The sequence below is a fragment of the Telopea speciosissima genome, chromosome 1, assembly GCF_018873765.1.
Source record: "Telopea speciosissima isolate NSW1024214 ecotype Mountain lineage chromosome 1, Tspe_v1, whole genome shotgun sequence".
In the NCBI taxonomy this organism is placed as follows: Eukaryota; Viridiplantae; Streptophyta; class Magnoliopsida; order Proteales; family Proteaceae; genus Telopea; species Telopea speciosissima.
The window spans coordinates 47,618,718-47,679,665 of NC_057916.1; the positions used below are offsets into that span (position 1 = coordinate 47,618,718).

At 39.2% G+C, this 60,948-nt stretch overlaps 1 protein-coding gene, 1 long non-coding RNA gene and 1 pseudogene across 2 annotated transcripts; 1 reads left to right on the top strand and 2 right to left on the bottom strand.

Annotated features, from left to right (window-relative positions):
* Nucleotides 1-27,086: 27,086 nt before the first annotated feature.
* LOC122650515 lies at nucleotides 27,087-28,795 on the bottom strand. Its single transcript, XM_043843925.1, has 4 exons — nucleotides 28,706-28,795; nucleotides 28,397-28,600; nucleotides 27,359-28,294; nucleotides 27,087-27,260 (listed from the first exon to the last, which is right to left on the bottom strand). Exons 1-4 carry the CDS (start codon nucleotides 28,793-28,795, stop codon nucleotides 27,087-27,089), a joined length of 1,404 nt encoding a protein of 467 aa, XP_043699860.1.
* A 2,065-nt stretch (nucleotides 28,796-30,860) lies between these two features.
* On the top strand, nucleotides 30,861-38,588 carry LOC122650521 (annotated as a pseudogene).
* Nucleotides 38,589-39,828: 1,240 nt separating this feature from the next.
* Nucleotides 39,829-58,999, bottom strand: LOC122648036. The gene is made up of 3 exons (XR_006331008.1): nucleotides 58,988-58,999; nucleotides 57,246-57,250; nucleotides 39,829-39,984 (listed from the first exon to the last, which is right to left on the bottom strand). It is a non-coding gene; the product is annotated as an uncharacterized LOC122648036 (long non-coding RNA).
* Nucleotides 59,000-60,948: the final 1,949 nt, after the last annotated feature.

Genomic DNA, 60,948 nt, shown 5'->3' on the forward strand with positions numbered 1-60,948 from the left:
GACGCTAATTTAATCCCTTAATATTGTTAGATGCTTATGAGTTAGGATGCATTAATTTTTATTAGTTTAATTTAACACTTTAATTTGGTTCACTTTGCATTACTTTTAAGTTAGTTAAATAGAGTGGCGTATATCTCCTCGTGTTCGACCCGTAGCTACGATTGACTCGTACGCTTGCGGTATTATTTTAATTCAAACAAGTTTTTGGCGCCGTTGCCGGGGAGATTATTAACCACTTTATTTTTCTGATGTTTAAGTAATTCGAAGTGCTTTAGTTTCTTCTCTTTCTCCTCTTCTCTTAAAAAAAAAAAAAAAAAGGTTTTGGAAAAGCTCTTCTTGTTTCCCTTCTGTTTCAAATAGTGTGCGCCCAACTAAAGTCCTTCATATGTCCAAACCCAGTCAATCTTGGTGCCCCTTGATTCGTTGGGTGGTTTGGATTGGCATGTGACTTATCTTTGGAGGTAACCACTCTTGATAACAGGAAAGCGACATCGTGAGAGCATTGGAAACATAAACGTATAGTAGTCCTCCACCCTATATCAGAATCTATTTGGAGTCGCCCGTAGGTGGCTCGTGAAGACTATACGGGTTCCCTTGATGTCAACCTATATGGCAACCTTACAGCTTTGGAACCATTGTTTCGATTTCTGAGGGATAAATGCACTATCTACCTTGGGCTCCCTCTTGTTTTTAGTATTTTTTTTTTTTCTAGTCTTTTATTTTTCTTTAAACTTTTTTTTATGGGAGACCTCAATTTGGGATAGGTGGTTAATTTAGAATAATGGGAGATACACTTCCATATAAGACTTTGGGGGAAAGATGGACCTATACTAAGGCAACCATGATTTTGGAGGAAATGTTTAAACAGGTTAGGAAAGCCAAAAGTAGTGAGATAGAGAACAATTTTGCACCACCCCAGTACAATTTTGCTCCCCAACCCAACTATGGGCTTTCGGGAAATTTAAATTGGTCACATCCCCAGACTATCCATGTTATGAAAGGATGCCCTAATCTTTATGGGGGTAGCTATGGTAATGAGAATATGAATCCTCAATTTCAATGCAATTCTTTTGGCACTTACAATCACGGGTGGAGTGATCATCCTTATTTCTCGTGGGATCAATGGAATAACCAAGCTGGACCACCCAATTTTCAATATCATGGTCAGTTTGGTCCTCCAATGCCCAACCCTCCATTAAATCTCAATGGGCCACCTTTCCTTGAACCATATCACCAACCCATTAAGTTTTAAAACATGGGTGAGGAGGCCAGATTGAATGAGCTTGAGAAAAACATAGACCTTCTCACAACAAGCCAAAATACCATGGAGAAGCAACTCTCTCAACTGATAACCATGGTGCAAGAGGAGGAAACGGGTACATTACCTAGTCAGCCTGAACCGCCTCATCCCCAGTTTAATGATATTGAAAGTCCACCACCCCAATTTGAGGTTAATGAGAGTCACTCCCAACAAGATGCTTTTCATGATAATTTATTTGTTGAGATTGAGTCTCCTAAAGATATTAGTGAAGCGAGGTTTGATGAGCTACCTGGGGAAGTCCACCTTTTGCCTAAATTTTTTAATTTTAGTGAGCCTAGTGAATTTATTGATTTAGAATCAGGTTTTTATGATAACATAGAAAGCCAGGAGATTCGATCTCCCCCTCTCTCTTTGGAAAACTTAGATAATTGTCATTTTGAGGAGTTCATTGTCTCACATGTTGATTTGTCCAAACCTCCTAGGTTTGACGATTTTATTGAGGAGGACAATGTTAGTCATAATGCATTTCAAGCATATTTCCATGATCCTTATTTGGCAAACCAAGTTATGCAAAGAGCGGATAGTTGTATTGCTAGGATTGATTTGAGTAAACCTCCAATTTTTTATGATTATTTAGATGAGGTTATTCATAATCCTTTTTATGCTTATTGTGATCCATTTTTGATTGGTTTTTCAAAAAATGGTTGGTATTCTACATTGCAAACGGGAGAGGAGGGACGGATTTATGGCCTGAGTTTTAATGCCTTCATTTTCCACTATCCCATGAGGATAGATTTTTCTATTGGATATTTCTCAGTTATGCTTAACTTCCATATTATTTCTCGCTTTACTAAAATTCATGGTCAAGTGTTTTCTGGGTCTGAAGCTATTTCTCCATTTATTGGCCATGGATTGAGATTTCTGTTGCTGCTCCTAGCACTTTTTATAGAGCTCATGACTCTTCATGATCCTCGTTGTTGATTATATCCGGTAAGCCCCTTCATCTCCTCCCTTGTCCTTATTCTTTCTTTTATGCATGCATTGAGGACACTGCATGAATTAAGTGTGGGGGGGATGTTGGGCTTAATTGGTGAATTTTGATTGTGGCAATAGTTTGATTTTGTGCATATATCTCTTTGATTGCAAAACGAGAGAGAGAGGAAATTAAGTCTCCTAGCATGCGAAATAATAAAAAATCCCTTTTCAATGACGGTAATTGTTTGTATCCGGTGAGAGGGATTGAATTGGAAAATATGAACGCTATTTCATTTGATGGCTAGATTCCTCTATGTGTTTTATGGACCCTTTGATCTTTTGGCTAGTAGTTGAGACCAATTTGTTTGTAGCAAGGCAAGGCATGAAAGTGGAAGTGAATGAAAAAAAAAGAAGAAAAAAAACAAGGAACAGAAAAGAAAAGTAGAATTCCTTGGGACTAGACAGGGCACTGTGCCTCATGAAGCAAGGTGACTTGATCGAAATTCCTTGGAAGGAAACTCAAAAAAAACTCTTGCATCAATGTCTCAATGTCTCAATGTCTTTATGGATATATGCAAAAAGCGAAGCTACCAAGTATTTGGATGTCTGGTGTATGCTCCACCATGTCATTCAGAGAACAGTAGTAGAGTAGAAATAGAGTTTGTGGAAAAAGAAAGAAAAAAAAAAAAAGATAAGCTTTTGCCTTAATGCCTGAAAAGAAAGTATGGTCAACAATACTCAATGCCTAAGTCTTTGGTTCCATCGATGCTATCAGTGATTTACTTGAAGGTGAGTAGTGTTCAGAAAATATGAGGAGGTCCCTTGACCTTGATGCATGCTTGTTACTTGAATTGATGTGGGGTGATAAAATTCAAGTGTGGGGGAACCTTTGGCCCCTTGATCTTTAGTTGAACATTTTTTGGGATTATGTGCACTGTCTTACTTATGCCATGATTAAAATTTGTAGCATTTATTTACAATTGAATTTTGGGTGTATATTCACTGCAAACACCCACGAGACATAACTCGTCCACTAGGGGTAACCTAGGGGTTTAAAGGCTTGTTGCACATGCTAAGTGCAACCGTGATTCCTACGAAAGTGAGTTAGGATTTTCTGCATTCTAGGTTAGTTTTTCTTTTGCTTTACTTGAGGATAAGTAATGTTCAAGTGTGGGGGAATCTGATGAGCACATTTATGTGTGAAATCTTAGGGCATAAAGCATACATTTTACAACATTGGACAGAGTTACTCGATGCTTTCTTGTGCTTTTCAGGTTTTAGGTGAATTCTTGTGAAAATGGAGGAGATGAAGCTAAGGAGATGTTTTTTAAGCTATTTAGAGGTGTTAATGGCATGGATGCGTAGCCCATCAAGTCAGCTTCACAACAATTCAAACGGTACATGATTTCGAGTTGAAAAGAAGAAGTTACGGTCGTTTCTGTAACGAAGCACGAAAATGGTCTATAGGGGTTTATTTGTAATTATTGACAGTCGGCCGAAGACAAAGTGAAGCGAAAGTTCAGATTCTAGGGGCCTTAACATAATAATCAGAAGTTATATTTCCTATACCCGAAAGATTCTATTTGGAGGGCTCTGGACAGTCCAACTTCAACTTGAGATATCTTGGGCTCCCGAACTCCAAATTGGACGAAATTTGGATTTATTTTGGGTGATTTTTTGCAAAGAACACAATGGTGAGGCCTATATAAGCACCCCATACTCCACGTTTCCTGAAGGACAGAATGGATATTTTATTTATTCTTGAAGGAATCCTAGTCATCACCCTTACTCTCTCTCTCCTCCAACTTCTCAAGGGCACTTCTGAAATTCTACTTGGGATAGACTTATTTTGAAAGATATTCTCTCACGTATGGAAAGTTGAAAAATCAAAGATGCTTTGATTTTATTGCTTGGAGAAGATATCTACAAAGAAAAGGAAGCACTTGTTAGAATTGGAAGTTTACTTTTCTAGAAATAGAAGGTCTATGTAAACAATCTTCTCTTCTTCTTCTTTCTATTTTTTTCTTTTTTCTTAGGATTCAAGGCATTGTAAAAGAGGAAGGAGAAGAGAATATTCTCTTTTCTTAGGGAATATTTCTCCTACACTTCCCTCTTCTCCCTTCTCTTCTCTTCCCCCTATAAATACCCCTTGCCCTTTGGGTTGTAAGAAGTTAGTTTTTTAGTTCAGTTTTTAGTTAGTTTCTAGTTCAATTTTAATTCAGTTTTTAGTGTAATTTTTAGTTCATTCACTTAGTAAAATTTCTTTTCTTCTTCTCCTTCTAAGTTGTGATTTTTGGCTTTTCTAAGTTCTAGTTTGCTTTTTGATTTTCATTTAATGGTTGTAATAGGTTTAGTTTATGCTTTAATGTCAATTTAAGTCTTCAATTGGATTGTAATTTCTTAATTCTAGTTTAGGTTTTAAGCATTCTAGTCTAAGTTCTTAAGTTGATGACAAGACTTGAAGATTTAGAAGAGGAGGCCATAGTAAGTTTATGCAAGTATTCAAGCTTTTCAATTACATTCATGCAAGCACATCCAGGTTTTACTATCTAAACTCTCAATCTCATTCTCCCTTTCCTCTATCTCTCTCTATTTTCTTCTTCTTCTTCCTCTATTTCTTTTATTTTTTTTATATGGTTGTGGTATGTGGATGCACTTTTATTCCCTTATTTCTTTTTATGTGATTATGAAGTGTGGCTGCGTTTTTGTTATTCCTTTCAATTCGCTTTAGTTTGATAGGTTAGATGCTCATGTGTTAGGACGCTAATTTAATCCCTTAATATTGTTAGATGCTTATGAGTTAGGATGCATTAATTTTTATTAGTTTAATTAGTTTAATTTAACACTTTAATTTGGTTCACTTTGCATTACTTTTAAGTTAGTTAAATAGAGTGGCGTATATCTCCTCGTGTTCGACCCGTAGCTACGATTGACTCGTACACTTGCGGTATTATTTTAACTCAAACAACGGGAAACCTTGAGGCAAGAGTCAAGTGAAGAATTCTCAAATTTACCAGAATGAGAGACAAAACTGCCACTAATGGAAAGCAATAAGAAGCCTGAAAGCGATTCTGACACAAGATACGATGATAAGGAGGCCCTTTTCATCGCATGGTTTCGAGAAAAGGCTGCAAAGATGCGGAATCGTCCTACTGAGGAAGAACAGGTGGAGATTCTACTCGAGAATTTGTATGGGGAGTATCATGATAAGTTGTACTATCAACACATCAAAACTTTTGATGCCCTCATGACCATTGGAAAGAAGATTGAAGACAAGATCTTCAAAGAAAGGAAAGTACAAGGTGTAACCAAGGAGACAACTGGGTCTTACTCTAGGAAGAAAGTTTCGAAAGCAAAAGGAATGAACGTAGTAGGACCAAGTCGCCAAGCAGTGGAAGTACAAATGGTTTCGAATCCAAGCAGAACCAGAACCTCCTAAAAGAGTGTTCAATTTTGGGGGATGACACCGATTGTGCTATTCACCAAGCTCAAGAGGGAAGGAATGATCAACACTGTTCCACCTCGACATGTGGACATGGCCAATCTACCGACATGGTATAAGCCTAATCTATACTGTTACTATTATGACCAAAAGGGACATCAGACAGACAAGTGTATACATCTCAAGCATGCTATCCAAGACATGATAGACACTGGGAAGATCGAGCTTCAAACAAAACAATAGCCGAACGTGACTGCAAATCCGTTACCGGATCATAGGGTGAATATGTTATAGGAAGATTCGGGATCCGAGGATCCCACTCTCCTAATCAGGCCTGTTAGAAGGAGAAGTAAGTTATGGATGCACACGTTTATAGAGCCCTTCTTGCATCAAAGAAAGGCAAGAGAGAGCGTCAAATTGTGCAAGAAGTCTCTCAGGAGGTGAATCGACCTGATTCCCCCTTTTATCACCCAAGGTCTCCAGACAACAGGCAAGTAGAGTCTCTTCTTCCATTAAAGAAAGTACCACAGCCTCTACTAAAGGGATCTTACTCTCCAAAATCATCAACAGGGTCGGTAAACATGATTTGAGAAGAGGAATTTCCACTGGATCCCACCACTTTGATCCAACCCTACGAAAGAGAGAAGCATTTTCGAGAAGAAGAATGATATTTGTCAAAGAGTAAGAAGGCTCGAAAGAAAAGGGCCTAGTGGATGCAAGTATGTGCTCATTGTGCCAGAACTAATTACGATAGTAACATCCAGGAAGGGGGATAAGTGTGTGACCAGGGAAGGGGCATGACATCTAATAGGCAACTCCGGAAGTTGCATTTCCAAGAAAAGGGTCTGGACAGCCTTGAGCCAGGTGTACCTTTGCGAAAGTATGGATTCACAGCTCATGAAGTTGATTATCTAGCACCAAAGAAGGAGTCTTCTGACAACAGTGAGGAAGGTGAGGAAGCCATAAAGAAAGTGACGCCCGACTTACTTAAGGCCGTATCAGCACTTGCCATTGGACAATCCTTATCTGAAGAATCTCTCTCATTTAAATTAGAGGAGACACAAAGGATAGTGCAGAGGAGAGAGAAGAAATTAAGTGCACCAAGGTATATGATGAATGGATGAATTTTGAGGAAAAGGAGGTTTGCTTGGAATCTTCTCGAGATGAGTTCTCTATGGAGGCAGCTAGATGGATAAACAACATTTGGGCTGATGACGACCATACTAATCCCACCGATCTCATCCAACCATTCCTCTCGAAAAGCGACGATAAGGAAGGAAGTGACGAAGAAATAGGATCCTCGAAAAACCCTAGAAGAAGTTGGTCTTTGTCTGGGAGGAATTTTGATCGATGGAGCATGAGTGTCTATTACCAAGTAACAGACATAATGGATGTCGCCAACAACACTCAAGAAATCCTATACAAGGCCCTTCCCGGTTCCCAGATCTAATCTGCAGCAATTTTACGGCACGATGTGAATGGTTAGAAATGCTCGATGAAGATGATCTGCTCCTCCGGACTTTGCACGAACTAAGGAATATGACTTGGCTCACCAATGCTTTGGCACAAGACATATTTGGAGCACCTCCCTAAGACCTCATGTTATATTCAGATTCCCAGGCATACTCAAGGCCTCTGGGAAGAGAAGAATGGGAAATGTGGATCAATAACATCAACACAGGGGATCCCTTTTTTGACCCCACAAATGATATCCGGCCCACGGAGGTGGATGACAAGGAAGGTTCAAGTGAAGAAGACTAGTTTGAAGAAGATGAGAGTGAAGGAGAATTCGGACTAAGGGAATCCGATGATGAAGAAGCAGGACAAGGAGAAGGCAATTCATCCAAAGAGGAGGAGGAATCTATGGACGAAAGCCAAGAGGAAGAGGAAGAAGAATCCGATTGGCCAGTAACTGCTTTTGACAAATATAAAAATATTTATGGGCTGGCACCCTGGGATCTACCATTCTAAATAAGCAAGGTTCATGGTGATGTTGATAAGATCCAAGAAATGCTTATGAAGATTGTGGTTTCAGATGATAAGTATCAAGAGGAACTTCAACAATTGGAACCAATCAAGGAATAGTGGGTTCTGTCGCAAGCTATATGTAACTTGGAAAATTCGATGAAATTGACACTTGCCTTGACACAAGATTTGTGTGGAACTCCCCCTTCTTCCCCTGATCATGGCAGTGAAGAGTATCATGAATGGGCATAAGCACATGATGACTTCCTCCTCAAAATGTGAATGAAGAAGGCCATTTTGATGATCCCACAAGAAACATCTACCTAGTTGTCTCTAGCCCAGAGAAAAGTGTGGAATTTAACTCCAAATGCCTCGGTCCCCAAGGCGAGGAGGTTGGCTACTTCTACAAGTTTTTGGTAGAAGCAAGAGAAATACATCAAGCAGCCCTAGAAACTTTCCACCAGTTATATCAGATGATCCCTGAGAACCCAAGCGGCCATGAACAATTTCACCTAATGTAACAAATTACTGAAAAATAAGAGTCTTTGGCAAAGATCTTAAGTTAGGCTCAGAAGTCCATATCTATTATGGAAACCAAGGTTGAGAAGCAAGTTGCAAAAACACTACAAGAAATTGGGCCTACGACGGCGTTTTTAAACGCCGCTATAAGTCCATAAAAAGCCGTCATAGGATATAATGGCGTTTATAATTTGTGCCGTTGAAATGTCGACGAAGGTACCGCCGTTTTTGTACAACGGCATTTTTTTAGTGTGACTGTGTATGTACCTTTTTCGCGGCGTTTTTTAATAAATGCCGGGAAAATTACTACAACGGCGTTTTCATAAGTGTCGTGATAGGTATTGAATTTCTTTTTTTTTTTGCGGCATTTTTCAATAAACGACGGGAAAAGTGTATTACAACGGCATTTAAAAAGTGCCGTGATAGGTGTTGAGTTTATACTTTTAGCGGCGTTTTTTTACAAACGCCGCTATATGCATTTAAAAAAAAAAAATTTATTTCTATATTCAATCCATTAACCTGTTTCAAAGATAATAGATTCATCATGTCACCTATTTTTATATCCAAACCAAATTCATATATAAAACAGAGATATACCTCATCAAATACCCTACCCATTTCATATTCGAAGTGCATCCACAAAGATGGGATGAAATAAGAGATTTAAGTAAATATATCCAAGTCATGTTAAAGTCTGATATATTTAAAAAGCAATGGATTGAAACAGAGATTAAGTGATCAATAGTCCAAATTAAACTCAAATCTGACCCATTTATAAGCAATAGGTAGAAACAAGGACTGGAGCAAGTAATTATCCAAATCAATAGACTGAAACAGCGTGTCCTTTTATGCACAAATTCAAAATTCATCACAGATCATCTAAAAAGAATTCGGAGTTTGAGATGCTCAAGTCTAAGCGATGCCTTAACACACTTGAGGGGATTGTAATCTAATAATTGATGGTATATCTCTAGAAGCGTCAGGATGATTATAATTGCCTCTTCTTACAAAGATGATTACTTTACTCATAGCATTTCAAGATTCCTAAATCATGTGGATGTACACGAGGAGCACTTGCCAAAAAGATCGTCCGGAGTAGATCGCACGAGGTAAAGTCTACATCATCGGCATTAACTTGAGCCATTTGAAGAGCTCTCTTTGCTGCCTCAACGACCAAACCCGTCAATCTATCTTTTCCTACCAAGGCACAAGTTAAACCAAGAAATTCAATATTTTCATATGTAGACTATCATAACCTATTAAGTATCAAATAAGCTTCCCCTTACCCAAAAAAAAGCAAGTAAGCTTCCCAATGATTGCTCACTATGTAAAACATGAAAAAGAAAAAGAAAGAGGGAAGTCGAATGGTGGGTATCAACGACAGACATTCCCATAGTTATTTGAGATCTGAAGATTGTGAGGATGAGGCTACGAAAGAACTCATCTTTTAAGAATCCCAATGCAAATAGAAATCCTTTCATCCATACTTACCATCTATGCAAGCCCAATTTCCAATCCCTTTCATCATGAGAAACAAGACTCATGATATGCATTTTGTGGCACATCCAACATACCCCCAAAGATCTGAAAAACACACCCACACAAGTCACATGATCTGATTTTACAACCCCATCCCCAAAATCACCAAACACACACACACATGAGCTCGACTAACTACAATGCTTAGCAAAAGCTTCATCAATTTCATTAGAAGTAAAATCACAAATTTGTTGTCATATTACAATATAGAATTATAAAATAAAGTACAAATTGTAAAAGAGCAATCTTACCGTTGTGCCGAGGTTAACCCTCTTACATTAGCATCTTCAAGTACCCAATCCAATTCTTCAAGCTTAGGAGATAACTATGACATGAATGCTACCAATTTCTCATGATCATGCTGTATTTCCTAGAAATTTACCAAACTGTTATAGTCAACTTCAGTTTCAAATTAGTTGTAATGTGGTCATCCCTTACCTACCATTTCTTGACAAAAAAAAGTAGAGAAATCACATGCCTTGGTTGAAGAGGAAGGGAAAAAAGAAGAAAAGAAACAAAAAAAATGTCCATCACGCCTATCCATGAAGCTTTTCAAAATCCAACATAACTAATCATCCTTGTTCCTATGACTTGACCCATTCTAATGTAATTCCATTATTCATGTAGAAAGGCTGTGGGCCTTTTAGTTAAAAACATGCCATGTTTATGCATGTAGAAAGGAAAGAACTCAATCTTCACATATAGAATAATAAAGTAGAAGACAACTAGGAGGAATAGTTTCTGCTTTATATCCCCTTCTCTAATGGGACCAATTCCCCAAAGGAAACTCTAAGAAAGATGAAGAGAGATAGAGAGGTTAGGTTTAGAAGAACAAAACAGAATTTTTTTAGTTTCTTGATCCAAGAGCTCCAAACAATTGGATTAAAACCCTAAAGATGGAAATGGAAGAAAACATATTTAAACATTTATGGGACCCAATACCAAACCCCCCCCCATACACCACTATTCCCAAACTGAGATATCCACTGAAATTTCTTGATTCCAAACCTCTCAAATCCAACAGAATAAATAATAACTTACCATATTCCTGTCAACCCACGTCAAGCTATATATCTCTTCACCATATTCATAGTTTCATTCCTGCAAGCAACACTTAGAGAGAGAGAGAGAGAGAGAAAGAGAGAGTCTACAAAAGAGGGCAATATATTACAAACCAGGTTATGTATGTACAAAAGAGAAAATCTATTAAACTTTCTCATAAACATCAAACATCTCTCTCTCTCTCTCTCTCTTTGTAACTCCATCTCTAATTTACAATCAACCTGTAATGGTTGACAATGTTCTCATAATATGTTCATAAGTATGAATATAAAAGCAAGTTATGTCTATAAACTATCTCTGATTCCGGGTTCAAAATCATACTAACCTAATTAGTAACAATAAACCAAAGAAAACCTAAAGGAAATGAAATTAAGCAGATCAATACATAATGAGTAGAAAACAAATAAGATTTAACCTACAAAAGTCTCGAAAATTGATCAAATGCGAGAGAGAGAGAGAGATTAGCAACTAACCTTTTTCCCGGTGACGAGAGGTGGAGCTCTTAGCTAGAGACGAAGTCGGGGTCCGTTGCTCCCCTACCATGGCTGTTGAGAGGAAAGATTAGGAATGAGGATTTTAATTAATAACTCAAAAATGCGAATTTGTTGATAAGAATCAAAGGCAAGCGAAAATGAGCATCCAAGTCCATTGCGGAGGGTTGCCCAGTCATCACAATCTGTCCCACTTAAGTTTGATCCGAATCAAAGATAATAAGAGAATTATTCAAATAGTTCAAGTTCTAACAAAAATGGGAGATAAAAATAGTAAGACAATTATTCAAATAGTTCAACCCCCAGGAGGGGAGAGATTAGTGAGATGAACTCTTGCAAGTTGGAATCTATTTATACACACAAGCCTCAAGTTTGATCGGGATTAAAGTTCATACAAATAATGATTGAGAAAGGGAACCAATTGTCTAGAGGTTGGATGGCTTTATACAGATGGTAAAGCTCCTTGGGTAGCATCCATTTACTTTGCATCCCATATTTTAAATATGAAGAGATTTTCCAAAGACTAGAAGGAAAAACACGAATTTAACACATGCCTTTCTTAGAGAAACTTCAAAACTGTACATAAGAAGATAACACAGTCACCATGCTCATTCCGAGCTAGTTGAGCGATCAAAATACAACATTACAACGTACAAAGAGACGAGAAAAGGGGGAAATCCAACCAGCGACAGCGAACTCTTACTCCAAAACGAATACATTTCGTACATAGAATGCAAGCTATAGAGACAAAGAAGAGACCTAATTATCCAAGGAACTACGCTCATAACTTGTCAAATAAGTACACCTATACATAACGCAAGATACGAGAGACAAGCAAACAATTTATCAATGCAGCATTATGTATCACTAGAATAATGCATTTGTGATGGCTATAGTTTCACCAACTATATAGTAGGATTTGTTACATTGTTGAGGTTTTAATGGTTTCACTCTTAAAAAGGAAGAAGAAGAGGGAAAAAAAAAGACATCCACTGACAACTAGTAATTAGAGCTAGGTAATTTCTAATAATGATTAGAATTAGAACCAAACAAGATATCAAAAATCTAACATCCTAAACACAATTAGAAACAAATAGAACAAAGATGAAAGTAAAACCTATTCTATTTTCTTTTTCCCCACCTTTGTTTGATCAAAACAAATCCAAATTAGCTCAAATTCTAGTGTTTTCACTTTTCACCATCACATCACCAACATAGACACATGTTCATACATATATAAACTACATACACAGAATGAATCGAAGCAAAATGAAGTTGTTATTCCTCAAATTCCAACAGCTTTGCTTAAAAACTGCTCAAATGGGTTCAACAAGAAGTGGAAGTGGTTCTTTGCTTAGAGGTTTGGCGAGTTCTTCATTAAGTGGTCCTAAATCGACAGTCTCACTTGACTGCTAATTTTAGGGCCAATTTTGGAGGTGGTGGGGTGAAACATTGTCACAGATGGAAAATGAAAATCATCTCCAAGATCTAATGAATTCTCTAGCAAATGGTGGCTCCTCCATTTTTGGAGCTGCTTCAGGAGGAATCCCTACCTTTGGAGTGAATTGCAATAGTGGTGGACATGAACAAGAGACCAATTTTGGTGGATTCAATACAAACAGAATGTCATTGGAACAACAACACCATCAGATACCAATTTTGGAAACATGGAAGAACCCAAGTTGCATCAAAATCTTACAGTGACACTCCCATTACAGACACAGAGATAGAGAGAGCAGAGAGAGATTCCTTCATGCACCTTCAAAGGTGGAAAAGAAAAAAAAAGAAATCTTGGGTGGTTTCTTGGTTTCCTCTTTAAAAAAGAAAGTGTCCTACCTGCTACCTAATAGTAAAGAATATATAAATGGTGAATTTGAATTCTATGGGATTGGGTTGGGTTGACATTCTATGAAGACACAAAACCATACTTCTCCTATTGTCACACTTCTCCTATTGTCTTTCTACGTTGACTCCTATTCACTAGAATGGCATCTCTCCACTCCACTCCTCTCCTCTCCCCTCCTCCACCTCTTACCATCCTTTTAAGTTTTATAAGTTTTATCCATCTCTTTAACTGCTCTACTTTATATTGATTGCTTGCTGAAATGTCAACATCTTCTCTTGGGGTCTCAATCTTTCTCCTCCTCTCCTTTTTCCTGAATTGACTGGAGGTCGATCTGACTCTATCCATAGTCCATACGACCATACCCAATAGTATTAGTACTGTAGTATGATATATCAACACCTCACAGGCCATAAAGCTCTATAAAGCTCCATAAAGCTCATGCCCTCAAAGCGATGCCGCCGACAATCCCATTAGAATTCCAGAAATCAAACCCATCTTTTTTGGTGCTTAAACGAAGCAAAAGAATTGAATGAACGAAGACGGAAGAGAGAAGTAGAAAATACTCTCCTCCCTTAAAGATCAAAATCACATGTTCATACATATATAAACATAAGTAAATCCAAAGATAAACACAGAATGAATCGAAGCAGAAACAGAGAGAGCAGGAGAGAAAGGAGAGTTTAAGATAAAAAAAAAAAATTTAAAAACAACAGAATTAACTACAGAAACCTAAACAAAAGAATTTGGACAAAAAACTTGAAATACTAACAACAGATCAAACACAAGAACTAACACTTTCTGACGAATCAAAACATGTAAGTAAAAAGGAGAGAAGAAGGGTTCAATGGGATCAAACCTTGTGGGACTTGCGAGAATTGGTGTCGCCGATTCACCGTTGCTCTGTCGTTTGAAAGGGATTTCAGAGAAGTTTGACGGTTGAGGGGAAAAAGATTTGAGAGAACTTTGAGAGAGAGATGGAAAGAGAGGGGGAAACGAAAATGTTTTTGAGATGGAGATGGGAAGCACGGGGAAGTGAAAAGATTTTGGGGTTTTTTATCGCTGCAAACTATTACTTTATACGGCGTTTATCTATAAACGTCGTTGTATTGTGACATACAACGGCATTTCTTTGAAAACGCCATTACAAAAAATATTAAACCATTATTAAATAGTAAACTACAGTGGCGTTTGTTTAAAAAACCGCCGTGGAAACTAGTTTATTTAACGGCGATTGTGATAAACGCCGTTATATATGCATATATGACGGCGTTTAAACCCATACGCCGTTATACCTTTATATATGACGGCATTTTTACTAAAATGTCGGTATATCTTCACATATGACGACATTTGTAAAATATGCCGCAATAACTCAACCCAAAGTGCCGCCATTGCACCAATTTCTTGTAGTGAAAAGAGGAGTCCTACCATAGGAACCATCATTATCACGGACAGTGATATAGAAGAGGAAGATATTTGCTCAGTTGAGTTAATCATCAAAAGAGAAGAATAAGAGGTAATGGAGACCAGAAGTGGAAAAGATTTCAAGATTAAGGGTTTGACAGTGGAGAAGCATCAATCTAATCACCCGAAGCCAGACAATGAGCCCGAGAATCCAGTATTGAATCAATTGAAGAAGGCCCAGGAAAATATTTTAATTTAGGGATTGTTAATGGCCTCACCAACTCACTGAGAAGCAGTACTGAAGGCTCTTGCCAAAGTTTAAGTGCCCATTGAAATGGGACCAAAGGAACTATCACACGTAGTAGGAGCCACTTATGCAATCCAGTCACTAATCTTCTCAGATGAGGATTTGCCACCTGGAGGGAAAGGACATAACAGAGCACTCTACTTCACTGTGGAATGCAACAAAAATTAAGTTCCTCAAGTATTGATTGATAATGGCTCCGCCCTCAATGTCATGCCATTAAAAGCCGTAAAGTACATGGGTTTACCTTTTGACAAGATGAAGCCTTCAAGCCAAACCATCAGGGCATATGATAACACTAGGAGAGAAGTGATCGGAACCCTCACCACGGATATCAAGGTAGGGCCAGCCTGGTTCACCATTGACTTTCAAGTTATTGATATTCAGGCCTCTTTCAACATGCTGCTAGGGAGGCCATGGCTACATTCTACAGGTCTTGCATCCAGCCTTCACCAAAAGTTGAAATTTATTCATGAGCAAAAGGTGATCACCATTTTCGGAGACCCGAAAATGGTTTACACACTTGCAAACATAGAAGTGGAAGGTTCTACTCCATTAGAAATATAGTTAGGAGGCTTTGAAATTGAAAATATCTGTGTAACCCCTTCCAAAGGAAAAGAACCCATCCCGGCTAAATTCCCCACCATGTGGAGCAAGGCTTCGTTGAGGATGATGAGGAAGATGAAGTACTTCCATGGCTTGGGATTGGGAAAGAACCAGCAAGAAATACCGAAGTTCGCAAAAATGTAGGAGGCCAATTCTTCCTTGTATCGCATTTTTCCTGCAACAAAAAACTTAAAAGTGCCATCTACCAAAAAGATATAGGACCACCCTGCAACACTTAGTCTAGACATATTGTATCCTGCACAGATTAAAACAGGAAAATCGCAAACAGGTAAGTTAAATGAGGAAATGTTGAGGGAGATCACAACATCATGTTCCATTACATCCTGGGACGAAAAAGAGGGGGGGGATTAAGTTTTGATCAGAAATCCATTTGTGGATAATATTCAGTACCCACATTGGATCAGGCTTCTCCGAGCCAACTACCATTTTGTTTCTAACTGTCCAAATATAATAACAAGTTATAATAAAAATACTAAAGAACCAAGACACCAAATGTTTATCAGACCGGAGCTAAAGATAAAAAAACCAACAGAAGAGTTTCAGATCATCAAATTTCAAGGAGTCAGGTCTTAACCCCAATGGTCCCGCTGCCCAGATGTGTTTAACCCAATCACAAGAAAGGAAAAGGTGCCATGGAGATTCAACACCATTTCCACAAAGAGCAAGGTAGATTCAATCTGGATCCATTTCGATACAGTGGCCTTGGTAGGAAGTCCTGCATTTAGAAAACGCCAGAAGAAAAGCTTAAATTTTGGATGAGTTTGAAGTTTCCAAAAGAATTTCCACCAAGAAAAAAAATTAGCAGAAGCATCAGTAGAAATAGGTGTTAATTCCTTAACAGCTAATTTTGTGGTGAATTTACCATGCTTGGTTTTTAGGCACCACCATTGATCCTCAGAATTTAAAAAATTCATGGATTGGATGTGAGATGAGATATGCAGGTATTGATAAGATCAAGATTCCAATCAGTACCATGTTTAAAATAACTTACTGACATTAGTTTATTAGCATTGTTTAAGGAAATAGTGGCAAAATTAGAGAGATTACCTGAAAGAGATGGAATGCATCTATCAAACCAGAAGCAAGTATTGTTGCCATTACCAATCTTTTTAATTACCATTTTCTCTAAGTCAGGAATAACCTGTGCTATGCTATTCCAGGTCCAAGAACCTTTCCTTGCTCTTGTACATGGGTCAAAAAAAGATAGTTTTGGAAAGTTCCTGGCTTTCACAATCCTGGCCCACAGAGTGGATGGCTCATTAATTTGTCTCCAACTGAGTTTCAATAGTAAGGCCTTGTTATGATGTTCTGCCTTACGGAAGCCCAGGCCCCCACAAGTCATAGGAGTACACATTTTATCCCGAGAAATAAGAGTGGTTTTTCTCTTCTTCCTACCACCATTTCCTAGCCAGAAATTAAGACAAAGGGAATCAATTGCCTGGTAAATTTTAAGAGGAAAGATAAAGCAATTCATTAAGAAAGCTGGGGTTGATGCCAAGACTGATTTTATTAGGACATTGCGACCAGCATAGGTTTGAAAATTGGTTTTCCAAGAAGTAAGCTTCATCTGTATTCTCAAGAGCACCCCTTCTAATTCCTTAACTTTGGATCTGCCATGAAAATGGTTAGTACGCAAGTAAACAGAATCCTTTGACATTTCCTTTATGCCAAGAAGAGAGGAGAGAGAAAGTCTCAAATCATTATGAACATTTCTACTAAAATGAATCCCACTTTTGGCAAAGTTAATTTCTTGTCCTAAAAGATTAGAAAACAGGTCTAAGATGGTTCGCTCGGCAGAAAATAAAGATATCATCAGCAAAGAGAAGATGGGATATTTCAGGAGCAGTTCTAGAAATTTTAACCCCTTGAAACATATTCAGATCACGATAGGCTGAGAGAAGCCGGGATAGAACTTCCATAGCCAAAATGAAAAGGTAAGGACTAAGTGGGCATCCTTGACTAAGCCCTCTGGAAGCATGAAAGAAATCAAAAGGGCTACCATCCAATTTGATAGAAAAATACGTGGAAGTGATTAAAGCAGAAATTAAGTGAACCCATTGGTCTCCAAACCCTAAAAAAACTAAAGATAGAAGTTATTAGATCCCATTCTACTCTATCATAGGCTTTTGACATGTTGATCTTTATGGCAACAAAACCCACTTTGCCACGAGTATGCTTGAAAAAATGAAAGATTTTCTGAGCAATAATAATATTATCAGTGATCTGTCTGCCTGGGATAAAAGCAGCCTGAAAAGGTGATATGAAGGAATGAAGGAATGAAGTTTGGGCTTAAGTCTGGTAGCATTAAGTTTAGAGAGAATCTTATAAGAGACATTGCAGAGGCTAATAGGTCTGAAGTCCCCCCATGTGATGCATTGTCAATTTTGGGATTAAACAAATTAGAGTATGATTGAGTCCACTTGGGATGTAACCAGAATGAAAAAAATACAAGGCCAAATGTAATAAGTCCGACTGTACCAAACCCCAAAATTTTTGAAAAAACCCTGTATTGAAACCATCCATTCCTGGAGCTTTCAAGGGTCCAAAAGAAAAAACAACTTTCTTAACCTCATCTAAGGTAGGGGAGAGCAGAGAATTCCGATTCTCCAGGAGGGAGAATAGGGGGAAAAAGGCATTCCACAAAATTGGCCTCTAGGGGTTTGGTAGAAATAAACAGATCTTTAAGGAATTTGGCAAAAATATGGGCCATTGCTTTGGGGTCATCAACCTTATGACCATTCTCGTCCCAAATAAAATTAATTTTCCTTTTCCTCAAATTTGTTCTAGTGACAGAGTGATAGTATTTAGTGTTTTTGTCACCATCTTTGATATATAAGTGTCGAGATTTCTGTAGCTAAAAAATTTCTTCAGCATCAAAGATCCAGCCCACCTCTTATTGATAGTCTGCAGAATACTCAAGTCAGGTTCAGATTTATCAGAGTTAGAGAGAAAGGAGGAGAAAAGCTGGTTTTTTAGATTAGAGACATGACCAAACACATTCTTGTTCCAATTTTTTAAAGCATTAGAAAGCGAGGAGAGTTTACAATTGAGTGGATCATGGGGTGCTGAATTCCAAGCAGAGTGACAAAAAGAGGAGAAATCTTGGTGATGTATCCATGCTTCATGGAAATGAAAAAGTTTCTTGTTGGATGGGCGAGTGCCAGAGGTTGTAAGAAGAATAGGATTGTGGTCTGATCCTAGAGGGGATAGTTTGGATAGAGAAGCAAATGGAAACCGATCAAACCATGCATTGGAGGCAAAGATTTGGTCTAAGCATTCCTTGATAAGTCTTGGAGGCTTTTGCTTGTTTGACCAAGTGAATCTTGAGCCAGGCATTAATACCTCATCAAGAGACAACTCTTGTATAATGTCTATAAGACCTGAACCTGAATTAGAGAGATGGAAAGGAGCACCTCCCAATTTATCAGAGGCTTGTAAAATCTCGTTGAAATCTCCAACAATGCAAAAAGGCTGATTCAAAGATTTAAGCATGTGCATCAAATTTTTCCAAAATGTTATTCGGTCCATGGGTTGGGGAGGTGCATAGATGCAAATTACCCAAAACAAGTCTGAGTTAGAATCAGACAATTGTAATCCAATTATGTTCTCCATGCATATACAATTCAAAACAGTAACAGAAGCTTGGGCCAAAACCCATAGACCCCCTTTCTTTCCATGAGAACCAGAGCTGTTCTGAAACTTAATAGATACATAGGATGCAAATGAGTGTTTATGCTGCAAGCTATCATGATCAGCATATTTGGTTTCACACAGAAACAACAAATCAGGTTTATGCTTAAGAACATGAAAATCAAGACATTTACAGGTAAATCTATTATTTAAGCCACGAATATTCCACGCCAATATCAGCATAATGAGAAGAAAAAAGACAGGAGCAAGGTTCATACAGAAACGAAAAACTCTGCAAGGTACAAAGGATCTACGCAAAGCGCGACGATTAAGTTCCCAGAGGCAGTAATACAGACTGAGTAGGATGATAAAAAAGACACAATAAAAATCGAATAAACTGCAGGTCAAAGTGCAAAGACTTACCGGATTCAGCGTGTCCGGAGCTACCTTGGGACCTGGAGCAAGGCTAGAAAAGACATGTTCGTTAATCACCAAAGGACCCCTTTGAGTATCACCCCTGATCTCATTTATCCACTCATGCACCAAAGTCAGAAAGGAAGATGCGTCACTAGAAGATGACATGGCATGAGCCAGAGCAGCTCGAAAGTCAGAGAACTCACGGGCAAGAGACTGAACCACAGGCGCTGGAGAGAATTTTCTTTTTTTGAGGATGGGTCCACTCACAGGGCTGCCTTCAAAGATTCCAGTCTGGCCGGCTTCCTACACCGAAGCAAGCGGATTGGATTCAACCCCAAATGAAGGGTCCAGGTCCAAGAGTAGAGGCTGCAACAGCTCCGTAGTGCCAGGCAAAGTAGAACTTATAAGATGGCTTGCTGGAACGACCATGTTGGACAGATTCCCACGGTACCATGTTGCCTTCAACTCAGCGTGCCGCGAATATCCCATCTTGTACTCCCACTTGCCGGGGCACGAGTGCTTCTTGGAACTCATGCTCTCTTCAAAAAATGATAAAATATTGGAGAAGGAGAAGGAAGAGCTCAAGAAAAAAAAATTCAAGAGCTTCGCATAAAAAACCAAAGGTAAGAATGACCCTGGACAATTATCGTCTACGGTTCCTGATCGATACGGTTCCCTAGTTCCTCTCACAAGAGGGGGGTGGGATCCACCCAGGCATTTGACCGAACAATCTGCCCAGGTGAGGTCCACCCTCCTCTTGTGAGAGGAACTAGGGAACCGCACCGGTCAGGAAAAAAATTCGAATGACCCCACTTCTCCTATTTATAGAGGGAGACATGGGCATACACGGATTTTGTGGGCCTTACATGGATCCGTGGAACTGGTTTGGGCCAGATTTGGTCCGGTTTGGCTGGTTTTGGCCCATTTAAGCTAATTTAGCCCGTTTTGACCTCAGATCTCGGCGTTTTTCATCGTTTTTCGAGCATAAAAATGATTTTATGCATATTGATGCATTTATTTAATCATATTTGACTATTCTCCAAGTTAAAGTGTCTGTTTGGATTGTACCTTGGACCTGTTTTCACAGTTTTCGAACATCATGAATCACTCTTCGACACATGGTTTTGTGTTGGGTTTTAGTTCATTTTGTTTCCTCACAGGGTTTATTATGTCTATTTTGACTATTCCCTCTCCCACTTGGTAGTTTCGGCAATTATCGTAACACTGCTTTGTTTTCGCATGTTGTCGATAAAATCGAATCTACATATTTTAACCTTACGAGGGGTTTTATCTACATAAATTATGTCAACCTCATGAGGGGTTTGTTAAACCTTATGAGGGGTTTTGTTCACAAAGTTATGTTAACCCTACAATGGGTTTTATCTGCATAAATTAATGATGTCAACCATATGAGGGGTTTGTTAACCTTACGAAGAGTTTTGTTTGCACATTTATGTTAATCTTATAAGAGGTTTACATGAAGGATTATTGGAGCCTTATGAGGGGGAGCCATTATGTTTTTGGTTTTGGTTAATGCCATTTCCTTTCAATCGATCGATTTTACCAAGTTCGGTTTTATTGTTCGTATTTCGCATTGCATCTCGGTCACCCCTGAGCAGGGTACCGGCTGTACATGCTCATGGCGACAAAATCGGGTGCTCCTTTGTCTTTGCCCTTTGGCTGGCGCATAGGCCTCGGCCAAAGAGGGGCATTCTGTAGACCTTGAATTTTGTCACCCCCTGCAGCAATGATGACAACTTGACGTGTAACGACAAAGTTTCTCTCTTCGGACAGGGATCGACCACCTAACGTATTTTTTATCCCGAAAAGGTTCGGACAAGTGTTTTTTAAATTCTCAATAATAGACAAGGGAGAAGCAGTGATTGGAAACACTATCGGCAATTTACCGGCACCAAATTAGGGTTAATCACCATTTTCAAAATTAAAATGTGTTTGACATAAATCTTGGGCTGAAAACTATACCTTTGGATATTGCTCGGAAAGACGAATCCAACTGTATTTTTTTATCAAAATCCAACACCCGAATATGATGCAGGATCCAAAATCGACAATTTAGTGACACCGGCTAATCACCATTTTCAAAACTAAAATGTGCTGCGACCTCATCTTGGGTTAAATTTTACACCAATTGATAGGGCTCAGAAAAACGATTCCAACGGTATATTACTCGTTGAAATCCGATACTTGGGTGTGAAATGGTGCAAAAACAAAAAGGTGAAATCGGCTTTTTTGGGCCAAATCGGTGTAGCCCCGTGGCCGCCCACGGATCAGCTTGGGCTTACACGGATCCGCGTAAACTTAGGTTGGTTCTTATACAGATCCGTGTAAAAGCTTATACGGATCCGTGTAAGCCTGGGTCGGTTACATTGAGCCGTGGAGGCTTGGATAAGTTTTAAAAAAATATTAAAATATTGAAAAATGATAAAAATAAAAAAAAAAAATAAAAAAATCTAAAAACTCAAACACTATAAATACCCGGATTTGTATCGTCTCAATTACATTTCAATTACACACCTAAGATGAAGACACGTGGCGTTAAATGATCTGACGGTCTAAATTAAAATGGTAATTTATTTTTCTTTTGGCTCAATCGAAAGTTTCCCTCCATTCTCTCTTCGTCTCTGCTCTCTCAACAACGAATTGAACTTGTGCTCCACGGTGGTGCTCCTCTCTCACACGATGACAACGACCTGACCAGACTCACCGTAAACTGCATCCTCACGCCGGCGTTCACCTTTCTCGTGATTTCTCTTTCTAAATCCCTAACTCTCTGTCATAACACCAGGCATTCATCTTCCTCTCACGAACGAAGGTCTCTGCCCTGCTATTTTAAGAGGTAAATGGGAGTATTTCTAAATCCCCAACTCCCTCTCCTTGTTCATCTTCCTTGCACGAACGAAACCCTAACCCATTCTGACTTTGGGTTTGTTTTGCAGACCCTCATCTTGCAAACTCCTCTCCCCCAAGGCGCCGGAGGCGACGACAACTCATCTTCTCCGCAAGCCAGGTATCCCTGCTATATCTGTAGCGATCCAAGTTCTGGGCACGACCCAAGAGCCAAATGGGTCGCTACGCAAAACAAAAAAAAACGGGGGAAAGAAAAGAAAAGGAATGAAAAGAAAAGGAAAGGAAAGAAAAGGAAAGGAAAAGGAAAAGGAAAGAAAAGAAAGGGAAAGAAAAAAAAAAAAAAAGGAAAGAAGGGAAGGGGGAGGAAATCGTACTTGATTTTTCCTTCCCTATCTCTGTTTGAGTTTTGGCTTTTTATATAGAGGAGAATAAATCTTTTGGAGGGATTCCATCTTGGCCGGAAGACTTCAAGAACAAGAGAGGGCTAAGAAGATTGGAAAAGGATCGGAGGAAGGCTAAGAGGAAAGTTGTTGAAGAGAAGAAGAAAGAGGACATTGGCTTTGTTTTGAGGTAGGCTCCCTATCTGGTTGTAATGGGTTAGAGCTATACACAAATCTGCCTAAAGCTATTGGTTATGGTGTCTTTAAAAATCTGATTTAGCTTCATTCCTATGAAATTGTTTAATATTGCTTTTATACCTTGTCTTGGTTTCATCTCATATATTTTAAAAATTTATGCTTTAAAGTTACTATGCTGTTTTTTTTTTTTTTTTTTAAATATATATATATATATATACTGTCATGATGCTTAAAATGCTGTTTTGGTTCCATATACCGTTATGATGCATAAAATATTGTTTTGGTTCCATATACTGCTTAAAAAAAAAATAAAAAAAAATAAAATATTGCATTTCTGTTTTAATTCTGCTCTAGTTTCTGTTCTGAAATTCCGTTCATAAAATTCTGCATTTCTGCTTTAGTTTCTACTTCTGAAATTCTGTTTATAAAATTCTGCACTTCTACTTTAAATTCTGTTTCTGAAATTCTATTTATAAAAATTCTGCATTTCCGCTTTAGTTTCTGTTTCAAAAATTCTGTTTATAAAATTCTGCATTTCTACATTAGTTTCTATTTCTGAAATTCTGTTTATAAAATTCTGCATTTCTGCTCTAGTTTCTATCCTGAAATTCTATTCATAAAATCCTGCAGTTTCGATTTAATCTTTGATTTGAAATTTTATCCATTAATAATTATGCAATTTTGTTTAAACACTGTTTTTTTTTTGTCTATGCCGAGTTAGGTAGTGTTATAATTCTTTTTTTTTTTTTTGGCACATATGCTTTTACGTACATTAAAGTTATGCTTGGCTTGGTTTTATTTCATGAATCGGTTCAGTACACCGATATATGGTTTTACGCTATTATGTTTTGAGAATACAATCGAGCCGAAAGTGGGACTGATTTATTAGTCCTTGGGGGTGGCTACCCAAAAAGATGGTTATGGTCCTACCGGTAGAGTCCCTTTTGTTGCTTCTCACAAGAAACCCCGTATGACGGTATGGGAGGTGAAAGCCCTATGCCTTTGGAACAAATTGTTTTGCAAGTCATGTCCCACCTTATGACGGGTAAGGAACGGGAACAGGCCGGCATTAGTATTCATGCTGTATTGATAAAAGAACCTAGGGGGCTATACTCGTACCACTAGTTATTTTTGGTGAGTTTTGCCCGTCTCTACGAGTTTTAGTATGGTTGTCATTTGATTTGGATCTTTTTGAAATAAAATTCATGAGTATCGTATTTTTTTAAAAATTATAGAAGAAAAAAAAATACACTTGCATACATTACATTTCGTCCTTGTGCCATTGATATCATATCTTCGCAAGCACTTCTTTCTTTATAGGAAAAATATCACATACCTCCCCTAGGTGTGACTTATGTACACTTTCACCCGTGAGGTTTGGGAAATTCCACGTATCTCCCCTGCTTTCCAAACTAAGTAACATAAAGGCCCACTCCGTTAACTGAGGGCATTAAACGTTAAAGTTTTATTTTGACTGACCAAAATGCCCTTATTAAACTTAAAGTTTCATCCCTTATTTCTTTATTACTTCCTCTGTTGAGCTCCATTCTTCACAACGGACCAAAATTCGCTGCTACTACACCACCTAGGGTACCACCATTGATGGTGAGCTTCTTGCCACCGAGCTTAAACAACATACTCTTTTTGCCGCTGCTACTACACCTTCGAGGAAAGCCTGGATTCAACCTGGAATTGTGCCCTTTGAAGGAATCGCGTTAGTCACCTGCAACTCGTTCCTCTGTTTGGAACCTGCAACCTCAGTCGGTTTGGCACCTCCAACTCATCCTTACTTCAACTCATCCCTACTTGCAATCTCACTAGGTTTGGCACCTCCAACTCATACCCACCTACAACTCCCAATTTTTGTTTGGTAACTGCAACTCATAAAATCTCGATTTGGTTGCAGCAACTCCTTCCAACTTCGGTTTGGAACCTGCAAATTGAAAGGATTTTGGCTGTAAGTATTTCAACCAATTTGTGATATTTCACTTGAATTGAAATAGGGTTTGTGGAGATCCATATTAGCTGTGAATAAACATCTCTGATTAATGCCATATAGTGTTAGGAAAAGGGTTGTGGTTCTTTTAAACCATCATTCTAAATTAAATGAACAAATACAGTCATGAGTTAAGTTGCTTATTAATCCCTTGCATTATTATTGATATGAGTACTTGACCAATTAGCTAGCTAGAGAGAATCCAAACAACTTGCCCCAAGATGACAAAACCCATATTGTACATTTGTAATTAATGTTCAGTTCTAGAAAAAAGCCCCTAATATTCTGGAAAAGTAAACTATTTTATTATGGCCCCCATTGATGTTCATTTGCTTTATACCCCTGCTCCCAAAACTTGCTGAAAATATTTAGTGCTTCTTATGTACAGCAATTTGAGTTATACCCAATGATCAATTCAAGGTACTTGAAGTTTGAAATTGGTATTTTTTTGCAGGTAAGATGTCTGCTACCAGTGTGAATGAGAGCAATTCAAGGTACTTGAGGTTTGAAAACAAGCAGTGTTTTTGTAGAAAAAGAGCTGCTGTGAGGATCTCAAACTCGACAGACAACCCGAATAGGCTTTATTACAACTATGTAGACAAAAACAAGGGTGGTTGCAACTTCTTCCAATGGTATACTAACATGGATGAACCAAGAGTGACCAACACCAATGATGCACCAAATATTGTGGCTGAAAATAGTCTAGAAGACAATCAGAGGAGGGAACAACAGAGGAAGGAAGAGTTACGTAGTCTGAAGACTAGAGTGAAGGCCCTGGAAAAATCAAATGCTGAAATGAAAACAATATGTCTAATGATGGTTACTTTGTTTGTCTTCAATTTGGTTGTAATTGTTGTGAAGAAGTGATGTATGTTTGGGAAGGGGAGTGGACAATTTTATGTTAAAACTTTATGGTGAAGTAGAATGGAATGTGAAGCTTGCCCACTATGCTTTCAAAGCTATGATGGAAAAAGATTTTGGCCCCATTGTACTAGAAGATCAATGTTTGGCTGATTACATTTCTGTTTTTTTTTTTTTTTTTGGTTAATTTCCATAAATTTAGGAAAAAAAAAAACCAAAGGTGGCAATGTGGCATTAGTGTGATCCTTCAATGTATTCTAGAGAAAAAGGTATAGGCACACATTCACTACCAAAGGTTGAAGGCTTAAGTTGATGCTCCATAACTATTAAAGCCTTCTATGAATGTGTTTCTAGTGGCTGAGACTTATTTTTAGTGGTTTAGGTTGATGTTCCATTACTATTAAACCCCAATTCCAAAGCTGATATTCCATTTAAATAGTAAAATCTACAGCAAAGTTTAATCACTACCTCTCTTTTGCTCCATTATAAGTTTTGGAGACTTATTCAATCTCTTTCTATGTCACTTCTGTGTTTGTCTATAAATGTTTAGTTGAAATAACAAGGAACAAGGAAGAAATAAGTTATGGCGATTTTAAGTACATTTAGTTCTTACATGGCCATGGTGGTGGTACAATTCGGTTATGGTGGATCCAACATCCTCATGAAGGTTGCCATCAACAAGGGACTCAGTCAATTTGTCTTTATAGTCTACAGACTCCTAATTGTCATGATGCTCTTGTTAGGCCCTTTAGCCTATTTCCTTGAGAGGTAATTAATTAAGCTCTTTTCCATCATCATTCAATTCTCACACTCTTCCTTCCATGCATGCTTTCTCTTACAAGCGCCAAAATTGCATGAAACAACGCCCTTCTCTTTCACTTCCCTTGATGATCAAGATTCTCAAACACTTACATCCACAACCAAATTGTTTAAAACAGAAAATTAGACTAATGTTTTCTAACACACAAATCACCAACTCAGTTCCTAAATTCCTTCATAATAACTCCAGACATCAGCACATGATCAGCAATGAAGCATTAAACATCCATCTTCATTGTTTGAACTCAGCAACTCTGCAAATCACCAACTCAGCAATGAAGCAAATGAAACCAGCAACTCTGCAGATCAGCAACTTAACTCAGCTTCTGAAGATGGCAATCTTAGCAAATCACTTCCATCTCTGTACAAGGAAGTAATACCTCAAATTAACATCACAATCTTTGCTGTTAGACTTGAAACAATTCATTATTGAAACAATTAAAAGTCATACCCGTACCTTTCCAGGAAAGTAACCACCTTGGTTATGGCTTTGTTTGGCCATCTCTCTTTGCCTTCAGTTTAGAAGCCTTGACTTCCATTCTTTTCTGAACCTTATCTTGTTCAGTAGTAAGTGCAGATGTAGAAGATTGTTGAGATGATCTGGTTACCCTCTGAGAGGGTGTAGTATCAGCATGTATATCAGTACTTGCTTTCCTCTACAATTGCATGAACAAAACAAATAATCAAAAGGATACCTTAACTTTAAATAAACAGACTTAAATTGAAATAGAATTTGGTTAGTTAGTCTGGGTACCTTGACACCAATAGTTTTTGAAGTAGATGGTCTCTTGCCTTTTACTGGTCCTCCTTTGCACGTCCTTTTGTTATGATCAAAGGAATGACATTTACTACATCTAACAGTGGTGGACCTCTTCCTTATATCTTCTTTACGGGCTTCATCAGGTTCCCTCCTCCTTGATCTATTTGGTCTGCCAATTGACCTCTTTAGTGGTGGAGGAAGTAGATTAGTCTCTTCCAAAGTATTAGGATCAGATAATGGATCAATTACTCCCCCATTAGCCAAGAGATATGTCTTTGTTGTGTAATATGCATGACAATAGTGCCGGACTGGAACCCTGCTAAATTGAGTGCATGCACCTACATGTCTACATGGTAACCCAGTTGCCATATAGATCCCACATTCACATGTTAGATTTCCTAGGTCAACCACATACCTATGAGAGCCATCTTGTACCTCATACTTGTCTCCTCCAGCAACTGATGGTCTGCAAAACCTCACATTCTTTTGTAAACTTTCAAGCTTAGAGGAACTCCTAGGAGTCAGGACATCAGGAAAGTTGCAGCCATTCACCAACCTTTTATGTAGCCTGCACATCAACTTCAGCCTAATTTGGTCAATCACTGTAAGGATTGGTTTGCTCCGTATGGGTGCAATCCACTGGTTGAATGACTCAGTCATATTGTTGGTTATGTGATCACTTTTGGCTCTATGATCAAATGCATGTCTTGCCCACATCTGAACTGGAGTCTTCATCAACCAATCATAAGCTTCTTTCTTTTCTTCTTTCATCCCATTCATAGCTTTCTGAAAGTCATACATGGCAGCCCAGAAATAACCCCTCAATGCTGGCCCACCTCCAAAATGCTTCTTGAAGTTATTGTATAAATGTCTACTGCAGTGTCTATGGTTTGCTTCAGGGTAGATGATTGATATTGCTTCAATAAGACCCTATAAACCAGAATAATACACAACATATTACAAACCAATTGTAATTGGAATAACAAACAATCTTAAACATTTGTGACCTAATGAAATAAATTGGAATCATACCTTTTGTTTGTCTGTCATAAATGTGATTGGTATATCAGGGGCTGTGACTGTATCTCTATTCCTCTCCAGGGTCTCTCTTAAGTGACAGAGGAAGAATAGCCAACTGTCTTTGTCTTCAGATTGAACAACACCATATGCAACAGAAAATATGCCATTATTTCCATCAACTGAAACAGCAGCCACTAACACTCCACCAAATGCCCCCTTCAAATGGCAACCATCAAGGCCTAAGAATGGCCTACAACCCTTCAAAAGGCCTTGTTTACAAACATCAAAACATATAAACAAGTGCTTGAACTATGGAAGTACTATAGGGACTCCACCAATCTCATGTCCAGATTTGCATCCATTCTGGTATTGGCTCACATAAGCATTTTCCTTGTTCTTTTCCCGGACCATCTCCCCATATTTTTCCACCTTCTTATAGGACTTTACATGACTTCCTTCAATTTCTTCCCTTGATCTCCACTTAGCCCTCTATAGTCTCATTCTATTAGACTCCACATTGTATTTTTCTTTCAAAAAGTGTTCCATGACCTGGTTACTCATGTCTAGGTCTACCCTCAGGTTGGGAGCAAGTTTCTTAGCTATCCATACCGAATTTACATGCTTGTTGGCCCCAAATCTCTTGCAAGTGTGCTTATCAATAAGTGTTTTGATCACATATGTGATCCCATCCCTGGCCAGAGGTGATGCATGGATCCTCCATGTACATCCTTTTCCCTCATAGATTGCAGTAACCCTGGATTTCTCATTTTTTTGTCTCAATGCATGGAAGCCCTCTTGCACTTCATAATCAACTAGTACCTCCCTAAAATGTGTCACATTCTTAAATTCTTGACCAACTTCTAATCTGATCTTTTTGTCCACATCCTCCTCACTTCCATTATCTCTTCCTTCAGATTGAGATTCTGAAATATCATCATCTTCATCAATATTGTCCTCTATTCCTTCATCCTTTTCCACATCATCATCACTTCCTTCATCTCCACTATCATCTGTACTCTTAGATATATCATCTGATTCTCCAACGTCCCAATCTTCATCACTCATCTCTTGAACTTCAGTACTATCCTTGACGGACATCTTGCTAGGTGAAGCATTATTTTCCTCAATACTGGTAGAACCAATGGTAGAAGCTTTAATAAATCCACCACCCATGCTTACACATCCACTAGACATGTCAACCTTTTCAAATGACATATGTTGTTCCATCATACTTGTTGTGCTCTTGTTGTAAAATGTAACCCCATCAGGAGAACCATTCCTTGACCCAAGCACAACAGTGTGAGTAAAATCAGCCTTCATAGTAGCATTTCCCGCATTTACATAAGAGGTACTAGTATCTCTCTTTCCAGATGTATTGACACTATCTCTCCTTAAAATTGGTGTACTAGCACTGGCAGCTTCCCTATTTAAGTTGGGTGTATGTAGAGTAGCACCACCCCTCCTTACACTTGTTGTTCGTCTCCTATTAGCACCAAGCGTACTTATGTTTTGCTCTTCATCAACAGGAGAAACTAGTGGCTCTCCAGCTTTTGGTCTATCAACTACAACATCACCCCCAATCACTGAAAGTGAGTGTCCATTTATGTTAATACTTGCAGTTTGCTCACTAACTACCACATCGTACATATACAGGTTGAGGTCATCCAATTCCTTTGCAGCCATTTCAAACATCCTCATCACATCCCTGTCAGTCTCCATGGTTACTTCTTTTTTATCAGCTATTATATATTTCACAGAAAAAGTCACTGATCTATCTTTGGGTATATAACGTAGTACTGTGTTAGATATGTCACCAATCATCTCAAGATAGCCAAATCTGTCCACATCTACCACTCGAGACTGAGCATTGACATAGTGATACACTATTTTGCACACTGTTCTGTCCATTCTTCACAATTATGCCTGTCAACATAAACACAACCAATGGTACAAATACAGTATATAAAATACATCATTACACATATATCTATGGTTACTAAACAAATCCAATAGATAGTATATATAATGTTATAACACTATAAATAGTATATATAATGTTATAACACTATAAAATCCAATGGAAATTATACAACTGCCTATATAATAAACAGAATTCCAAGATGAGAGCCAAGACATAAAAAATTTTGGGTGTGAAATATATAACAGAGATGGTTTCACGAAGATGAAATGCAGGCTGTGATGAGGATTTGCTACAACTGAATCCTGTACAAGACATCAAAAATTTTGGGTTTAGGGTTTATTCGATATAAAGTTGCAGAAGTAAACTAACAAAACTGAAATTAATGGATGGGGTTTTACCTAGAAAAGTTCTATTCTGGTGCTGCTGTGTTTTTGGTCGAAGATTTCCAGGTTGTGATGAAGACCTATGCTGCTAAATCATCACTCCTCCAGTGATGGGTAGCTTCCAAAGAGCAAATATCTAGATTATGGCTTCCAGTGCAAAAATGGCGCGATGATGCGGTATTTGGAGGTCTTCTTGAGAAGTGGAAGAGGAATGGAAGAAGTTCTTGCTGCAGTTGAAGACCAATCGCAGATGTTCTTGAGGATTTGCAGGTGTGCTTGAGCAGTTGCAGGTGCACGTTCAAGCGGCAGGGGTTTGAGTCGAGAAATGGAAGAGGGAAGCCTTTTCTTTACCCCAACCCTTGTAAGGGTATATTGGTCATAAGAAGATCTAAAAATGCCTACCATTCGCAACTAACACGAATAGTTAACGGAGTGGGCCTTTATGTTACTTAGTTTGGAAAGCAGGGGAGGTACGTGGAATTTCCCAAACCTCACGGGTAAAAGTGTACATAAGTCATACCTCAGGGGAGGTACGTGATATTTTCCCTTCTTTATAAGGTAGCCTATTGAGTTCCACAACTCAGGCAGAATGTGATGTTTTGCAGATGAGGGTTTTGGCTAGGCTTGAGTTGAGGACATAGATATAACCAGAGAACCTTGGGGAAGTGTGCTTGAGCGTGAGTGATTTGGAGGAGTTTTCCCAAGATAAACCTTTTCGATTATTTTTTTAGAGTAGTACTTTATGTTCCATGAGTTGGACAGTCTATGTTGAACTTGACATTATTTTAGTTTATTTGGTTTTGGAATATTGGTTATATTTCTCCTTTGAAGGACTTGGACGTTTATTCAGTTTTAAATTTAATGACTGTCTAAATGAAAATTTTATCTTAGGTGTCCATTGTGTTGTTTTGAGGTTCAACAGGTTAATTTGAGTTAACAACCCGAAATCCGATCATTTGGGTTTTGGGGCGTTACAGATTGGTATCAGAGCCTAGGTTTAGTGGTCCTAGGGTGATGTGAGAATTACACCTTAAGGTTGGGTAGAATAGACTTTCTATATTTTGTCTGTGTCTTACCCTAAGATGAATTTTGTTGTTACTAGGAAACCATGTATGCAAGAAGAGCTGCGAACGATCTCCACCGATTGATGAAGGCATTTAAGGATTTTGACCCACGACGGTTTGAAGGAAACCTAGAACCATGTGAAGCGGACTAGTGGATTGTACACCTTGAAGACATCTTCAGCATACTAGACTGCACGGATGATCAAAAAGTCAAGTTGGCGGTGTTCAAACTATCTGGTGACGCCAAGTTGTGGTGGAAGGGAGTGGAAAGATTTCGTACGGTAGAAAGTCCGCCTTTGACATGGCAGCTGTTCAAGGATTTGTTCAACGAGAAGTATTTTTCCGCACATGTTCAGAATAGTTTGGCTGGAGAGTTCATGGATTTGAAGCAGGGGAACATTACTGTGGCTCAGTATGAATCCAGATTCTCCCAGCTGTGCCACTATGCTCCACACATGGTAGCAATTGAAGAATTGAAAGCAGACAAGTTTGTTAGAGGTCTCCAAACATTTTTGAAGAATAAGGTGTCACTTTTCGAGTTGAAAACTTTTGCAGTAGTGGTAGGAAAGGCGTATGCCGTGGAAAAGGGGGACAATGAGTTACAATCTGTCAGAGCTCAGCAGAACAAGAACCGCAGTGGTGGCTCTAAGGCTCAAGCTCCTCCAGGGAAGAAGCCGAAGGTTCAGGGTGCATCAACAAATGTTCAGAGTCAGCACCCTATCTGTACTCACTGTGGTAAACATCACGGAGGAACTTGTTTCAAGCTTATCAATGCATGCTTTGGTTGTGGGCAGCAGGGACACAGGGTCAGTGAATGTCCTAATCCGAAGAAGACATTTCAGCAAGACAAACGTCAAAACCCTCTACAAGGACAAAACCAGAGCAACAAGCAAGGGGGCGGTCAACAAACTCGTCAGGGGAGGCTTTATTCCATGAACCTTCAAGATGTGAAGGATAATGAGGCCGTCATAGAAAGTACCCTATCTCTTTCTAGTATTACAGCTCATGTATTAATTGATCCGAGGGCAACCCATTCCTTTAATCTGCTGTGTTTGCTAACAAGTTGAACAAAGAACCCAACAAATTAGAATTCTCCTTACGAGTAGAAACACCAGTAGGAGATATAGTGGAGGCAAATTGGGTGTATAAGAATTGCATTGTGGGGATAGGAGAAGAAGAACTTGTGGTAGACCTTATTGTGCTAAATCTAGAAGACTTCCACGCTATCTTGGGCATGAACTGGTTAGCAGCATACCATGCTAAAGTCGACTATTTTAACAAGTTGGTCTCGTTCGAGATACCTGGTAGACCAACATTCCAGTTCAAGGGAATAAAAAGACGAAGCGGCATTAGGTTGATTTCGGCTTTGCGAGCGGAGCAGATGCTGGATGGAGGTTGTGAGTGCTACCTCGCTAGTGTGAGTAAGGTAGACAAAGATAAGGTGAACGTTGAAGAAATACCGGTAGTGAGAGATTTTCCAGACATATTTCCAGAGGAATTACCAGGCTTGCCTCCTGTAAGAGAGGTAGAGTTCACTATTGAGTTGGTGCCTAGGACTGCACCTATTTCTAGAACACCGTACCGTATGGCCCCTTCTGAACTTAAAGAACTTAAGAATCAACTGGACAAGCTTATGGATAGGGGTTTTATCAGGCCGAGTACTTCAACCTGGGGTGCTCCGGTCCTTTTTGTGAAGAAGAAAGACGGTAGCATGAGGATGTGCATAGACTACCGACAATTGAATAAAGCAACAATTAAGAACAGGTACCCTTTGCCAAGGATTAATGACCTGTTTGATCAACTTCAGGGAGCATAATTCTTCTCTAAGATTGATCTCAGATCTGGTTACCACCAGTTGAGTTCAAGGAGGAAGATGTGTCAAAGACGGCATTTAGAACAAGGTATGGACATTATGAGTTCATCGTTATGCCTTTCGGGTTAACCAACGCACCAGCAGCTTTTATGCACTTGATGAATCGGGTGTTCAATGCGCACTTGGACCATTTTGTTATTATATTCATCGATGACATCTTGGTATACTCAAAATCGGAGGTGGAACATAGTGAGCACCTGAGAACGGTGTTGCAATTACTGCAGAATAACCAATTGTTCGTCAAACTCTCGAAGTGCGAGTTTTGGCTCACTAAGGTGAGCTTCTTGGGACATGTAGTGTCTAAAGAAGGGATATCTATGGATCCAATAAAAATTGAAGCAGTGGTAAATTGGTCAAGGCTGGCTACAGCATCGGAGGATAGAAGCTTTTTGGGCCTGGCAAGTTATTACAGAAGGTTTGTGGAAGGGTTTTCTAAGATTTCAGCTCCGCTAACTAAGTTGACTAGGAAGAATGAGAAGTTTGTGTGGACAATGGAGTGTGAGGAGAGCTTTGTGGAATTGAAGAAGAGATTGACAACAGCCCCTGTACTCACCCTACCTTTCAGAAATGAAGAATTAGTGGTTTATTGTGATGCATCGAAGAGGGGTTTGGGTTGTGTCTTGATGCAAGGAGGAAGGGTTATTGTTTATGCATCAAGGCAATTGAAGACACATGAAGTCAATTACCCAACTCATGATTTGGAACTGGCAGCTGTGGTGTTTTGAAGATATGGCGACATTACCTATATGGTGAAAAATTTGAAGTCTTCACTGACCACAAGAGCTTGAAGTATATCTTCTCGCAGAAGAAATTAAACATGAGGCAGAGGCATTGGGTGGAATTCCTTGAGGATTATGTTTTTTCTATTAATTATCACCCTGGCAAGTCAAATGTAGTGGCCGATGCCCTCAGTAGACAACCAGCTGCAAGATTGGCAAGCTTGATGAGCAAAGAATGGAAACTATTGGAAGGGTTTAGCGAACTAGGTTTGCATGTGCATTGTAGGAAGGAGAAATCTCTGATTGCGAGTTTCAGAGAGAAACCAACTCTTATGAGTTAGATTAAGGCAAAGTAGTGTGGAGATCCTTTCTTGGAAAAAGTCAAGTCAAACTTAGCTTCTCATCCAGATTTCTCATAAGGGAAGATGGAAGTATATGGTTTCAAGGGAGACTTTGTGTTCCAAAGGATGTTGAAGAAGAGAACGATTTTGGAAGAGGCACACAACTCTAAGTATACTATCCACCCAGGTAGTACAAAAATGCTGTTTTGGTTCCATATACCGTTATGATGCTTAAAATATTGTTTTGATTCCATATACTGCTTAAAAAAATAAAATAAAATAAAATACTGCATTTCTGTTTTAATTCTACTCTAGTTTCTGTTCTGAAATTCCGTTCATAAAATTCTGCATTTCTGCTCTAGTTTCTGTTCTGAAATTTCGTTCATAAAATTCTGCATTTCTGCTTTAGTTTCTATTTCTGAAATTCTGTTTATAAAATTCTGCACTTCTGCTTTAAATTCTGTTTCTGAAATTCTGTTTATAAAAATTCTGCATTTCTGCTTTAGTTTCTATTTCGAAAATTCTGTTTATAAAATTCTGCATTTCTGCTTTAGTTTCTATTTCTGAAATTCTATTCATAAAATCCTGCAGTTTCGATTTAATCTTTGATTTGAAATTTTATCCATTAATAATTCTGCAGTTTTATTTAAACTCCGTTTTTTTTGGTCTATGCCGAGTTAGGTAGTGTCATAATTCTGTTTGTTTTTTTGGCACACATGCTTTTACGTACATTAAAGTTATGCTTGGTTTTATTTCATGAATCAGTTCAGTACACCGATATATGGTTTTACACTATTATGTTTTGAGAATACAATCGAGCCGAAAGTGGGGTTGATTTATTAGTCCTTGGGGGTGGCTGCCCAAAAAGATGGTTATGGTCCTACCGGTAGAGTCCCTTTTGTTGCTTCTCACTAGAAACCCGTACGACGGTATGGGAGGTGAAAGCCCTTTACCTTTGGAACAAATTGTTTTACAAGTCCTGTCCCACCTTATGACAGGTAAGGAACGGGAACAGGCTGGCATTAGTATTCATGCTGTATTGATAAAAGAACCTAGTGGGCTATACTCGTACCACTAGTTATTTTTGGTGAGTTTTGCCCGTCTCTATGAATTTTAGTATGGTTGTCATTTGATTTGGATCTTTTTGAAATAAAATTTATGAGTATCGTATTTTTTTAAAAATTATAAAAGAAAAAAAATACACTTGCATACATTACATTTCGTCCTTGTGCCATTGATATCATATCTTCGCAAGCACTTCTTTCTTTATAAGGTAGCCTATTAAGTTCCACAACTCAGGCAGAATGTGATGTTTTGCAGATGAAGGTTTTGGCCAGGCTTGAGTTGAGGACGTAGATATAGCCAGAGAACCTTGGGGAAGTGTGCTTGAGCGCGAGTGATTTGGAGGAGTTTGCCCAAGAGAAACCTTTTGGATTATTTTTTCAGAGTAGTACTTTATGTCCCATGAGTTGGACAGTCTATGTTGAACTTGACATTATTTCAGTTTATTTGGTTTTGGAATATTGGTTATGTTTCTCCTTTGAAGGACTTGGACGTTTATTCAGTTTTAAATTTAATGACTGTCTAAATGAAAATTTTATCTTAGGTGTCCATTGTGTTGTTTTGAGGTTCAACAGGTTAATTTGAGTTAACAACCCGAAATCTGATCGTTTGGGTTTTGGGGCGTTACAATATCTCCCTCTCACTTTCTTTGTTTTTTTTTTTTTTTTGCCATTATTGTGTCGATTTGGAACCAAATCAGTTACAGAGAAAGGGAAAATGGTAGAAGATCTGATTTCTTTACATTGCCTCTGTTTTTGTTTGTGTTTTTATTTTTTTGTCATTTTTGTATCGATTTCTGAACCTTTTGTGGGTGCTCTGTCTTGCTCTCTTCCCAGTTTAGCCATTTGTGTCACTTAAATTGTTTGAACTTATAAATCATCGGTTGTCTTTCTTCCCTATTATGTACTAAGCACAAGTGGATGAACACATGACCTCCTTTATTTGTAAATTCAGGCTGATATGTTCATGAATGATGGACTATAGGCTAGGAAATAATTTAATTGAAGGTTGTTGGACTGTGAAACCTGAACTGTATCCCAGTTTTCATACCAATTGAAGGTTCTTGGATTAATTCACCTAGCTATTGGAAAAGAAAATGAAATCCTGTTTGTTTATGCAGTTTAAGGCCTTCTATTATTCTCATACTAAACTTGGCAAGCTGATGTTGCATAGATTGTTGGGGTAGTTTTGAACATGACCAGAGAGGCTTGGAATTTGAGACATTTCAGAAGTTATCCAAAATATTGGGTTGCCTGCTTAGACCAACAACTTGGGACATGTGATGAAAACAACCATATTTCATAATAGAGAAAGTTTACACTTTTGGGGTCAGTAATAGCTCTTGAATTGATATTCTGATCTCAATTGCTAGATGAGTGACTGTTAGGTTAAAGTTGGATACTAGCATTTTATTTGCATATCAGGAACAATTTCTCAAATGACAGGTGAAAACAATGTTAAATGAGTAGTACAAGTGGTTTTCTGTAATGCCTTCTTATTTCTTTAATTCTTATCTTCTACCTTCTCAAATACATGCTTTTCCATGATTTTGAATCTACAGTGGAACATATAATTATACTAGGCTTCTATGTTTTGGGAGGACTCTTCATCCTCCTCCCTGTCCAAAGAAAAGATGATGTAACCCTTTGCATGAAAAGAAAACTTAGTATATTCATGTGTTGAGTTTAACTACTAAACTTGTTAATCAATTTTTGAGCTAACCTCCCTAGGAGCTGGAAGATTCTCTATCTCATAGAGTTTTGGGCTTTGGCTTCCCTAATGAACATCTCATTCCCTAGGACCAAGATTTGGAAATGATGTGGTTGATGATCTAGCCAAGAGTGGTATTTCTTAGACAATGTTGTGTTGTTGGATGTTCATGTCAATTTATTGAACTCTTTTTGGATTTTGATTTGGTTAACATCTTTCATTTGATTTTAAACAGGGCCTGTTTTCTACATATATATTTGATTTAGAGAAGAAGAAATCAGGTTTTCTTCTGTTTTTTTTTTTTTTTAATGAAGGCAATTATCTAACTACACCACTGCTGCTGATAGCCTGACAGTAAATAATTTAATGGACTATAGGCTAGGAAATAATTTAATGGACTACTAGAGGAAGCATTTTCTAGATGGCCAACAATGAAGGCTACATAGAATCAATCACAGTTGAAACCAAGAAGCCCATTGCTACCGGGAGGTCTTGAGTTCAAGCCTCTTGGTTCACATCCTACATACCCCCCCTACCTATCAAAAAAAAAAAAAAAAATCACAACTGAAACCAAGAAGCTTCATATATCTCCTCTACATCCCTTGCATGTGATTTCCACTATCTATACCTCAAGCACATTTTTTTCCCATTCCAATTGCGGTGTGGGTTATTTCAAATACATGTGGGTAATCTTAATTTTTTTTATTTATAGGTTGGGATTTTATAGGTTTTTTTGGTTGTGTGTATTGCCCTATTTAATTTGCTGGTTTATTAGTAACTAACTAACTACACCACTGCCCAGATAGGGTTCTCTTTTGGCATATGCGATCCATTCATATTAACATATATTTATTTTGTTTTCTTTTTGGAGTCTGATGATTTGGTTGGAATATTTTTCTTTCTCTCTTTTTTTTTTTTTTTGTCACCTCTTAATGTGCATACTTTTCTTATGTTGCATTCCTGATCTCGTGTTCTAGCTGTCTTGATTTCTGACATTATGTTATGTTAATTACACAGGAGGATATGAGAACAGATTACCTTGTAAGACCTGTTGGTCCTGCTGAAGTTGAGGTAGATGCTTCTGATTTTGAGCCAGTCAGTGGAAGAGAATGGAGAGGAAGAAGATTTTGATGAATTTGAATTTGGGTTCTCAACTCTCAGTAGGATGAAAATGAATAGAGAAGAAAGTTAGAATGGGGCTCCATTCCTTTAACTATTTTGGCTTATCTTAGATAATGCCCCAGAACTAGCAATTGTTTTTCTTTTTTGATAAATAAATGCTTTAGTTGCAACGAAAAGATACTAATTTTAGTTACTTCAATGGAATCGTTGGAGAGAACAAAATGCTAAAATATTCAAGTTGCAATTCATTACATTTTCTTTTCAGTCAAAGGGTCCTAAACCTGGTTAGTTCAGGCTCTTCAATTTTTGGTTTGATTGGGATAGTCTAGTTTTCCTTCTACAATTTCTTTGCTCTACTGTTGTAGCTCTCTTCAAGTCCTTTTGTCTTCATTGAGCTGAACCACCAAAGATAAAGCTCATGCAAAAGTAAAAAGCAGGAACCAAAGGGGTCAAATTTTGGATAGAACCACAAATTTAAAAAATTTATCTTTCCAGTATCCATCATAGATCTTTCCAATTTATGCTCAATACCAATTAATAATATAAGAGGAAGAATTTTTGTTCCCATCAAAGCTTAAGCAAAGAAGCATCATATCTCCAAGCTTTTACAAAGGTTCCACAATAGAAGCTAAACCATAACGTGATAGATACAGCAAATAACTTGGGTTTTTTTTCCCCTCCAACTTCTTGAAATTTTACCATTTTTGCCCAACTTCCAAGTATTGACTTATGATGCTTGTCCTTTGATAAATTGGAAGCCAACAAACATAAAACATAAATACATTTCAAGCATCCTTAAAAACCACTTGCATAGTAATAATATCGTTATCCTTCCAACGCATAGTAATAGTATCCTCCCAACAATAGTCCTTCAAGATTAAGATGAACAAACTAGAAATATTCTCTCGACCAAACTCATATGCAACAATAGTCCTTCAAGATTAAGATGAACAACCTAATCATCGATTTCCAGAAATAGGCCAACATACCTCCATGAAAGCTTGAGTAAGAACATTGAAATTAAGAAAAATAAAAAAGCACAGAGAAGCTGCCTTGGATAAACTATACTGCTTCTCTTAGTACAAGCATGGCCTTGCCTTGATATTAAGTAACATAAGTCTTTTACTACTTCAAACTCCCAGAATGAGCAAAAGAGTGAAGAACATACTAGAAATAGAAAACCCAAGAAAGAGAAGTCAAAGGAACCCCTTTTTTTTTTTTAATAAAAGTTTGGATTTTCAGACAAACTAGACAAAAAAGGAACTCAATCCTCACATATCAACCATTTATAAAAGTTTTTACAAGATGAAGTACATATAACAGTTCTTCAATTGACTGAATTGGTCTGCCCATATTAAGAATTATGAAACCAGAAAATAAGCTTCAAGCCCCTTGGAGTACTCTTCTTCATAGGACGCTTGTAATAATTCTCCCTATGAACCATGTCATCCACATAAGACCAAGTACGCCCTCTTGGAGTGATCTCTGCCCACAAGAACTTCTTTGAGTATGGGTTCACAAGACTTTCAGGGAATTCCTCAACAGTTTCACAGAGCAATCCCTGCAAATAAACAAAATAAACCACAGTTAATATGATAAGAACAAATTCTCCAAGACTCTCACATTTAATAGACACTTTATTACTGTGTGTTATTTTTATATGAGGTGTCTATCAGTGTAAATTTTTTTGGTTAGATGGGGTTATATGGGGAAAGAGAGAGAGAGAGAGAGAGGGCAAAGGTGGCTTTAATGCAGGGAACTTGGACTGGTCCTAGCTCTTATGGATCCCAATCAAATGGAATGAGAAATGGTGTTCAGAACCCAAAATAAAACTCAAGTTGTTAAAGAGAGATCTTCATGAATATTATTACACTGGGTTCAGCTCATATAGATCCTCCCCTGTACATTACTAAAATTCTAACAAGGAAGCATCATCATGAGGAAACAGTGAGGAAGTGTAGTTTGTAAGCACTGAGCAGAGACAGCCGGGTTCAGGTCTGTGTTTATAGTTCTTGACAATTTGATCCATCATCTTCAATTACTATAATGTTAGGTATTGAAAATGATTCAGAGCTGATAAATCATAAAGAAAGAAAGATAAGGCAGTCCATATAAGTAACCTGCCTAAAGCATCCAAACCCTTTTCTTTCTCTTGTACGGCCTCGTGAATCTGGCATTTTCTAAGGACGTTTCTAAATGCATGGACATGGAAGCAGTTAGCAATAGCAAGTCAAACTGAAATTACTACTGATGATGATGCCAAAATAGACAAGTTTCCAAATCTATTATGTGCTTTTTCACAATGACATAAAGACCTCCAAACTAGAGAATTGCTGTCCCACTTTAAATCAATAACACAATTTCATAATATATACTTGACCACCCACCCTTCACCCCAAAATTCCATTACACAATTCGTAGTTGGAAACAGAACCAACAGAACTAACCTCTCCTCTCCCTCAACACAAAATCTTACCCCCCCAAATATCACGCTTGTCTTCCCTCCGACAACCTTGTTTATTACATACATATCTCCTCGAAGTTATTACTGTCTTATCTGTTCTCCGCTTATTTGCAAATTCCTTCCTAACACTAAAACCCAATCTTCCTCTATAGCTATTATAGAAATCATATGCCTCCGTCTCTGAATTAAATTAAATGCCGATTTTAGGCTTTTCCTCATCATCTAGGCCTATGTTTTTATCCGGTGTAGCTGTTGGATTATCCATAACCCACCTGAACAATAGCAAACAAAATTTAAAAAACAAAAACCAACCACACATCTTTATATATTTCAGAAAGAGTAACTTCACCAATATCCCTATGAATTCACAACATCATAATGTTTACCTTACAGACTACCTTAAAGAAATAAGAAGGTAGAAGATAAGAATTAAAGAAATAAGAAGGCATTACAGAAAACCACTTGTACTACTCATTGAACATTGTTTTCACCTGTCATTTGAGAAATTGTTCCTGATATGTAAATAAAATGCTGGTATCCAACTTTAACCTAACAGTCACTCATCTAGCAATTGAGATCAGAATATCAATTCAAGAGCTATTACTGACCCCAAAAGTGTAAACTTTCTCTATTCTAAAATATGGCTGTTTTCATCACATGTCCCAAGTTGTTGGTCTAAGCAGGCAACCCAATATTTTGGATAACTTTTGAAATGTCTCAAATTCCAAGCCTCTCTAGTCATGTTCAAAACTACCCCAGCAATCTATGCAGCATCAGCTTGCCAGCTTTAGTATGAGAATAATAGAAGGCCTTAAACTGCATAAACAAATAAGATTTCATTTTCTTTTCCAATATCTAGGTGAATTAATCCAAGAACCTTCAATTGGTATGAAAACTGGGATACAGTTCAGGTTTCACAGTCCAACAACCTTCAATTAAATTATTTCCTAGCCTATAGTCCATCATTCATGAACATATCAGCCTGAATTTACAAATAAAGGAGGTCATGTGTTCATCCACTTGTGCTTAGTACATAATAGGGAAGAAAGACAACCGATGTTTTATAAGTTCAAACAATTTAAGTGACATAAATGGCTAAACTGGGAAGAGAGCAAGATAGAGCACCCACAAAAGGTTCATAAATCGATACAAAAATGGCAAAAAAAAATAAAAACACAAACAAAAACAGAGGCAATGTAAAGAAATCAGATCTTCTACCATTTTCCCTTTCTCTGTAAACTGATTTGGTTCCAAATCAACACAATAATGGCAAAAAAAAAAAAAAAAAAACAAAGAAAGTGGGAGGGAGATATAGCAGGGATACCTGGCGTGTGGAGAAGACGAGTCATCGTCGCCTCCGGTGCCTTGGGGGAGAGGAGTTTGCAAGATGAGGGTCTGCAAAACAAACCCAAAGTCAGAATGGGTTAGGGTTTCGTTCGTGCAAGGAAGATGAACGAGGAGAGGGAGTTGGGGATTTAGAAATACTCCCATTTACCTCTTGAAATAGCAGGGCAGAGACCTTCGTTCGTGAGAGGAAGATGAATGCCTGGCGTTATGGCAGAGAGTTAGGGATTTAGAAAGAGAAACCACGAGAAAGGTGAACGCCGACGTGAGGATGCAATTTACGGTGAGTCTGGTCAGGTCGTCATCATCGTGTGAGAGAGGAGCACCACAGTGGAGCACAAGTTCAGTTCGTTGTTGAGAGAGTAGAGACGAAGAGAGAATGGAGGGAAACTTTCGATTGAGCCAAAAGAAAGATAAATTACCATTTTAATTTAGACCGTCAGATCATTTAATGCCACATGTCTTCATCTTAGGTGTGTAATTGAAATGTAATTGAGAGGTTGTAATTGAGACCATAAAAATCCATAAATACCCCGCTCCCTCTTTTGAAAACGATCATCAAAAAATTAGATGTCTCTCCATCTTTGATTTTTGGCATTTTCCCTCTCTTCTGATCATTTGGTAGAAGCTCTAAAGAAAATCTGATTTTCTTCTTTTGAGAACTCAAAGTTCTTTCCTTTCAGTCCTTCGACAAAAACTATGAAAGAATTTTGATTTTCCAATTTGGTTCTTCTGGTTTGAATGTCTGAAAGCTCCCAATGCCCCGTTATTTAGCATAAAGCCCCTTGATAAGTCCCTCGAAGTCCCTAATCTGCAGTTAATGAGGATGTTTCCAAACCCTACCTTATGAGAGGTATATCCCTTTTAGTGATAGAGAAGAAGTCTTTTCCCCTCCACCTGAGCTGAGGTTTTGCTCGATTTTCGATGAAGTTCTTCTGGCACATCGAGGTTCTGCCGCATTCCATCGATAAACCCTAATATAGAGCAGAAGCGTAGTCAAAATTCATCTACGAAGATCAAATCTAGGTATTTGCACCTTCTTATCACATTTCAATTCTAGTATAATGTAGACCGGTAAAGTGACCGGATTATGGCATACACTTGTGGATATTTTATGCCATCCCTATGCATACGTTATGCTCATTGTGCATCACAAATCAATAAAAAATATCATCTTGGCCTTCCAGGGGCATTCTAGCAATTATTTAAAAGAGCCCAAAATGGCCATCCACTATCACTAAATTGGCGTATTTAGTCATTTTAGGAGATTTTCCATCAGAGGTTTTACTGCTTTCTGGATTTTTAGTGATGTGTGAATGCGTATTTCCACTAATGATCTGATTGACGAAGCTCAGGTTATACACCTACTCTCAATCATTATTGCTTTCTGAAGTTTTAGTGATGTGTACGTTCGCTGTATACTAATGATCTAATCGATGAACGAGAGGTTCTTTTACCCCCTCATCGATCATTATTTTTACTAGAGTAAATGACTGGCATCTGACAGAATCTTACTGTCTTATACTGGTCTTTCCAGAATTACTGCTTTCTATAGTAAATGACTCTGGTATCTGACAGAATCTTATTGTATTATACTGGTCCTTCCAGAATCTCGGTTTTTCGGCTCTTATCCCGTCACGTTTTCTAAAAAGACCTATCGATCCCTGTATCGTCACGGTACCAACTTTTTCTAAAACTACGTTCGATACCCCCCGTCAAGATTGGAACGTCACTATATGCATATGGATGCACTAAAATCATGTTTTTAACCAATGGTGATACCTCTAAAAATTTTGTTCGTACTTGTTGCACTTATGCCCTTCGGAGGCATTTTGGTAATTTATCGATTAAAGGCCCGAAATCCCATTCCAGTAATACTATTCAGTATGTCTGGACATCTTAAGTTAATTAAAATCACTTTTGATATTTGCAAATCCCTAGAGTATCACTTTTGACACCCATTTACCATTATGCCCTTAGGGGGCATTTTGGTCATTTTGCAACCGCCAAAGTGCCTGTGGAGTGTAGCCATGGTCTTCCAAGTAGCATATTGAAGGATGCTTGAATATCAATAACTTGGAAATCGACAATGAACCAAGCTGGCCCAACCTTGATATCTGTGGTGAGAATTCCAGTTACCTCCCGCCTTGTATTGTCGTATACCCTGATGGTTTGGTTTGAAGGCCTCATTTTGTCAAGAGGCAGACCCACGTACTTTGCAGCCTTCAATGGCATGACATTAAGGGCTAAGCCGTTATCAATCAGTACTTGTGGAACTTGATTCTTGTTGCACTCCATAGTAATGTAGAGGGCCCTATTGTGGCCTTTCCCTCCAGGTGGCAGATCTTCATCTGAGAAGAGCAACGACTAGATTGCATAAGTGGCCCCCACTATATGAGATAATTCCTCTGGTCCCATTTTGATGGGTACTTGTACCTTGGCAAGAGCCTTCAAGACCGCTTCTTGGTGAGTTGATGAAGCCATCAACAATCCCCAAATTGAGATGTTGGCTTGTGCTTTCTTCAACTGGCTTAACACCAAATTCTTAGGTTCATTGCTTGGCTTCGGCTGGACAGGCTGATGTTTTTCCACAGTTAGACCCTTGTTCTTGAAGTTCATTCCACTCCTAGTTTCCATTACCTTGAGCTTTCTTTCTTTAATGATCATTCAACTGGACAAACTGTTTGTGATGATGATGGTTCCTACTACAGAATTTCTCTTCTTTGCCTCTTGCTTCACGACTTTCTTCTTGATCTTATCTTCCAAGATAGCAATGGATTTCTGAGCTTGATTCAAAATCTTTATCAAAGCCTTTTGCTTTTTAGCGATTTGCTCCAATAAATGGAATTGCTCAGGGCTGCTTGGGTTCACAGGGACCAATTGATGTAGCATCTGAAAGGTCTCAGTGTCCCTTTGATGCATTTTGCTTCAGCCAATGACTTGTAAAACTAATTATCCATCTCTTCATCTTGTGAATCGGAGTCCTCAGTACTGGAAATAACTAAACGAATATTTCCCATGGGATCACCAAATTGACCTTCCTCGTTAACATTATTGAGGAAGAAATCATCATGCGCCTGCATCCATTCATGGTATTCCTCACTACCACGATCAGGGGAAGAAGGAGTTCCATATAAATCTTGTGCCAATGCAAGTGTTAATTTCACAGAATTCTCCAGGTGGCATATTTCCTGAGGTAAAGGCCATTGTTCTTTCACTGGATCCAGTTGTTGAAGCTCCTCTTGGTTCTTGTCATCTGAAGCCACAACCTTCATGAGCATTTCTTGAATCTTATCAATGTCTCTGTGGATCTTGTTTACTTGAAATGACAGGGTCCATGGTGCTGTCCCACAAATTTTCTCATATTTGTCGAGATGGGTCATTGGCGATCTGACTCTTCTTCGTCTTCTTCTTCTTCCTGGTCTTCTTTGATAGATTCTTCTTCTTCATATGAATCTTCTTCTTCTTCTGAATCTTTTGCCTCTAACTCTTCTTCACTCAATTCTTCTTCATATGAATCTCCTTCGCTTGAACCTTCTTCATCAACATCCATGGGTCGGATGTCATATGTTGGATCAAAGTAAGGATCCCCTATGTTTATGTTCTTGATCCAAGTTTTCTATTCTTCAATTCTTGCGGGAAGTCCATAATAGGGATTCACATCTGAGAAGAGAATGGGGTCTTGAGGGGGCTTCCCAAACAGGTCTTGTGCCAATTCGTTAGCAAGCCAAGTCATATTTCTCAATTCGTGCAAAGCTCGAAGAAGTAGATCATCTTCATTAGACATTTCCAATTGCTCACATTGTGGCGCGAAATTGTTACACATCAGATCTGGAAATTGAGAAGTTGCCTTATAAAGGATTTCTTGAGTTATGGTGGCAATTTCAAGTACATCTTCCACTTGATAGTAGGTATTCATGCCCCAATGGTCAAAATCCTTTCCTATCACAAACCAGTTGCCTCTTGGGTCCTCGAGGGATCCTATCTCTTCATCATCTCTATTTTCATCATCACTGCTCAAAGGGATTGGCTGGATGAGGTCAGTTGGACCCATGTGGTCATCATCTGCTCCGATGCTATTTATCCACCATGTTGCTTCTATGGAGAACTCATCTTCAGAAGACTTCAGACTATTCTTCTCTTTGGCATAGTCTATCTATTCATCAAATACCTCATCATAACCAGTTTCTACTTCATCTTCTTTGTTGTCATCAGTGTCTCCCCCTAGCTGAATGAGAGAGACTTTTTTGAATAAGGATTCCCCAATAGCTAATGCTGACACAGCTTTGAGTAGCTTGGGTGTCACATGTTCTATGGTCTTTGCACCCTCCTCCTCATCACTAGATTCTTGATCTGGTGCCAAGTGGCTGATTTTATAGGCCGTGAACCCATATTTTTGCAGAGATGCTCTTAACTCCAGACCGTTCAAGCCATTTTCTAGGAAGTCCAACTTTTGTAACCATTTATTAGACACCATTCCCATGCCATGATCACATGGTTGTCTGCCCTCTCTTTGTCTGCCGTCGTAATTTGTTCTAGCACAATGAACACACACTTGCATCCTCTTAGCTCTTCTCTTTCGGGCTTGTCTGCTTTTTCCTCAAAAAGAGAAGGACCATTCTTCATCCTGGGATTGTTCTCCCTCCTTCCCCATTTTAGGTTGGATCAATATTGTCAGATCCATCGAAGACCCTTCTTCTCCCAGCATGTTTCCTGATCCTGTTGATGATTTAGGAGAATAGGATCCCTTGAGGAGAGGTTGAGGTATTTTCTTTGACGGGAGAAGAGGTTCTACCTACCTATTGACTGGAGACCTGAGTGATAAAAAGGGGAATCAGGCCGATTTACCTCCTGAGAGACTTCCTAAAGCATCTGATGCTTTGTCTTCCCCTTTTCTCTTTTTGATGCAATGATAACCCTGTACACGCGTCCATCCATCAGCTTCCTTTTTCCCCCAATGGGTCTGATTAAGAGAGTAGGATCTCCCTAGTCTGAGTCTTCTTATAGCATGTTGCCATGGGCCGAAAAAGGATTTAAAGTCACATTCGGCTGTTTCCTTGTTTGGGGTTCGGTCTTCCTAGCATTAATCATGTCTTGAATGGCATGCTTCAGATGTATGCATTTGTCTGTTTAATGCCCCTTTTGATCATGATAATTGCAATACAAGTTAGGTTTGTACCATCTTGGTAAATTTGCCATATCCACTTACCTGGGTGGGACAGTGTTGATCATTCCTTCCCTCTTTAACTTTGTGAACAGTATTATTGGTGTCATTCCTCCAAAATTGAAGGTTCTTTTGGGAGGCTCTGGTTCAGCTTGAATCACGAGTGGTGAAACTGTGGAGGCTACCATTTGCACTTTTGCAGGTTGCCGACTAGAACCTGTCACATTTACTCTTTTTACCTTTGGAGCCTTCCTTCTAGAATAAGACCCAGTCGTTTCCTTAGTCACTCATTGTGTCTACCTTTCCTTGAATATCTTATCTTCGATCTCCTTCCCAATGGCCTTAAGAGCATCAAAGGTCTTGATATGTTGATCATACAATTTGTCGTGGTATTCCCCATACAAATTTTCAAGTACGATCTCTACTTGTTCTTCTTCTATAAGTCGAGTCCACATTTTCGTAACCTTCTCTCGAAATCTCATGATGAAGTTTGAGAATTCTTCAGTTGATTCTTGCCTCAGGGCTTCCAGTTCTCTCCTGGTGATGTCCATCTTAGTATTATAAGAATACTGTTTTGTGAAAGCTTTCACCACAGAGGACCATGTTTGGGTCTGAGTTTGGTCTAATTGAGTTAACCATCTCAGAGCCGATCCGGCCAAAGAGTACAGAAAAGCCTGCCCCATTTGATTCTCTGTGAGGTCCTAAGATTTGGCCATGGTAGCAAAGATTTTGAGATGAGCTTTGGGATCTCCTAAATCATCAAGCTTATCCAATTTCCATTTGAAGTCTTCAAGCATCTTCCCTTCAGGAAAGAAGACCAGTTCTTCTCTACTTTCTCTTTTCTTTTCACCTTGACTACGACCTCAAGTTTTTCCACTTTCTCCCTCTTCTTTTCTCTCTCAATTTCGGGAGGGTCAGACGACAAGCTAACCACAACATCTTCTCCCTCTTCCACCATTATTGTGACTGGTGTCTTGGGAATTGTTGAAGTGCTCTTCCTTACTTCTTGCTCGATAGAAACCGGTGTCAACTCTTCCTTGGAAATATCTTGGACTGATTGTAGCAACTGTGTCATGAGCTATCTCATTTCTACCATATCTGTCTGCAACTGCTCCACTTGATGTTCCATATAACTTTCAGAGTGATGATCGTCGGAAGGATCCATGCTGTTTTCAAATGATATCTCAGTTAAGGAACTGGATGGAAGCGCAGGTGACAGAGTATTTGGAAAGGACGATGGATTGATCAGAGTTAATCTCCCATCATTTCGGACCCACACAGGTGAAGGAAGCTTTCTCGGGTATGGAATTGCGCCTCTACATAAGGAAGAACATCCTATTTCAGACTTAGGAAGAAAGAGAAAACTACCTCTATCGGAACCAAAATTCAAACAAATAAAGTTAATTTACGTAAGAAAGTCGCTCTTGGCTTTTGTATTTATCTTGCTTAAGTAATCGAGGGCGTAGTCAAAACTTTCGACGTTGACCGTTGTGGAAAATACCTCGAATGCCATCATTGATCAATATCTCTTAAGCCAAAAAAACAAATTCCATGCGCGAACACACAAAAAAGAAGGCCTCTAGGTCAAGATTCCAACTCATATATCTTGAGAAAATACAAGATGCCCATTTTTCGAGGGACAAGTGGAATTCCAGTGTATGAGAATGAATTGCCCATTTTCTTCGAGGGACTATCGCGGGACCATGGAATTCCCTACTTTGGTTGGCTATAGTATGAAATCAAGATTAATCATTGATAACTCTCACGATTAATCATTGATAACTCTCGAATTCAGACCTCAACAAAGTTAACAATGGTTAGTTTGTGTTGTATCCTACTTATATATGGTCTATTTTCCTACATAATGCATGATATAGGTAGGCTTATAGGACAGAAAAGGTTACCCTTGACGAAATCGATTTACTTGTCGCTTATACGAGTCATGGGTACGTGATCCTTTTAATATACCGGTCACATGATCTCAGAATAGCCGTTAGTGCCTTTTTTGAGTGGCTTAAGCACCCCATAGCACACTAGTGGTTATCCGCCGGTGATACTAAACCCGTAAAGTAAATATCAAGGGTTGTGGCTTCGCCACAAATTACCCATGACTACTCATGGGGTCCAACGACTAACCACATGGCTAAAATTTTTTTCATGTCGTGCATGTGTGCATGAAAGTGGTGCAGGAAGCAGCTATCATTCAATCTCAGAGTACTTAGTATGACGTACCTCACCTCCCCTGGGGTAGAAGTACGTCAGGGAGTACCCTCGTTGTTTGATTTCACTTCAAAAACTATGCATGATGCAGTTAGTATAACTTCAAAGGTTAGCCATACATGTTTTCACACAAAATTAGAGAGAATATTCTTGCATTTATTTGGGAGCATCTATTTTCGAAAGCTCGACCACGAATGGGTAATTACCCATGAGTCCCCAGCGGAGTCACCACTGTAAGTACCGTGGTCCACTGATGAGGGGTTTCCTTGGCCTTAGGACGACAGATTTTGGCCTTTGATGGGAACGGCGTACCATTTCGATACATCATTATGGGGGTTGGGATCATACTTCATATAAAAATGGAGTCGCCACCTAGGATTAGGGCCTAGGACCCAATGAGTGTAGCCCTATCCAGTATGAGGGAAACGGGCTATGTGATTCCATATGGTCCGGTCAGAGATTGGGTAAGGGGTCAGGTTATAAGCATGGAAAGGTATTAGCACACCATCTTGCCCAGTAAAACCGGTCTTTCTATTATAGATGCTAGGTGTCGAATATTCTCTCTCTATGATATATTCCTAAAATGACTACATAACCATGCATTCTACCGATGTATATACACTATTTTTCACTAACACGGAAAACACAAAAGGCTACATTGCGCCAAAAAATAAAATGTAACAATTATACCTTTATATGATGATCTCCCCAACTGTCGATAATCCCCTGGCTCAGGTGGAGACGGATGGTTGAATCGTCATTGTTTCCTCGAGACAGAATGACAGCTTATAAAAGGGGATTTTGCTATCTGTACATGAATGGAATAACGTCTATGGAAGCAAGGAAGTTTTCGTTACCTATATGCAGACGAAGTAAAGTCTCACACTAAAATGAGGACACTCGAATGTTGGATGTGGTAATCGAAGGATCTACCCCCTAACTTAGAAAGAAACTCTCAAAATGGCTTCAGAAGAGGGCAAAAAGGTTGGAAAAAATGAAGTGGGGTACCCTCCCTCACACTATTTCTCCATGAAATGGGGGAGGGGAACCCTCCAATTTATAGGGGTACCCTACCATGGAGTGGGCGGCAAGGCTCTTCCACGGCGTCTTGGATGACGTCACAAAGGTGATGTTTGTCCTTTCTCGTGGCGCCATGGAAGGCTTTCCACGCTGCCACGTTTGAGAAGTGACATCACCAAGGCTTTTTTGGGACTTATTGGGCCTATTTGGGTTTCTTTGGGCTTATTTGGGTTTCTTTTGGCCCGTTTGAGGGTTATGATTGCGATACTTCCCATTCGTATTCCGTTGACTTCATCGTCAATGGTGGTGGCAAAATTTTAGTGTCTATAGGTATCGATTCTTGACTATCAGTTTGTTGAGCTCATGATAGTCGATGCACATCCTCATGCTATCGTTCATCTTCTTCACAAACAGAACCGGTGCTCCCCAAGGAGAAACACTTGGCCTTATAAACCCCTTCTTCAATAAATCTAGGAGTTGCTCGTGTAGCTCCTTCAATTCAGTAGGTGCCATCCTGTAGGGTGCCTCAGACACTAGGGTTGCACCTGAAAACAAGTCGATCATAAACTCAGTCTCACAGTCCAGTGATAACCGTGTCAGGTCTTCCGGAAAAACATCCGGGAACTCCCTAACCACATTGATTTCTTCAAGTGGCACCTTCGCCTCAACATCCATCACCAATGCCAGATAGCTTTGGCATCCTTCCTCAATCAGCTTCTTAACTTGTAGAGCTGAGATGATAAACTTCTTGGGCTTGTTCCACTTGCTGCCTTCAAACACAAACTCTTCACCCTCGTCAGGTTTAAACACTATCTTCTTCTTCGCACAAGCTAGGCTGGCTCCATAGGTGGACAACCAATCCATACGTAGAATCACGTTGAAATTCTTCATATCCAGCTCGATCAAATGGGCCACTAGCTTCTTAACACTGATCTGTACGGGGCAGGGCTCATACAATGAATCAAGTTCAACTTCTCCGCTTGTTGGTGTATTAACCATAAGATTTTGGGACAGTCATTTCGATCTGATTCCTAGCCCTTTAGCAAACGAGGGAGATACGAACGAATGCGACACCCCCGAATCAAACAATACATAAACAAGCTGTGAACATAGAAACCATACTTGACAGACACCAACAATACCCATTATAATAACATAACCCTATATAAATGGACAAGCTCAAAGGTCTAGGTACGATACTTCTTCTCACAGTAGGGTTAGCCTGAACTTCTTCATTATTGATTACATTTTGCAATTTTTATTCAGTATCTAATTATCTATTAGTTTACCAAAAAAAATGGATAATTATCAATTGAACAAAAGTATTTAAAATTTTAAGATTAGGCTAAGTTTTTTAACCCAAAGAAAAGTTTAATAGTCGATTGAGTATGAAACAAACTAATACCCAATTCGATGTGACTGGTCAATTAGGGCCAACCAAGCCCTAGAAAAAATCAAGGTCAATCAGGGCCAACCAGGCCCAACTCGGCCCAATCAGGGTCAATCAAGGTCGGGCTAGGTTGGGCCGAGCCCAACAATGTTGGGCCTAGACTGAGATATCTCAGTCTGACCTAGGGCCGGGTTGGGCTTGGGTTGAGCTAGGAGGACTCAGGGTTGGGCTAGGGTTTTAAAAAACCCGACTAAACCTGGCCCTGTTTCACCCTAATTAATATCATTGTAAACTTTCACAATGTTACACCTATCCACACATAGTATTCATTCCACGAGACATTCATATCAATTTCCACATTCATCGTTATACATTTCTCATCATAACATGTATGCCAACACAATCCATATAACAAGGTCATATTCATTTCATAACTCATCATGCATTTACTTTTGTATTCATACTACAACATTCATAATCACATTTCTAATCGTGTCAATATCAATATTAAAATAAACACCCATCACATAATGGAGAGAAGTTCCAAGGTAGAAGAATCTACTCATAGTACATCACATCTAAAATGGATCATCTATGTTGATCACCTGGGGTTTCTCAACCCATTCATCACCTGTGACCACAAGGTCATCCAACACATCAAGGCACTTAAATGATTCATTGGGTTAGGCCCCATAAGATCAAACCCACCAAAACTATCAAAATTCCCAAACAAGGGTGTGGTTACCGCGATCGGACCCTCCGGAGGAAAAAGAAAGAGATTCCTCTACTTCAGAGGTGGGGATAGTCTTTTATGACCCTTTTATGTGGTTGATAGTATGGTTCATTATTTAGACTAGTGGTTGAAAATGGGGGGATGGGGTCATGCTTCATATACATTAAAGAAATAGGAGTCGCCATCTAGGGTTTGGGCCTAGGACCCAACAAGTGGTAGCCCAATCTCTCAGGATTGGAAAGGGCTACATGATCCCATATGGTCTAGTTAGAGATTCTGGGTAAGTGGTCAGGTTATGAGCATGGGAAGGTATTAACACCCCATCTTGTCCGGTTAAATCGGTCTTTCTACTAGATGCTAGGTTTTGAATGTTCTCCCATAGTAACATGTCCTATAACAACATGCCTGGCTAAATCATGATACATTAAGTACTAAGAAAGGAAAAGAAAACATGCTATTTTTTGAATTAGAAAGTATTGTGTACATTAAACGGAACAGTTTAATTCTCTACATTGTTCCAACATGAAGGGAAAAGAGTAAGAATGTATACATGTACACAAAGCCAATGAAAATACAAAGTGTGCAAGATACAGGACGTCTCCTAGCTCAGGTGGAGACAAATGACTGACTTATCCTTCGTCGAACAAAAGTAATGGCTATAGGTTGGATGCTCAGAATTTGGACAGAGTAATGATGTCACGAAAGATTTGAAGCTAAGCGCTTGATCTTCGGATATAATAATGGCGTCGCAAAAGATTTAGAGGCCAAATGCTCAATAATCGGACAGAGTAACGACGCTATATGAACTAATGGGATCTATAGGGACAAGGTATGGAAATGGGTTGGATAATTGGATTCGGGTGACTCGGACTACAGACAGGGTAACTGGACTAAGGATTTCAAAGCTAGGAATGGGGCGGACCTCGGGATGAACGGAACAGGGCTTTGGACATTGAAACAAGAGAATCAAGGCTCTGGGGCACACTTCCTGAGAAAAAATCCATCTTGCAAATGAGGGGGGCGACCCCTATTTATAGTGGCCTAGGGCACTCTGCGGCGCCACATAGGCCTGCTACGGCCCTATGACCCAAATTTGAATCACTGAGTAACTAAAAATTTTGATATACGGTGTCGCACTATCTACGATGTCGCACTATCTAGGCGCCGTAGAGGAAATTCCTCCCTTTTGCGGCACGGCAGAAGGTTGGCCTAGGCTCTATAATTGGGATTCCTTGGCTAAAGGGTATTTTAGATTTTTTGAAGAGGTTTCGAAGTCTCAGGGGGTCTTCAAGAGACATTGTCAATCATTCGTGTTCTGTTTGTCGTCATCGCCAGGGGAGGGGTGGCAAAAATGCAGTGTCTACAGGGGTGATTTGAGCTCACCGAATTCCTGTCGGGCTCGTTGGTTCACAGCCAGGTTGGTTGTCAGGCTCATCGGCCTAGCTGGGTTTTCTGTCGGGCTCGCCGGCACCCACACCGAAAGTATTCTTTTTCTCAAAAAATGGAAACAAACTAAAAGATTCCATTTGAACCGAGCTCATCGGTTATTTGTTGGGCTCACTGGTTAGTCGTGTTGGGTTGCCGGTTGCTGTCCAAAAGCAGCTCGGGACAGCAAGCCTTAAGGGGAAAAGTGGAGGCTTTCATTCTAAACCCCCAAAACCACCTTTCTCACACTCTAGGTAAAATTCACATGGTTTAGAACATGTATTGAGTCCAAGGAACTCAAATTCACCCATAAATCCCAAGATTCCACCCCATCTAACTCAAAATTAAAACCCTAACTTGGGTTCTAACAACCCTTTCCATTTCTTGATAAACCAAGCTCACTCTTGGGTACATTGCCTATCAAAACACCCTAGTAAACCATTCAAGTCATTACCTAAACCTAGAATGAAAACCAAAAGGGTTCCATTGCATTTTACCTCCAAAACTCCTCGTAACTTGTAGAAATTGGTGGTACTTGGCTTGGCTTGATCGCCCAAGGTTTGATGATGACCCTCTCTTTCAACCCAAGCTCGATCCTTGGTCTTTCGTAGTCTCCTCCTTGCTCGGTGGAGTCCTTTCCTCATTTCCCCTTCTTCTCTCATTCTCTCCCATTTTTTTATCTCCTCTAAACTCCTAATGACTTGATGAAAAATGCACTCCTAATCTAACTCAATCCATTTTATAGGTATTCCTATTGGACCTAATTGAACCGATTCTTGGTCCAACCTAATAGGAATTCTGGGAATCAAATCAATTAAATCTTAATATATTTTTGCTGGAATAAGCCCTCCTCAAACCTTTTCCTGCAAGTCCGCCCCCATCCTCTCTTCCTTTTTTATTTCTGGCCTTTTACAGAATTTTTATCTTCCTCCCCTTTAGAGACCCAAAAGCTCTGGTTCTCAAAATAAGGATTCTTGAATTTATGCTTAAGCAATGGTTTGGGGTCCTTTGGCAGTGAGTCAGAAATAGTGACAGCAGAGACATTCTGGCTCTCAACACCTATATTAGGTGTGCCCTTAGCCTGCTTCCAACTTGGAACCTCATCACCTCTTAATGTGATAGCTTCACTTACAGATTCTACGACTGCGATAGTTTCTTCAGAGCTCCTTTTTTTCTCAATAAAACATAGGTTCTAATGGTATCCATAGACTCATATCCTTCTGCAATTTTTGCCTGTGTCAGCAATGAATTTTAATTCAGAAACATCAGATTTAACTTTTCCCAACATGCGCATGGGTAGTCAAACTTTGCAGCGGTGGTAGGGCAGTGGGGTGTACAGTGGAGGGTGTGATGGGGTGCAACAGTGGTTGAAAAGAAGAAGTGGTGGGTCCCTCTTTTTATATTTACCCAAACTATGACTAACACCAGGAAATGATAAAATATTATTTTTCAAACTACAAATAACAACAGACTAACACCGGCAGCCAAAGGAGGTCCGAGTGTAATATTCTTTTCCAAACTATAACTAACAACAGACTAACATCATCAGCCAAAGGAAGTCTGAGTGTAATAATTGAAAATAGAGGGGAAGAAAATTTAATTAGTGAAAAATACAGGAGAGGAAATAGTAAATTTTTCTAATAATAAAAATCAATCTAAATCAATCTAAATTTTTTTTTGGGGCAGAAGTTTTTATGCACGACCTGCATTAACTATTATCAGCCCATCCAAAATGATCATAAAACCCCCACACCCTTATTGAATTAAGTGTTTTTTCCAAATGTCCCCCTCAAATTGTCCATTTGTACAAATGCACCCCTAAAACTTTACTAATTTCAAATGCACCCCTACTTTCGAAACTTTGTAAAACTTTATTCTAGTCCGTTAGTCCGGGACTTTTGATGTTAGTTTTAGAGAATCTAATGACCAAAATGCCCTTATGATAAAAACCTGCCAAAATTAAAGAGTAAAGTGACCAAATTGCCCTCATCTTCCCCAAATCATTTAGGGTTTGAAACTGAAAATCGATTTGGGGAAGATTTGGGTTTGTTCACTTTACTCTTGTTTTAATTTATAGTAGGGAAATTATCAATGCCACCCCCTCACGTTTGCCTATATTTTAAGACAGACCCACTAACTACCATAATATCAATGGTTACCCATTTTTGAACAGTGTTAACCATTAAAATTGTTTTGACCAAAATACCCTTCACACTAAAACATTAAAAAAACCTTACCTAAATCATTTCTTAAACACACACTGTACTCCCCTAAGAAAAAGAAAAAGAAGCCCTCTCTTCCTTCACTTCCCAAGCCCCCAAAACAATGCCGCCAGAACAAGCGCCACCGGAAACAATCACCACAACACCATTAACAACAGTAGCAACGGCGACGGCCATGAAGAAAAACGTTGTTTCTCTAGCGAAAACCAGTACCCAGCCATTTCTTCCACCCTGAAGCTGTGGCAAACTTCAAATATTGGCAATGAGGGTCGGTCCTCTCCGATCCGGGTATGCGCTAGCGATGCAGGTTGGTGGCAGAAAATCGACGAAGGTCAGTCACGGGCAGAATGGTACGACAAACAAAATAAAAAACAGGGGTGGGAATTCATATTACAGACTGACACAATCAAATAAAATCAAACAGAAACGAAAGGAATTGCAACGGCAGAAACGTTGAGGTTCAATCGTGGTTAATCCGATGGAGGTGGAGCAGCAACAATGAAGAAGTCAGAGGGTTTCCCTAAGCTCCCCAGGTTGGTACCGTGATAAAGAATTAATGTTACCCCTCTCACGGTCGTCAAAATCGAATGGTTCGAATCACTTCTTCCCTAGGATGAACTGAGCTGCCATGGATCCTGAAATTATTTTCATGGATTGTACTGTGGCTGCTTTAGGGAGGACGACCGTGGCTATTTCTTCCTTCATCGAAGGTGAGGAAATCGAATAGAAGAAAGATGGGGGGTAGGGGAAGAATGGGTTATATTTTCATATGGTCATAGAAACACCACGGTAATGGTGTAATAGCTGGAAAATATAGAAGAGAATAGAAAGAGAAGAATGGAAATGCGATTTTAGCAATAGTAGAATGTAAATGGTAGGTTAGTAATGGGTTCAGTCATAATGGGTAGGAGTTTTGATCGGTGGGTTTTGGAAGACCAGTGGAGGATGAGAGAAGTAAGTTTTTGGTTGGGAGAAAAATAGAGAAGAAAATGTTTGGTCAATGGATTAGAAGGTGGAGATGGTGGACGACTAGGTTAGGTTTTCATTTGGAAAGGTAGAAGGTAGAGGTGGAATGATTTAGTGATGATGGAGTAAGAGTTTCAGTATGAAAATCGGAAAAATGAAAGAGGGTAGAGATGAAGATGATAGGTTGCAGTGGATGTTCTCCAATGTTGTTAGCTGAGTGTGAGGAAGAAGAAGGGTTTGTGAGTGTTTTAATTGAAAGGGTAGATTAGGTCCTTCACCCATTAAGAAGGGTAGAATTATTTTTTTAAAAATATTATATAGCTGACATCACCACTTAACACCACTTAACTAACAAGGGGTCTGTGTGGAATTAGTTTGGTAAAGTAGGGGGTAGCATTGATAATATGATAGTTAGTGGGTGTGTCTTAAAATATAGACAAACGTCAGGGGGTGGCGTTGATAATTTCCCTTTATAGTATGGCTACCATCATGCCATCTTGAATCATCCATGGAGATTGTTAACCATCTTATCATGCTAAAGTTTTAAGAATTCATTTAATAAGTAGTTGCCAAATCTGGAACTGGCATTAAATCCTCCAGAGAAAACAAAAATTAAAAAATAAGATTCGAAAGACTGGAAATTAGATATGGAAATTGTTGAATTAACACTGAGTTTTTAGAAAAACAAACCTTAGAAATCAAAATGGAAAACCCTGAACGATGCTTTCTCCACCGAAGGTTAGAACCTTAGCTTATCCCTGAATGTCCTGTTTGAATTTTGAATTCACTGCTAACTTGCAGAGTACTTCAATGATTGAAATGGAACCCAATTGAATTGGAACCCCAATTGGGAAGAAAATTTGATTTAAAACTCAAATGTATAGAACATTCTTAAACTCCTGCAAAACAGAGAGAGCAGTAGAAATGAGAACCAGAGCAACTCAATAACTACAGTTTATCTACAAAGATACTCACAAGGAATGCATGCAAAGTTCCTCTAAATGTAACGAACTCAAAAATCAAAAGCATAAACGGGAGCATTAGCTAGGAGATCCCTGCTTGAACGCAATTTCCCGCAGAAAATTCGTCAAAATTCTTCAAAATTCTAAATAGGGAAGAGAGAGAGAGAGAGAGAGAGAGAGAAGCAAGTTAACAATCTTAAAATTTGGTTTTGAAATCAATTTTTTTTTTTGGGAAAAAGGGAGGTATATATTTATAAAAATTAAATTACTGTTACATGAGAGTTACATTCTGTAAAATATCTTTCCATTGACATCATCTCTAACCAGAGCGGAGAGAGACTCTGGGAGGCAATCAGGGCTTAAGTGGATCTCCTGACAGGATTGAACAAAACCTGCAAGGAAATCAGCACATTGGTTCACTTCACGAACTTGATGCGAAAAACCATAACTTCTGAAGCTATCACGAAGGCAATGGATATCCTCGATCAAACCAAGTACATACCACAGCTTTTGGTATAAGCCAGTGATCATCTGCACCGCACATTGTGAGTCTGACCGAACCTGAACCTGAGAAAGATTTAAGGCTCGAGCCTTCTGAAGACCCCCTTTAATAGCCATCAACTCCATCAATAGATTGTTAGCATCTTGGGCACCACCCGCGATTGCAAAGAGCACTTTACCAGCCGAATCACGGCCAATAGCACCATATCCCCCATGGTCTGCACGTACAGATCCATCACTATTAATGGCCACCCACTGGGAAGGCGGCAGAGACCAAACATGAGGCGTTGCTATAGAGTGCTGGTATGAGACATTCAGTTGCCGGGGTATATAACAAGCCTACCCCCTTCCTTCTCGTTCGGGTGACGTATAGAGTTGAAATCTCCTAAGAGGAACCATGGAAGAGAAGTAGAGGTACTGATACTCCTTATATCATTCCAAAGAGATTCTCTATCTGGGGTAAATTCTCCCCATAGACAAAAGAAGCAACAAAAATCTGTTGTGTTGATCTAATAGTCACTTGGACGTGAATGAGTTGAGACGTAGTCAAAATGGAAAGAACCTCAACTAAGTCATCATTCCAGAGAACCTAAACACGCCCCATAATAGAATCCCCATAATTATTTAAACACTTCCATCTACTCGCAAAAGAACGGTAAGTTGAACCAAAATTAACTTGCTTAACTTTGGTTTCAACAATGCCAAAAACTGCCAAATGATTAGAACTAGCCCAATCAATTATTGCTCTTCTTTTTCCAGGTTGGTTAATCCCCTTGGCATTCCATGCACCTACCTTGATCATTGGGAAGCAGCAGAAGTGGAGTTTGGCATTGGGGTACTCCGCCCCGGACTTCTATCCCTTTCACGTAAAGAGTGTTCAATAGCCCCATCGGGCTGTTCTTCATTTCCATCTGCAACATGATTTGCTAAAGCCATGAAACGATTCCCAGCAGGCATGATAGAGGAAGGCCGAGTAGGGCGACCAACAGAAGCCAAGTGTGGAGCAGGTCTAGTGTTTGCCGCTGGAATCAAACCTGGCGCACTCATGTTAACAATGTGTGGTGCTATAGCTGGGCCCACAGAGGGAGTAGAAGTAGGTTGAGTAACTGTCACCACACCAGCAAAAACAGTCACGCCACCACCCTCAGTGTCATCACCTGTAGCGGTGTTATCGAACTCCGCAGGCACGGGTCTCTTTGCCCTGGATTGTCGTCGATTTGGTGCCTTCTAAGGATTATCAATCTGCATCTTACCCTGGCTCTGCGACTATTGCTTTCCCGATTGGGGGCACGAATGGTCCATATGACCAAAGACTTTGCAAGAGCTGCAAATAGGCAGAGCCCAATCATACTGAACTTTTTGCTCTATAGTTGAACCATTATCAAGCACAATTGGAATGCTATCCGGCAGACCATCAGCAACATTAACAAGAACACAAAACCTTGCAAATGATAAATGCTCACGATTTGAGGTTCTTCGGTCTCTGCAGATTGGCCTTCCAAGAACGCTAGCTATTCTTCCCAAAGATTGGGTGCCCCAGAAATGAAGGTTCAAGCCATAAAGTCTCACCCAGAGGGGGTAGTCTAGTCTCCTCCTTATTGGATAGGGAAATATCTGGCGTCCACGGACGAAGGACAAGGGGGTGAGCACCCAAAGTCCAAGGACCCTCGTTCAGAATTTGAAAACTGAGATCAGTGTCCTGGAAATCAAAAATGAAAATGCCACTTTCCAATCCAAACACTTCCACTGCTCCGACATGCACCTATTTCTCCTTAACAAAGAGCTGCATCATAGAGAAAGAGGGGCGAGGTCCGAAAACAAAACCCACCAGGGCTGATTCCCATCTACCTTTCTCATCAGCTAACTCCTTCGAACTGCAACGTGCTACCTTCTTTCCATCGACAACAGATGGCTCAATAAAAGGGATTTCATCGGCCCCATCGTGGACTTGCCCTCTT

Bases quoted from the DNA above. Each gene is read 5' to 3' on its own strand.
- LOC122650515 (XM_043843925.1), bottom strand. From the start codon at position 28,795: ATGGTCCGGGAAAAGAACAAGGAAAATGCTTATGTGAGCCAATACCAG. The intron at 28,601-28,705 runs GTACTTCCATAG...TGCCATTTGAAG, and splicing joins AGATTGGTGGAGTCCCTATA to GGGGCATTTGGTGGAGTGTT. The intron at 27,261-27,358 runs GTACCCAGACTA...ATGCAATTGTAG, and splicing joins CAAAAACTATTGGTGTCAAG to AGGAAAGCAAGTACTGATAT.